Source organism: Salvelinus fontinalis, chromosome 5, assembly GCF_029448725.1.
Source record: "Salvelinus fontinalis isolate EN_2023a chromosome 5, ASM2944872v1, whole genome shotgun sequence".
Lineage (NCBI taxonomy): Eukaryota > Metazoa > Chordata > Actinopteri > Salmoniformes > Salmonidae > Salvelinus > Salvelinus fontinalis.
The window spans coordinates 67254024-67316613 of NC_074669.1; the positions used below are offsets into that span (position 1 = coordinate 67254024).

Below are 62590 nucleotides of genomic sequence, written 5' to 3' on the forward strand. Positions count from 1 at the left end.
CTCTGTCAGGAGGAATGGGCCAAAATGCACCCAACTTATTGTGGGAAGCTTGTGGAAGGCTACCCGAAACGTTTGACCCAAGTTAAACAATTTTAAGGCAATGCTACCAAATACTAATTGAGTGTATGTAAACTTCTGACCCACTGGGAATTTGATGACATAAAAGGTGAAATAAATCATTCTCTCTACCATTATTTTGACATTTCACATTCTTAAAATAAAGTGGTGATCCTAACTGACCTAAGACAGGAAATTTTTACTAGGATTAAATGTCAGGAATTGTGATGAGATTAAATGTATTTGGCTAAGGTGTATGTAAACTTTCGACTTCAACTTTAGGTACCGTTACTGTGTTAAAAACAGAGGCAGTTGTGGGACTGATGTGTGTGGTGTTAAAGGGGAAATCTGACATTTGTTTCTAAACATTGGAGTAAAAAAGTAATGACAGCTTTGTTATTGTTTCAACTGCAGATTGGTTGTTTGTTGTGTGGCTTTTTTAAAGGGGCAACCTAGGTTTTAAACAGAAACAAAATGGCAGCCCAGAGACCTGAGCTGTGTTGGAATACTCATACTAACTGTACTATTTGTGACGTACATTGAGTTTGTAGTATGCTTATTGGTCGTAGTATGATATAGTTGGTTTAGCCAAAAGTTCCCTGGTAAGCAAGCATTTCTAAACTTTATTCACTGTTATGGGGTACTATTTTGGTGTGATGTCATTATGGGGTATTGTGATGTCATTATGGGGTATTGTCTGAAGATAGATAATTTAAAAAATAAAATGTCATCCATTTTAGAATAATAGCCAAAGAACATTTTACTGGTTAAAGTCGTTTTTAAATACAAAGTAGTACATTTGACAAAAACATAAACATTATATTAATCAGGACATTCAAATGAACCTTACAATTATAATCCAAAGTAGTGTGAAATGCACTCATAAGTAACCTGTAAATGGAGGCTATATCTGCTGTCAGCCTATGAGAACTCCCCTGAGTTTTCCCCCACGGTGGTGAATTAGTGAATAGACACAGAGCTTAATGTGAGTTTCCTTGAGTAGCACTCCTGATCTTGCACTGATAGTGTGTTGTCATATTCAGAATACATTGTGGAAAAACTCAAATCTTTGCTCACCTTTTTTGCTCCATGCAGATATACAACATCCATAACTAGTGGTTTCTGCATTATCAGGGAGGTGTTTCTGCAACCAAATTGCATGTGCATCGCCCTTGTCGCAATTTTAGAAAGCACAGAAAGGGGCCTATATTGGAGACCAAAAGTCATCTGGCACACTGCTTAGGATTTCAACAACTTTTACTTTTTTCTAGCCTAAAATCATTGATGTTACTACTAATGTGAAAAAAAGACTAAATATGACTATTGTTGCTCACTTGACTGTCTTAAGACATTTGTCAAGTAATTTTAACATTCATTACAGACGTCAATTGTTGTACAACATCATGGCTACGCTGTTGGCATCACCTTTTACAGTGGATTTCTGCTGTTGTGGGCCTTTAACCATCTGTCTGACTTGATGTTCACACAGAAGAGAGACGTGACTATCGTGTATCCTCTGGGGAGCCTCAACAACATCATGAAGCTGACGAGGCAGAGAAGAGTCCCTCCCGATCAGAACACCTCAAGAAACACCAGCAGAGACCCACAGGGAAGAAATCTCACTGCTCTGACTGTGGGAAAAGTTGCAAATCTTCATCAGAACTTAAAATACACCAGCGAGTACACACAGGAGAGAAATCTCACCACTGTTTTGATTGTGGGAAGAGTTACTTAAGATCAGAATCACTAAAAGTACACATGAGAATTCACACTGGAGAGAAACCTTATAGCTGTACCCAATGTGGGAAGATGTTTAATCACTCAAGCTGCCTGATAGTACATCTGAGAGCACACACAGGAGTGAAACCTTATAGCTGTCATCAATGTGGGAAGAGGTTTACTCACTCAAGCTGCCTGATAGTACATCTGAGAGCACACACCGGAGAGAAACCTTACAACTGCGCTGACTGCGGAAAGAGTTTTGTTAGTTCAACAAATTTAAAATCACACCAGAAAATACACATAGTAGAGAAACCTTTTAACTGTACTCAATGTGGGAAGAGGTTTAATCACTCAAGCTGGCTGATAGTACATCTGAGAGCACACACAGGAGTGAAACCTTATAGCTGTGATCAATGTGGGAAGAGATTTGTTACATCTAGCCATCTGACTATACACCAGAGAACACACATAGGAGAGAAATCTTATAGCTGTGATCAATGTCACAAGAGATACTCTGATAAAAGATCTCTGATCAAACATCAGAAAATACATACATGAAGTAGTTGTTTCATGATATCAATGAAATGTCACAATGTAGAATATTTGAATGATGTCACAATGTAGAATGTTTTAACATTGTAGTAGGAATACAAAGGATTTGAATTTGATAAAAGTCCATATTGATACAGAAACATGTAGTGGGTCTAAAGTTTGTTTTAAATTATCACTCATTAAACACGAATCAATCAACACATGCTTCTCTTTGAAGGACTTAACATAATATTACACTTTTATGAAATAAATGAAAATAAACTTTTGGTTCCTCAACTGCGTTGCCCACTCCAGTCAGCAGAAAGAGACACAGCAGAAGTGCCTCTTTTTATATTTGATTTGATTTATATATTTTTTTATTCAAAATGCAGATCTACAATTTACATTGTTACATCATACAAAACAGAACACAGGTATTAACAAGAAAATACTAAAACAGACAAAACATATAAATAATTAACTATTCTAGTGTAGTTGTAATCACTCTGAAAAAATCTATAATGATTCAGGAAGATGTTATTGTTGTTGTTATTTACTAGGATTAATGTTTTAATAAAATAGTTACATTCAATCAGAAAAATGTAGAATTTTGGTGTAGAATTTTGGAATTTTTGTTTGTGTATAAAGTATTTGGCAACAAGAATAATAAAAATGAACAATCATTTCAATGGTCTTGTTATCATTGCAATAGTAACATATTATATCTTTCATGTCAAAAACATGGGTCGTGTTCATAATGGGAAATAAGTATTTTAAGGTTTTCCCAAAATTCTGACACAAATTTACATTAAAGAACAAGTGGGACAGATTCTCACCTTTTTCACAGAAAACACAGATATCATCAACAGCCACACATTTGGATATCATAGAATTACATGGATATACAGTATCTTATGTAAAATTTTAAAGTGCACTTCCTTAACTTTGTTTGGTATACAATATTTGTAAGGCCTAAACCAGGCATTTTTCCAGACAATGTCAGGAATAATAAGCATGTTCCAGAAACATTTTCCTCTCGGTGGAAGTTGGTTTTGTGAATGAAGAATTTGTCTTATATATGTATTACAACAAGATTTCTCAAGGAAGCCCACGCCTTCCAATCTGAGTTCTGGATAAACTTTGTGATCATTACCAAAGCTAAGATGAGTTTTCATGAGTGTAGTTAGACCACTGGGAACGGCTTTGATCATAGAAATAAACACTGAAAGGAATTGGAAACTCTTTCAATGTTATAAATTGTTCATATGTGAGAATATTACCTCTGTTGTCGAAAACATCAAGAACAAAGTCAATATTCCTCTCATGCCAGTTGGGGTAGAACAATGACTTATTCCTTACAGTAATGTCTGAATTATTCCACAAAAGAGCTTTATGTAGGGAAAAATTGTGTAGGAAACATCTTTTCCAGGCCTTAAAGCTTGTTGGTGAAACCTAGCCAATTTAGCGGGTAATCTTTCAGGAATATAATGACATTTCAGTAAAAATTGAAGACCTCCCACCTTATGAAACACATTATTTGTAATGAAATACCATATTGAATCAGTGTTGATCAAACATCTTGTCAACCAGTTGATCTTGAAAGTGTTATTTATGTCACAAAGTCCAACACTTCCAGACCTCCTTCAGGTCTTTTATTGCAGAGGACCGACTTCTTCAGTTTGTGAGACTTATTTTTCCAGATGAAGTCAAGAAAGGTCTTGTTGATCTCTTTACAAGTAGCAGGATTTACAAACAAAGATGAGCGGTACACAAAACCAGACAGTCCCTCTGCCTTGGACAGAAGTACTCCCAAGTATAGAAAGATCTCTTTGTAGACAATTATTAAATATATTTGTTGGTTTTCTTAATTTTAGGAGAGAAATTCATATGTTGTCTGACTGTGGTTTTTTGACAGATGTATTCCTAAATATTTAACACAGTCCTTTACAGGAATATTTTCTATTTCTTTATCATCAGAGTCAAATAAACATAAGATTTCTGTACTATATTAACACTGCTAATCCAACAATATTGCTAGGTTCCTGCACACTTGAATTAAAGGGGAACTACTCTCAAAAATGTAAATTTCTTAGATTTTCCCCAAACCTCAAAAGTGGTCTCCTGATTGGTTTAAATATTGTTATGGACTTAGAACAATTGCATTGTTTTTCTGTAAAAAAAAAGTCTGAACAGTACAGCTTGGGTTGGTCTACTATTATCCTACTGAACAGTACAGCTTGGGTTGGTCTACTATTATCCTACTGAACAGTACAGCTTGGGTTGGTCTACTATTATCCTACTGAACAGTACAGCTTGGGTTGGTCTACTATTATCCTGCTGAACAGTACAGCTTGGGTTGGTCTACTATTAGACTACTGAACAGTACAGCTTGGGTTGGTCTACTATTATCCTACTGAACAGTACAGCTTGGGTTGGTCTACTATTATCATACTGAACAGTACAGCTTGGGTTGGTCTACTATTATCCTACTGACCAGTACAGCTTGGGTTGGTCTACTATTATCCTACTGAACAGTACAGCTTGGGTTGGTCTACTATTATCCTACTATTATCCTACTGAACAGTACAGCTTGGGTTGGTCTACTATTATTCTACTGACCAGTACAGCATGGGTTGGTCTACTATTATCCTACTGTACAGTACAGCTTGGGTTTGTCTACTATTATCCTACTGACCAGTACAGCTTGGGTTGGTCTACTATTATCCTACTGAACAGTACAGCTTGGATTGGTCTACTATTATCCTACTGAACAGTACATCTTGGGTTGGTCTACTATTATCCTACTGAACAGTACAGCTTGGGTTGGTCTACTATTATCCTGCTGAACAGTACAGCTTGGGTTGGTCTACTATTAGACTACTGAACAGTACAGCTTGGGTTGGTCTACTATTATCCTACTGACCAGTACAGCTTGGGTTGGTCTACTATTATCCTACTGAACAGTACAGCTTGGATTGGTCTACTATTATCCTACTGAACAGTACAGCTTGGGTTGGTCTACTATTATCCAACTGAACAGTACAGCTTGGGTTGGTCTACTATTATCCTGCTGAACAGTACAGCTTGGGTTGGTCTACTATTAGACTACTGAACAGTACAGCTTGGGTTGGTCTACTATTATCCTACTGAACAGTACAGCTTGGGTTGGTCTACTATTATCATACTGAACAGTACAGCTTGGGTTGGTCTACTATTATCCTACTGACCAGTACAGCTTGGGTTGGTCTACTATTATCCTACTGAACAGTACAGCTTGGGTTGGTCTACTATTATCCTACTATTATCCTACTGAACAGTACAGCTTGGGTTGGTCTACTATTATTCTACTGACCAGTACAGCATGGGTTGGTCTACTATTATCCTACTGTACAGTACAGCTTGGGTTTGTCTACTATTATCCTACTGACCAGTACAGCTTGGGTTGGTCTACTATTATCCTACTGAACAGTACAGCTTGGGTTGGTCTACTATTATCCTACTGAACAGTACAGCTTGGGTTGGTCTACTATTATCCTACTAAACAGTACAGCTTGGGTTGGTCTACTATTATCCTACTGACCAGTACAGCTTGGGTTGGTCTACTATTATCCTACTGACCAGTACAGCTTGGGTTGGTCTACTATTATCCTACTGAACAGTACAGCTTGGGTTGGTCTACTATTATCCTACTGACCAGTACAGCTTGGGTTGGTCTACTATTATCCTACTGAACAGTACAGCTTGGGTTGGTCTACTATTATCCTACTGAACAGTACAGCTTGGGTTGGTCTACTATTATCCTACTGACCAGTACAGCTTGGGTTGGTCTACTATTATCCTACTGAACAGTACAGCTTGGGTTGGTCTACTATTATCCTACTGAACAGTACAGCTTGGGTTGGTCTACTATTATCCTACTGAACAGTACAGCTTGGGTTGGTCTACTATTATCCTACTGACCAGTACAGCTTGGGTTGGTCTACTATTATCCTACTGAACAGTAGGTTAATTCATACTGTATGTTGTAGTCTGTCTAAGAGGGGAATCACAGAAGACTGACAGCCTGTAATTTTATTAAAAGCATTCAGTTGATTACATGGCAGTTTAGAGAGCAACATCATAACAATAATCTACATCATAATCAATAATCAATATAACATTTATAATCAATAACATCATTATCTATATACTACTAACAACATCATAACAATAATCTACATCATAATCAATATCATAACATTTATAAACAATAACATCATGAGAGGTAAACAACAACAACAAACACCTTTATTAAAAAATGTTTCAAAATACAAAGAATGAACAGATGATTATAATAATACATGGATTAATAATGGAGACACTTCAAGATAAAGAATCTAAGAGACACTAAATAAGATAAAGAATCTAAGAGACACTAAATAAGATGAAGAATCTAAGAGACACTAAATAAGATAAAGATTCTAAGAGACACTAAATAAGATGAAGAATCTAAGAGACACTAAATAAGATAAAGAATCTAAGAGACACTAAATAAGATGAAGAATCTAAGAGACACTAAATAAGATAAAGAATTTAAGAGACACTAAATAAGATAAAGAATCTAAGAGACACTAAATAATATAAAGAATCTAAGAGACACTAAATAAGATAAAGAATCTAAGAGACACTAAATAAGATAAAGAATCTAAGAGACACTAAATAAGATAAAGAATCTAAGAGACACTAAATAAGATAAAGAATCTAAGAGACACTAAATAAGATAAAGAATTTAAGAGACACTAAATAAGATAAAGAATCTAAGAGACACTAAATAAGATAAAGAATCTAAGAGACACTAAATAAGATAAAGAATCTAAGAGACACTAAATAAGATAAAGACATGAAGACAAAAGCAAAAAGTAATAAAAAAGTAATACAGACGTAATTAATCAAATTAATTAAATTATTCAAAACGCCAAGTTACCCAGAACCCCATGTTACCCAGAACCCCATGTTACCCAAAACCCCATGTTACCCAGAACCCCAATGTTACCCAGAACCCCAATGTTACCCAAAACCCCAATGTTACCCAAAACCCCATGTTCCCCAAAACCCCATGTTACCCAAAACCCCATGTTACCCAGAACCCATGTTACCCAAACCCCATGTTACCCAAAACCCCATGTTACCCAAAACCCATGTTACCCAAAACCCATGTTACCCAAAACCCCATGTTACCCAGAACCCCATGTTTCTCTGGTGGTAAAAACCAAACTAAAAGGAATAATGGTGGTTGCAGTCACTCCTTTTAGATTTCTTCCAAGGTTCTAGAAAGATAAACTAATTCTGGACTTGTTATTAAAATTAGAACCACTTCAGGTTTGTCACCACATTTTAAACACCAGTCCACTGCTGACCATCGATTTAAAACACAAAACTGACCTAAGATCAGCATGTAGGGTCAGCTTCATTCTACTCCTACTCCGTCCCCTGGGCTGCTCTCTCCTCTCCCGGTCCAGCTTCAGCTCTGGAGCTCAGAAAGACCATCTCCATGGCATTGACATAAAGATCCATGCTGCTCACCCTGTTCACTCTCTTCTGCCTCCTGGTGGGCTAGGGAGACACAGCACCAACAGTCAGACATTTACTCTCTAGTATCTCCATTCTCTCTCCCTCCCTCTCCCCCTCCCCCTCACCCTCTAGTTTAAATGACTTGTAACGTCTGAGTAAATGTCTTTACCTTGTAGTACAGGTAGGAGGTGGTGATGGCTGTCAGTAGGAGCAGCAGCACTACAACGTGTCTGATGATGAAGGCTGGCAGAGGAGAGGCTGCAAACAGAAACACCTTTGATGAGGGGACTGATCATCATCACATAGATCTGTGCGAAATCTGTCAATGACAAAGTTATGAGTCTGGTTCATGTTCAGTTACCTGTGATGGTGAGGGAGAGGAGCTCACTCTCAGAGGAGAAGTTATGAGAGAAAACATAATTCTCATAAACACATCTGTAGTTCCCTTGGTGGGAGTCATCTGCAGCAGGGAAGAGGAAGGCAGCAGAGTGATTGACAGCTGGCTGGGTCTGGGTTCTGTTGGAGCCGGTGAATGTGAGGAGGAAGGAGCCTCCTGGGTACTGTGGCTGAGTGGAGCAGGTGATGGTGAAGCTGTGGCCCCATAACATCTCGGGCCCCTGGTGGCCCCTGGAGACCCCTCCCATTGAGTCAGTCAGGGAGATATCAGGCTGGACCAGGAGATCTGTAACAATGAAAGAGAAGAAGAAAAACCTCTTCAACTAGTTTCCTATAGATATGACAATAACATCAGCATGTAACAGTGCTAGCCACCCTCCCTCACAGGGCAACATGAGTAGTGGGCCTACAGTCACTGAGACAACATATGTTGATATCAGGCTTAAGCAGGACATCTGGAACAAGAGGAGAGAAAAAGAAAACGTAGCTCCTCAACTACTTTCCTCATTTAGATATGACAATAACATGACATGTGACAGTGGTAGTGAGTAGAGACGTTCACTGAGATAACACTCAAATACAAAAGCATTCTGGAATATTTAAATTGTATTTCATTCCTACTTGACTGAGTGATCTATTTTGCAAAGCAGACTGACAAGCTAAACAGTCATCATGAGAGGTGCAGAGGAAGTTGTATGAATGAAGGAAATCAGTTGAATATAATTATAATATCTTGTTATTACCTGAGCAGATCACTGTGAGTCCAGGATAGAGATCATCTGATCTTCCACACTCCTTCAGTGAAGATTCAGGACCATAACAGTAAACTCTAAACCCTCTAGTGGTGTATCCAGTTAGTTCTGAAACAGTGGAGCCACAACCCAGCTGTTGACACACTACTGCAGCTACATCCTCCTGGTCCATGTCCTCAGCTCCCACAGTCCTCCACTCTCCCTGGTCGTACCACTCCACTCCACCAGCACAGCGACTGCCTCCTCCCACCAGCCTCACATCATCAGGCTCTGAGAAAAGAAAAGAGAGAGACAGTAATCTTACTATTTTTTAACTAAAACACACCTATATTGTCTCTCATATTCTTCACTCCAGGTGAGAAACAATGTTGACTGAGTGACAAACTGTTTCTTACCTGAGCAGGTGAGTCCAACAGCATTACCAGGTAGGCAGGTGTTGTGTTTTCTGTCTGAGGTGTCACAGTCCAGGAGAAGGGACTCTTTGCCTTTACACTGGAACTCTTTATCCCAGGTCTGACCCTCACCTCCTCCATAGAGCCCCCCCTGTAGAGCTGCAGGAGCCCCACAGCCAAGCTCCCCACAGACTACCTCTGCATCCTGCCGGTCAAAGTCAGCTTCACACACTGAGGCCCAGGACTGATTGGACTTCACCTCCACTCTCCCAGAGCAGAGACCAGCTCCATCCACAAGCCGCACAGACTCTGGAGAAAAAGAGTTGGTTGAACATTCAATCAGTTTTGTTGATGACACTGTCAAGGACTAAACACAAATATGTTGGATAAAAGATTGTAGTTTGCTATTTTTGATACTGTAAGAGGTAGAAATGGGTTCTTAGTCACTCAGGATAGGGTTGGGAATAATGCAGGCAGGAGACAGGAATAAGTTCACTTCACTTTATAGAAAATAAACAGCTGGACATCCATCAGGCAGCTTCACTTCAGTACCATCTGAACTACAATGATCTGCCCATGAACATCTCCCATAAACCAATATGACAAACACAAATATAATGTTTAAATACATCTGACATCTCTCCCTCTATTTAAATGAAATAAAAACACATAAAACATGATACATGGTAATATAATATAATGTACAAATACATCTCTCATTATGACCAGTCTCTTACCTGAACAGGTCACATGATGATCATATCTACCAAAACAGTAACCAAAACCTCCTCTGCCACACTGTCTAATAGAAGACTCATGTCCATCACAACTCCATAGTCTGACTCCTCTTCTATATATTATGACTCCTCTTCTTTCATCTTCACTCAGAGGTCCAATAGATAGAGCTACAGGATTCCCACAGTCCAGCTCTCTACACATAACCTTAGCCTCTCTCATGCTCCCCCAACCAGTACATAGACCCAACCACTCTCCTCTGTAGAAGACTTCCACTGTCCCAGAACAGGAAGTGGTTCCATTCACCAGTCTGACTGAGAGTTCAGCTGTAAACAGCAGAGAGGAAAACACAGTGGTGAGGACAGATGATGACAGTGATTCTGTTATTCTAACAGCAGTAATGCTTTGTGGTTGACAAGTATTAGTAGTTCCATAAAACACTACTTGTTATTGGGGTTTAGAATGGTTTGTATGGACACATGAATTTCTCCATGTGGGATAATAAAGTTGACTAATATTGAACTGTTATAGTCACTGTAGATTTATACTCTACCTACCTGGTGGACTGACGCTTTGAGCCTGGAGATCTGAGGAGAAAGAGAGACAGAGGAGAAAGAGAGAGAAAGAGACAGAGAGATAGAGAGACAGAGGAGAAAGGGAGGAGTCAGAAGAAGAGAGAGACAGAGGAGAAAGGGAGGAGTCAGACGAAGAGAGAGACCGAGGAGAAAGGGAGGAGTCAAAGGAAGAGAGACAGAGGAGAAAGGGAGGAGTCAGAGGAAGAGAGAGACAGAGGTTAAATGAACATCAACATGACCTTTCATGATGTGATGGGAAGACAGGCTTATCGTTGGTATGATGCAACAACACACATGTGTACATACACTATATATACAAAAGCATGTGGACACCCCTTCAAATGTGATTCTATTTCAGCCACACCCCTTCCTGACAGATGTATAAATCAAGCACTCAGCCATGCAATCTCCATAGACAAAATCCCCCAACTCCTCTTCTCCCCTCTCCTCTCCTCCCCTCTCCTCTCCTCTCCCCCGCCTCTCCTCATCTGCCCATCTCCTATTCCTCTCCCCCTATCCTCATCTGTCCCTCTCCTCTTCTCCCCCCTCTCCTATTCCTCTCCCCCTCTCTTCTCCTCATCTCTACTCCTCTTCTCCCGCTCTCTTATACTAATCTTCCCCTCTCGTCTCCTCTTCTCCCCCTCTCCTCCCCCTCTCCTCTCTACACTCCTCCCCCTCTCTTCTCCTCTTTCCCCCATCTCTTCTCCCCATCTCTTCTCCTCTTTCCCCCCTCTCTTCTCCCCATCTCTTCTCCTCTTCTCCCCCTCTCTTCTCCTCTTTCCCCTTCTCCTCTTTCCCCGCTCTCTTCCCCTCTCCTCTCTTAAATTCTCCGCCTCTCACCCTCTCCTCTTCTCCCCCCCTTCTCCCCTCCCCTCTTCTCCTCTCCTCTCCCCTCTCCCTTTTCTTCCTCTCTCTTCTCCACCTCTCTTCTAATCTTCTCCCCTCCCCTCTCCTCTGCACCTCTCTTCTTCTCCCCATCTCTTCTACTCTTCTCCCCTCCCCTCCTCTCTTCTCCCCCCTCTCCTCTCCTCTTCTCCCCCTCTCATCTTCTCCAACCCTCTCCTCTCATCTTCTCCCCCCTCTCCTCTCATCTTCTCCAACCCTCTCTTCTCCTCTTTTGAAACTCTATTCTCCTCTTCTCCCCCTCTCTTCTCCCTCCCCTCTCCTCCCTTTATTCTCCTCTTGTCCCCCTCTCTTCTCCTCTTCTCCACCTCTACCCTTCTCTTCTCACCCTCTCTTTTCCTCATCTCTTCTCATATTTCCCCCATCTCTTCTCCCCCTTTCTTCTCCTCTCCTCTCCTCTTCTCCATCTCTCTTCTCCACTTCTCCCCCCTCTCTTCTCCCCCTCTCCTCTCCTCCCCCTCTCCTCTTCTCCCCTTCCCCTCTTCTCCCCGTCTCCTCTTCTCCCCCTCTCATCTTTTCCAACCCTCTCCTCTCCTCTACTCCCCTCTCCTCTCATCTTCTCCAACCCTCTCCTCTCCTCTTCTCCCCTTCCCCACTTCTGCCCCTCTCTTTTCCTCTTTTGACACTCTATTCTCCTCTTCTCCCCCTCTCATTCTCCCTCCACTCCTCTTCTCTCCCCCTCTCACAATCTCCTCTTCTCCCCCTTTCCTCCTCTCTTCTCTTTCTTCTCCTCTTCTCTTCTCCTCTTCTCGCCCTCTTGTCTTTACCCCCCCCCCCTCTCAACATGGATCTAGTCCAATCAGACGTGTCTCACCGCAACATGGATCTAGTCCAATCAGACGTCTCTCACCTCAACATGGATCTAGTCCAATCAGACGTGTCTCACCTCAACATGGATCTAGTCCAATCAGACGTGTCTCACCTCAACATGGATCTAGTCCAATCAGACGTCTCACCTCAACATGGATCTAGTCCAATCAGACGTCTCACCTCAACATGGATCTAGTCCAATTAGACGTGTCTCACCTCAACATGGATCTAGTCCAATCAGACGTGTCTCACCTCAACATGGATCTAGTCCAATCAGACGTGTTCACACTGATATTGTCCTCGATACAAAGCAGAACATCTACACTGAATCCATCCACCAAACATCCTGATTTGTTTTAATCAACACTTTTTATGACACTAAAATAACCTTCAACTACAGTATATATGAAGGGATTATTGTCATTGTTACATTATATAGGCTACAGTAAGTTCTATTCTTCCATTTTAAATAACAGGCTCTCCCACCATCTAGAATCATCAGGTCTGCTTGCAGATGAACAGAATGTCTTGGAAAGACAGACCTTTAGACCTCATAGGCCTGTCCAATACATTGTGGATTTTTATTATTTATACTTTCCTTACAAGTTGGGATTTAAATTGATGGACACGCCATGATGTCTCTGTGACAAATGTATTATATATATTTATTATAAAACAATTTAGAAAACGTCACTCAATTCCTGTTAAAATGTATATAGAGGTATTAGTCTCATGCTACAGTATATAAATGATATTGTTCCATTTTAAACAGCCTAACAGGCTCTCCCACCATCTCTAATGATCAGGTCTGCTTGATGATGAACTAAATGTAGACCACAGCATGATTATTATATGACTACCACATCTCTGTACCCCCCCACACACAATCCATGTTTGGCAGATGCTCATTTCATTTACAATTTAATCTTTAGCCTACCATTTCTGTGGTCGTGTAGAAATCTGTAACGTCCGATCAGTTTGGCCTTTAAACTGTGGAAAGATGAGACTCAGGAACACGATGATGTTCTCCGTTCTGCTCTACGACCCCATAAGCATCGTCTGAAGTCATACAGTCCATCTGCCAACTTCTGTCTGTAGTGTCAGAACCGTTTGGACTACACACTAACATGACCCCACTATGGAAAGGTGAGTCTCTCAGGAACACATACAGGTTGTATTGATCTAGGACACACTAACATGACCCCACTATGGAAAGGTGAGTCTCTCAGGAACACATACAGGTTGTATTGATCTAGGACACACTAACATGACCCCACTATGGAAAGGTGAGTCTCTCAGGAACACATACAGGCTGGTTTGATCTAGGACACACTAACATGACCCCACTATGGAAAGGTGAGTCTCTCAGGAACACGTACAGGTTGTATTGATCTAGGACACACTAACATGACCCCACTATGGAAAGGTGAGTCTCTCAGGAACACGTACAGGTTGGTTTGATCTAGGACACACTAACATGACCCCACTATGGAAAGGTGAGTCTCTCAGGAACACGTACAGATTGGTTTGATCTAGGACACACTAACATGACCCCACTATGGAAAGGTGAGTCTCTCAGGAACACATACAGGTTGGTTTGATCTAGGACACACTAACATGACCCCACTATGGAAAGGTGAGTCTCTCAGGAACACATACAGGTTGGTTTGATCTAGGACACACTAACATGACCCCACTATGGAAAGGTGAGTCTCTCAGGAACACATACAGGTTGGTTTGATCTAGGACACACTAACATGACCCCACTATGGAAAGGTGAGTCTCTCAGGAACACATACAGGTTGGTTTGATCTAGGACACACTAACATGACCCCACTATGGAAAGGTGAGTCTCTCAGGAACACGTACAGGTTGTATTGATCTAGGACACACTAACATGACCCCACTATGGAAAGGTGAGTCTCTCAGGAACACGTACAATATACAAATGAAGTGAGCCTTGCTATTGAGAAAGGATTGAAACAGGCAGAGAGAAGACTGGCTATGTGCCCACTGCCACAAAATGAGGTGGAAACTGAGCTGTACTTTCTAACCTCCTGCCAAATGTACAACGATATAAGAGACACATATTTCCCTCAGATTACAAGGACCCCAAAATAATTTGAAAACAAATATAATATTGACTAGCTCCTGTATCTGTTAGGTAAAATACCACAGTGTGCAATCATGTCAGCAGAATGTGTGACCTGTTGTGATGAGAACAGGGTAACCAGTGGAGAACAAACACCACAGTAAATAAAACCTAGGACTAGATTTATCACTTTAGTTCATTTCCCTTGACATTTGTACTTCTACTTATTGTACACACAGCTCACACTCTCCTACAGACATCAGCTGACAGAGGGCCCTAGTGGAGACAGCTGGTTGAGAGGGCCCTAGTGGAGCCGGCTGGTTGAGAGGGCACTAGTGTAGCCAGCTGGTTGAGAGGGCACTAGTGTAGCCAGCTGGTTGAGAGGGCCATAGTGGAGACAGCTGGTTGAGAGGGCCATAGTGGAGCCGGCTGGTTGAGAGGGCACTAGTGTAGCCAGCTGGTTGAGAGGGCACTAGTGTAGCCAGCTGGTTGAGAGGGCCATAGTGGAGCCAGCTGGTTGAGAGGGCCCAAGTGGAGACAGCTGGTTGAGAGGGCCCTAGTGGAGCCGGCTGGTTGAGAGGGCACTAGTGTAGCCAGCTGGTTGAGAGGGCACTAGTGTAGCCAGCTGGTTGAGAGGGCCATAGTGGAGACAGCTGGTTGAGAGGGCCCTAGTGGAGCCGGCTGGTTGAGAGGGCCCTAGTGGAGCCGGCTGGTTGAGAGGGCACTAGTGTAGCCAGCTGGTTGAGAGGGCACTAGTGTAGCCAGCTGGTTGAGAGGGCCATAGTGTAGCCAGCTGGTTGAGAGGGCCCAAGTGTAGCCAGCTGGTTGAGAGGGCACTAGTGTAGCCAGCTGGTTGAGAGGGCACTAGTGGAGACAGCTGGTTGAGAGGGCCCTAGTGGAGCCGGCTGGTTGAGAGGGCACTAGTGTAGCCAGCTGGCTGAGAGGGCACTAGTGTAGCCAGCTGGTTGAGAGGGCACAAGTGTAGCCAGCTGGTTGAGAGGGCACTAGTGTAGCCAGCTAGCTGAGATAGCACTAGTGTAACCAGCTGGTTGAGAGGGCCCTAGTGTAACCAGCTGGTTGAGAGGGCACTAGTGTAGCCAGCTGGTTGAGAGGGCACTAGTGTAGCCAGCTGGTTGAGAGGGCCCTAGTGTAGCCAGCTGGTTGAGAGGGCACTAGTGTAGCCAGCTGGTTGAGAGGGCACTAGTGTAGCCAGCTAGTTGAGAGGGCACTAGCGTAGCCAGCTGGTTGAGAGGGCACTAGTGTAGCCAGCTGGTTGAGAGGGCACAAGTGTAGCCAGCTGGTTGAGAGGGACCTAGTGTAGCCGGCTTGTTGAGAGGGCCCTAGTGGAACCAGCTGGTTGAGAGGGCACTAGTGTAGCCGGCTTGTTGAGAGGGCCCTAGTGGAACCAGCTGGTTGAGAGGGCCCTAGTGGTACCGGGGTACCGGTGCAGAGTCAATGTGCGGGTCACCGGTGTCAAGGTTATTGAGGTAATATGTACATGTAGGTAGAGTTATTAAAGTGACTATACATAGATAATAACAGAGAGTAGCAGCAGCGTAGGCGAAGGGGGGGGACAATGCAAATAGTCTGGGTAGCCATTTGATTAGATGTTCAGGAGTCTTATGGCTTGGGTGTAGAAGATGTTTAGAAGCCTCTTGGACCTAGACTTGGTGCTCCGGTACCGCTTGCCGTGCGGTAGAAGAGAGAACAGTCTATGACTAGGGTGACTGAAGTCTTTGACCATTTTTATGGCCTTCCTCTGACACCGCCTGGTATAGAGGTCCTGGATGGCAGGAAGCTTGACCCAGTGATGTACTGGGCCGTACGCACTACCCTCTATAGTGTCATGCGGTCAGAGGTCGATCAGTTGCCATACCAGGCAGTGATGCAACCCGTCAGGATGCTCTCGATGGTGCAGCTGTAGAACCTTTTAAGGATCTGAGGACCCATGCCAAATCTTTTCAGTCTCCTTTTGCCGTGCCTTCTTCACGACTGTCTTCATGGGTTTGGACCATTTTAGGATGTTGGTGATGTGGACACCAAGGAACTTGAAGCTCTCAACCTGCTCCACTACAGCCCCGTTGATGAGAATGGGGGCGTGCTCGGTCCTCTTTTTCCTGTCTTTCACAATCATCTCCTTTGTCTTGATCACGTTGAGGGAGAGATTGTTATCCTGGCACCACACAGCCAGGTCTCTGACCTCCTCCCTATAGGCTGTCACACTGTTGTCAGTGATCAGACCTACCACTGTTGTGTCATCGGCAAACTTAATGGTGTTGGAGTCATGCCTCGGCGTGCAGTCATGAGTGAACAGGGAGTACAGGAGGGGACTGAGCACACAGCCCCCGTGTTGAGGATCAGCGTGGCGGATGTGTTGTTACCTAACCTTACCACCTGGGGGGGCCCGTGAGGAAGTCCAGGATCCAGTAGCAGAGGGAGGTGTTTAGTCCCAGGGTCCTTAGCTTAGTGATGAGTTTTGAGGGCACTATGGTGTTGAACGCTGAGCTGTAGTCAATAAATAGCATTCTCAAATAGGTGTTCGTTTTGTCCAGGTGGGAAAGGGCTGTGTGGAGTTCAATAGAGATTGCATCATCTGTGGATCTGTTGGGGCGGTATGGAAATTGGAGTGGGTCTAGGGTTTCTGGGATGATGGTTTTGATGTGAGCCATGACCAGCCTTTCAAAGCACTTCATGGCTACAGACGTGAGTGAGATGGACAAGCAACACTGATGGAGTGAGAGGTGGAAATGCATTATACCAGAGGTAGGTAGACTACAGGTAGGGATTAGGATGCAGACAGAGCAACACTGATGGAGTGAGAGGTGGAAATGCATTATACCAGAGGTAGGTAGACTACAGGTAGGGATTAGGATGCAGACAGAGCAACACTGATGGAGTGAGAGGTGGAAATGCATTATACCAGAGGTAGGTAGACTACAGGTAGGGATTAGGATGCAGACAGAGCAACACTGATGGAGTGAGAGGTGGAAATGCATTATACCAGAGGTAGGTAGACTACAGGTAGGGATTAGGATGCAGACAGAGCAACACTGATGGAGTGAGAGATGGAAATGCATTATACCAGAGGTAGGTAGACTACAGGTAGGGATTAGGATGCAGACAGAGCAACACTGATGGAGTGAGAGGTGTAAATGCATTATACCAGAGGTAGGTAGACTACAGGTAGGGATTAGGATGCAGACAGAGCAACACTGATGGAGTGAGAGGTGGAAATGCATTATACCAGAGGTAGGTAGACTACAGGTAGGGATTAGGATGCAGACAGAGGATGTAGTCCTATTGTTTTATTTAACTAGGCAAGTCAGTTAAGAACAAATTCATATTTACAATGACGGACTAGGAACAGTGGGTTAACTACCTTATTCATGGGCAGAACAACAGATTTTTACCTTGTCAGCTCAGGGATTCGATCTAGCAACCTTTCAGTTACTGGCCCAATGCTTTAACCACTAGGCTACCTGCCGCCCCTATAAGCAAAAAGTTTATTTTTGGCTCCCTACAGAAGGCTATATCAAACCGCTGATACAGTACTGGACTACTAGGGTGAAAAAATGTTCCCGGAAGTTTACAAAAAATTATAAATTACATTTTTATATTTTTTTACATTTTTGTGGGGGCGCTGCAGCACCCTCATCATGCCTACTTCCCTCAGCTATACTCTGTCTCCTCCCCTCCTCTCCTCTGCCCTCCCCACCCCCTACTCCCCTCAGCTATACTCTGTCTCCTCCCCTCCTCTCTCTCTCCTCTGCCCTCCCCACCCCCTACTTCCCTCAGCTATATTCTGTCCCCTCCCCTCCTCTCTCTCTCCTCTGCCCTCCCCACCCCCTACTTCCCTCAGCTATGTTCTGTCTCCTCCCCTCCTCTCTTCTCCTCTCCTCTACCCTCTCCACCTCCCTCTTTCCTCTCTCTCTCTTCTTGCCATGTAGAATCAGGCCTGTTGAGCTTGACTCAGGTTACAGAACTCTGGCATCAACACTCCCCCTTCTCCTACTCTAACATAAGACCAATATTAAATAGATACATAAAATATACTCTCATTCATTTACATAGAGACAGATACAATCAATCATTGACACACTGAATATACAACAGTCAGATGCATGACACCATCACAACTTAACTGACATTAGTGCCTGTCCCCAGATGGACAGTTAGGCTACAGTAAAGTACATTTACAGGTGATCACATCATTGTCCTGCTTTGAGACACATTTTTACTGTCTGCTTCCAGTTGCATGTTATTTTACTAGCCCTGCAAATGGTAATATATCTTACAATATCAAAACATATCTCAGTAACTGTCACAAGTGTATATCAATATAACAGCCTCCTACCTGTGCTCCACAACAGGATGGTCAGTACCACTGCAGGTATCATATCTGTCTCTAACTGGGGCTCCACTGAGTGAAACAAGTCTACTGTCATGAAGAGTCGACTGAAGAGTGGAAAATACTGCTCGGCTATATGACTTCTATCTCATTACTTCCTGACTTCTATGACGTGACAAACCTTTAAGCAGCTAAGATCAGCTAAACCCACCTACCTACAGGAAACACTGACATTAGAAAAACTCCACAGGAAACTGCTGGCAGAGCAGCAACGTTTCACATAGTGTGTCCTATAATATCAGCTCTAACTTTCTACTGCTTGAGTTCACCTCTTATAGAATATTGGCTTAATGTTCCAGCACCTCAATATAAACAGTACCAGCACCCAAAATGAGTACTGATGAGGTCTCATGTTAGAGCAGGAGAAGGGGGGATGTGGTGTAGAAGCTAGAGGTCTGTTACCCAAGTCAACTCAACAGGCCTGATGCTATATGTCAGGGTCAGGCTGGGCTGGGACAAGAGAGGAACAGGTTACTGGTTTTGATGACATCACTGGTGAGAAGTCAGTGATACAAATATATTCAGTTGGTTTAAATGTTTGTCTCTCTCACCCTCCTCCCCTGTCTCCTTCTACCAACCCAGTCTGTCTGTGAGTAAGAACTATCTTGCTCTCGCTCCTCCTCCAGTTGCTCTCTTCCTCCCGCCTCCCGCCTCTTTGACAGATATGATGCTGCATGTCAGGTTCATTGTTGGGGTCAGGCTTGGGGTCAGGTTGGGGTCATTGTTGGGGTCAGGGTTGGGGTCAGGTTGGGGTCAGGTCAGCCTACAGCTGTGTCTGTAAACAACGACCCTATATGGAAGTAAATGACTACAAACTACATTCAAGTCTTGAGTTTATTCAAGTAGAATAAGAAAAGGACAAAATAACATCAAGGTGTATCTGTTAGAAATCATCAGAACATCACATCAACTCACAAGTATCACAGTAGGATAGAAATTAACACTTGGTAGACTATATAACTTAAACATCCATGGTGGAGACATTAACACTTGGTAGACTATTTAACTTAAACATCCATGGTGGTGACATTAACACTTGGTTGAATATATAACTTAAAACTCCATGGTGGTGATGTCGGGGCAGGTTCCTTGTTCCTTGTCAATCATTTGCTTATTGGTGAAATCAGTAGTCAGACATTATCTTTAAGTAAATAAATCATTCATTTATTAATGCAGTTGCAGACAGAAGTTGACAACGGGAACACAGCATGTATGTTTCAGAGTAAGTTCTGCACCCCACCTCAGGACACAGCTGATTATATACATGTGATTACTCTTTAGTGGTATAATCACCTACGTCAATGTATGTGTGTATCAATAAGCTGAGGTTACCTTATAAGACAACCTAGTACAGTAGCTTCTCTGAATTCATTAGCATTGTCCACTGTCACACAATATCAACATGTCAAAACCAGACAGTGGTTCCTTCTCTTTATCTAGTTTCAGTCTGACTCAGACCCAGCCTGCAAGCACACACTCACAACAGCCAGAGCTTAACCACAAAGACTAATATAGATGGCTTGTACAACGTATAGTGGCAGAGTTTAGACACATAGCAACAGTATCTATTATAAGGCCTGCAGCAAAACATATGAATCTTAAAGTCCCTTAATTAATAATGGGGAGGGTCTCTGGAACCCACCCCCTACAGTGACATTAACACTTGGTAGGCTATATAACTTAAACAATCATGGTGGTGACATTAACACTTGGTAGGCTATATAACTTAAACATCCATGGTGGTGACATTAACACTTGGTAGACTATATAACTTAAACATCCATGGTGGTGACATTAACAATTGGTAGAATATATAACTTAAACATCCATGGTGGTGATATTAACAATTGGTAGACTATATAACTTAAACATATTGGTTGTTCCTGTTGGGTAGCAACTTCACCAGCTTGTTGTTGTTGTCATGGTAGTTCCTGTTGGGAAGCAACTTCACCAGCTTGTTGTTGTTGTTGTTGTCATGGTTGTTCCTGTTGGGTAGCAACTTCACCAGCTTGTTGTTGTTGTCATGGTTGTTCCTGTTGGGTAGCAACTTCACCAGCTTGTTGTTGTTGTCATGGTTGTTCCTGTTGGGAAGCAACTTCACCAGCTTGTTGTTGTTGTTGTTGTCATGGTTATTCCTGTTGGGTAGCAACTTCACCAGCTTGTTGTTGTTGTTGTTGTCATGGTTATTCCTGTTGGGTAGCAACTTCACAAGCTTGTTGTTGTTGTTGTTGTCATGGTAGTTCCTGTTGGGAAGCAACTTCACCAGCTTGTTGTTGTTGTTGTTGTCATGGTTGTTCCTGTTGGGTAGCAACTTCACCAGCTTGTTGTTGTTGTTGTTGTCATGGTAGTTCCTGTTGGGTAGCAACTTCACCAGCTTGTTGTTGTTGTTGTTGTCATGGTTATTCCTGTTGGGTAGCAACTTCACCAGCTTGTTGTTGTTGTCATGGTTATTCCTGTTGGGTGGCAACTTCACCAAGCTTGTTGTTGTTGTTGTTGTCATGGTTATTCCTGTTGGGTAGCAACTTCACCAGCTTGTTGTTGTTGTTGTTGTCATGGTTATTCCTGTTGGGTAGCAACTTCACCAGCTTCTTGTTGTTGTTGTTGTCATGGTAGTTCCTGTTGGGAAGCAACTTCACCAGCTTGTTGTTGTTGTTGTCATGGTTATTCCTGTTGGGTAGCAACTTCACCAGCTTGTTGTTGTTGTTGTTGTCATGGTAGTTCCTGTTGGGAAGTAACTTCACCAGCTTGTTGTTGTTGTTGTTGTCATGGTTGTTCCTGTTGGGTAGCAACTTCACCAGCTTGTTGTTGTTGTTGTCATGGTTGTTCCTGTTGGGTAGCAGCTTCATCAGCTTGTTGTTGTTGTCATGGTTATTCCTGTTGGGTAGCAACTTCACCAGCTTGTTGTTGTTGTTGTTGTCATGGTTGTTCCTGTTGGGTAGCAACTTCACCAGCTTGTTGTTGTTATCAGGGTTGTTCCTGTTGGGTAGCAACTTCACCAGCTTGTTGTTGTTGTTGTCATGGTTGTTTTGTTGGGTAGCAACTTCACCAGCTTGTTGTTGTTGTTGTTGTCATGGTTGTTCCTGTTGGGTAGCAACTTCACCAGCTTGTTGTTGTTGTTGTCAGGGGTGTTCCTGTTGGGTAGCAACTTCAGCAGCTTGTTGTTGTTGTCATGGTTGTTCCTGTTGGGTAGCAACTTCATCAGCTTGTTGTTGTTGTCATGGTTGTTCCTGTTGGGTAGCAACTTCACCAGCTTGTTGTTGTTGTTCTGAAGCATCTTGTAGGTCTTGAGGGTAGAGGGTGAGAGAAGATGGATTCTATTCATATGCTGTCCAGCTTCTGAAGAACGTATGGTGCTAGAATGGAGAGGAGATCAGTAAACAACAGAACGTGTGCTGCTAGGATGGAGAGGAGATCAGTAAACAACAGAACGTATGGTGCTAGAATGGAGAGGAGATCAGTAAACAACAGAACGTATGGTGCTAGAATGGAGAGGAGATCAGTAAACAAGAGAACGTATGGTGCTAGAATGGAGAGGAGATCAGTAAACAACAGAACGTATGGTGCTAGAATGGAGAGGAGATCAGTAAACAACAGAACGTGTGCTGCTAGGATGGAGAGGAGATCAGTAAACAACAGAACGTATGGTGCTAGAATGGAGAGGAGATCAGTAAACAACAGAACGTATGGTGCTAGAATGGAGAGGAGATCAGTAAACAACAGAACGTATGGTGCTAGAATGGAGAGGAGATCAGTAAACAACAGAACGTATGGTGCTAGAATGGAGAGGAGATCAGTAAACAAGAGAACGTATGGTGCTAGAATGGAGAGGAGATCAGTAAACAACAGAACGTATGGTGCTAGAATGGAGAGGAGATCAGTAAACAACAGAACGTGTGCTGCTAGGATGGAGAGGAGATCAGTAAACAACAGAACGTATGGTGCTAGAATGGAGAGGAGATCAGTAAACAAGAGAACGTATGGTGCTAGAATGGAGAGGAGATCAGTAAACAAGAGAACGTATGGTGCTAGAATGGAGAGGAGATCAGTAAACAACAGAACGTATGGTGCTAGAATGGAGAGGAGATCAGTAAACAACAGAACGTATGGTGCTAGAATGGAGAGGAGATCAGTAAACAACAGAACGTATGGTGCTAGAATGGAGAGGAGATCAGTAAACAACAGAACGTGTGGTGCTAGAATGGAGAGGAGATCAGTAAACAACAGAACGTATGGTGCTAGAATGGAGAGGAGATCAGTAAACAACAGAACGTATGGTGCTAGAATGGAGAGGAGATCAGTAAACAACAGAACGTATGGTGCTAGAATGGAGAGGAGATCAGTAAACAACAGAACGTATGGTGCTAGAATGGAGAGGAGATCAGTAAACAACAGAACGTATGGTGCTAGAATGGAGAGGAGATCAGTAAACAACAGAACGTATGGTGCTAGAATGGAGAGGAGATCAGTAAACAACAGAACGTATGGTGCTAGAATGGAGAGGAGATCAGTAAACAACAGAACGTATGGTGCTAGAATGGAGAGGAGATCAGTAAACAACAGAACGTATGGTGCTAGAATGGAGAGGAGATCAGTAAACAACAGAACGTATGGTGCTAGAATGGAGAGGAGATCAGTAAACAACAGAACGTATGGTGCTAGAATGGAGAGGAGATCAGTAAACAACAGAACGTATGGTGCTAGAATGGAGAGGAGATCAGTAAACAACAGAACGTATGGTGCTAGAATGGAGAGGGGAGGAGGTCAATAAACAACACAGTTAGGTTCTCTTCACAACTAGACAGTTACAGTACATTTGACCTTAAAGTAAAATCCTAATTGTATATGTACTTACCTACATAGACACACTTCCCATGGTTTGACAGAAACAAACTAGCTATAAAGACTATTTTCCTGACTGTCTCTACTGATGGCCTCTAACAGCAGAATAAAATCAGTGGGATATTTAACCAGCACTGAAACAGAGTAGGTTGCTAGTTGACTATGCGTTGGAAATTGTTTCAATGCTGCCGTCTACAGATCTTCTAATGTGTTGTAATACCACATGTACCAATACAGTAGAATTGACAGGGACACTGTGTAATGATACAATGACCCTCCATCCAATGTTCTGCTGCTGTTGTGCAACATTGTGACACCACTGACATGTTTACAGGTTGCCATGCCGACGAAAGAGAAGGTGTTTTCATTCTGTAATAAGGCCTTCACTTCAGTCTGGATGGCTGGTTGACTGCAGACAGGTTACACAGTATCAGTGTAGGTGTTAGGCTGTTTCTGCTCTCCTCCCAACTACTAATGGAATTGTCCTGCCAATGCAACGTATGGTAATGTATCCACTCACTACTGTAAGTCTCTCTGGATAAGAGCGTCTGCTAAATGACTCACATTTACATTTACATTTAAGTCATTTAGCAGACGCTCTTATCCAGAGCGACTTACAAATTGGTGCATTCACCTTATGATATCCAGTGGAACAACCACTTTACAATAGTGCATCTAAATCTTTTAGGGGGGGGGGGGGGGGGTTAGAAGGATTACTTTATCCTATCCTAGGTATTCCTTAAAGAAGTGGGGTTTCAGGTGTCTCCGGAAGGTGGTGATTGACTCCGCTGACCTGGCGTCGTGAGGGAGTTTGTTCCACCATTGGGGTGCCAGAGCAGCGAACAGTTTTGACTGGGCTGAGCGGGAACTGTACTTCCTCAGAGGTAGGGAGGCGAGCAGGCCAGAGGTGGATGAACGCAGTGCCCTTGTTTGGGTGTAGGGCCTGATCAGAGCCTGAAGGTACGGAGGTGCCGTTCCCCTCACAGCTCCGTAGGCAAGCACCATGGTCTTGTAGCGGATGCGAGCTTCAACTGGAAGCCAGTGGAGAGAGCGGAGGAGCGGGGTGACGTGAGAGAACTTGGGAAAGTTGAACACCAGACGGGCTGCGGCGTTCTGGATGAGTTGTAGGGGTTTAATGGCACAGGCAGGGAGCCCAGCCAACAGCGAGTTGCAGTAATCCAGACGGGAGATGACAAGTGCCTGGATTAGGACCTGCGCCGCTTCCTGCGTGAGGCAGGGTCGTACTCTGCGAATGTTGTAGAGCATGAACCTACAGGAACGGGTCACCGCCTTGATGTTAGTTGAGAACGACAGGGTGTTGTCCAGGATCACGCCAAGGTTCTTAGCACTCTGGGAGGAGGACACAATGGATTTGTCAACCGTGATGGCGAGATCATGGAACGGGCAGTCCTTCCCCGGGAGGAAGAGCAGCTCCGTCTTGCCGAGGTTCAGCTTGAGGTGGTGATCCGTCATCCACACTGATATGTCTGCCAGACATGCAGAGATGCGATTCACCACCTGGTTATCAGAGGGGGGAAAGGAGAAGATTAATTGTGTGTCGTCTGCATAGCAATGATAGGAGAGACCATGTGAGGATATGACAGAGCCAAGTGACTTGGTGTATAGCGAGAATAGGAGAGGGCCTAGAACAGAGCCCTGGGGGACACCAGTGGTGAGAGCACGTGGTGCGGAGACAGATTCTCGCCACGCCACCTGGTAGGAGCGACCTGTCAGGTAGGACGCAATCCAAGCGTGGGCCGCGCCGGAGATGCCCAGCTCGGAGAGGGTGGAGAGGAGGATCTGATGGTTCACAGTATCAAAGGCAGCCGATAGGTCTAGAAGGATGAGAGCAGAGGAGAGAGAGTTAGCTTTAGCAGTGCGGAGCGCCTCCGTGACACAGAGAAGAGCAGTCTCAGTTGAATGACTAGTCTTGAAACCTGACTGATTTGGATCAAGAAGGTCATTCTGAGAGAGATAGCAGGAGAGCTGGCCAAGGACGGCACGTTCAAGAGTTTTGGAGAGAAAAGAAAGAAGGGATACTGGTCTGTAGTTGTTGACATCGGAGGGATCGAGTATAGGTTTTTTCAGAAGGGGTGCAACTCTCGCTCTCTTGAAGACGGAAGGGACGTAGCCAGCGGTCAAGGATGAGTTGATGAGCGAGGTGAGGTAAGGGAGAAGGTCTCCGGAAATGGTCTGGAGAAGAGAGGAGGGGATAGGGTCAAGCGGGCAGGTTGTTGGGCGGCCGGCCGTCACAAGACGTGAGATTTCATCTGGAGAGAGAGGGGAGAAAGAGGTCAAAGCACAGGGTAGGGCAGTGTGAGCAGAACCAGCGGTGTCGTTTGACTTAGCAAACGAGGATCGGATGTCGTCGACCTTCTTTTCAAAATGGTTGACGAAGTCATCAGCAGAGAGGGAGGAGGGGGGAGGAGGGGGAGGAGGATTCAGGAGGGAGGAGAAGGTGGCAAAGAGCTTCCTAGGGTTAGAGGCAGATGCTTGGAATTTAGAGTGGTAGAAATTGGCTTTAGCAGCAGAGACAGAAGAGGAGAATGTAGAGAGGAGGGAGTGAAAGGATGCCAGGTCCACAGGGAGGCGAGTTTTCCTCCATTTCCGCTCGGCTGCCCGGAGCCCTGTTCTGTGAGCTCGCAATGAGTTATCGAGCCACGGAGCAGGAGGGGAGGACCGAGCCGGCCTGGAGGATAGGGGACATAGAGAGTCAAAGGATGCAGAAAGGGAGGAGAGGAGGGTTGAGGAGGCAGAATCAGGAGATAGGTTGGAGAAGGTTTGAGCAGAGGGAAGAGATGATAGGATGGAAGAGGAGAGAGTAGCGGGGGAGAGAGAGCGAAGGTTGGGACGGCGCGATACCATCCGAGTAGGGGCAGTGTGGGAAGTGTTGGATGAGAGCGAGAGGGAAAAGGATACAAGGTAGTGGTCGGAGACTTGGAGGGGAGTTGCAATGAGATTAGTGGAAGAACAGCATCTAGTAAAGATGAGGTCAAGCGTATTGCCTGCCTTGTGAGTAGGGGGGGAAGGTGAGAGGGTGAGGTCAAAAGAGGAAAGGAGTGGAAAGAAGGAGGCAGAGAGGAATGAGTCAAAGGTAGACGTGGGGAGGTTAAAGTCACCCAGAACTGTGAGAGGTGAGCCATCCTCAGGAAAGGAACTTATCAGGGCGTCAAGCTCATTGATGAACTCTCCAAGGGAACCTGGAGGGCGATAAATGATAAGGATGTTAAGCTTGAAAGGGCTGGTAACTGTGACAGCATGGAATTCAAAGGAGGCGATAGACAGATGGGTCAGGGGAGAAAGAGAGAATGTCCACTTGGGAGAGATGAGGATCCCAGTGCCACCACCCCGCTGACCAGAAGCTCTCGGGGTGTGCGAGAACACGTGGGCAGACGAGGAGAGAGCAGTAGGAGTAGCAGTGTTATCAGTGGTAATCCATGTTTCCGTCAGTGCCAAGAAGTCGAGGGACTGGAGGGAAGCATAGGCTGAGATGAACTCTGCCTTGTTGGCCGCAGATCGGCAGTTCCAGAGGCTGCCTGAGACCTGGAACTCCACGTGGGTCGTGCGCGCTGGGACCACCAGGTTAGAGTAGCAGCGGCCACGCGGTGTGAAGCGTTTGTATGGTCTGTGCAGAGAGGAGAGAACAGGGATAGACAGACACATAGTTGACAGGCTACAGAAGAGGCTACGCTAATGCAAAGGAGATTGGAATGACAAGTGGACTACACGTCTCGAATGTTCAGAAAGTTAAGCTTACGTTGCAAAAAATCTTATTGACTAAAATGATATAGTACTGCTGGCTGGTGAAATAGGCTAGCTAGCAGTGGCTGCGTTGTTGACTTTGTTTGAAAGTGTAGCTGGCTAGGTAACCTCTAACTGGCTAGGTAACCTCGACAATTACTCTAGACTACACAATTATCTTGGATACAAAGACGGCTATGTAGCCAGCTAAGATCAAACAAATCAAACTGTTGTACTGTAATGAAATGAAATGTAATACTACCTGTGGAGCAAAGCGGAATGCAACTACTCGCTCCAACCCGGAAGTGCGTATCGTAGAGGGAGAGGCAATAGAAGTGTTGTTTCTTGTATTATTGTCTTTTGTGTCTTTAGAGGACTGCTTCACCTTAATGTCCCCTTTCCCCCCTTTCCCTTTTCTTCTGTCCTTATTTTGTCCCACTTTGTCCCTTCTTTGTCCCTTCTTCTCTTCTGCCAACTAGACACTCCTTGTTAGCTAGCTAGCTTCTTCCAGGAATGTCCCTAGCAACTGCCTAGCAACAGGTAAACAACTTAGCTAGCTAAGAAAACGGTATAATTTTATGAAAAAATTGTTACTTTTTCAAAAGCCTTTCTTCTTTGTTTGCTGCTTGTTTGGTCTCCTATTCAGTTTGCAGTTTTCTTTAGATTTTTTTTTGATGTACTTTACTCTAAAAAAACATTTAAATTTCAATATTTGTAGGAGCTCATCTTTTCAGCTGCTGCTGCTTAATTTGGAACTCCGAACATGTTCTATGTAATGTTCAGTTTGACAATATCAATGGAATAGACCAAAGCAGAGCCATGTATTTAGATATGAATATATGACTCTGGGCAAAAACACAAACAGATCTGGAACCTGCCAGACTACACAGTTGACATCATAGGGAAACCCGACTAGCTTCTGGTCCAATACTTACTGACTCGGAGCAGGGCGACATGGAGGAGAAAGTTCCTGACCGAAGACACCACATCTTCCTCTTCATCTTTACCGGGTCCATCTTCGGCCCGAGTCCCTCCATTTTCAGCATCTTTAGTTAATTATCTGGCGGTGATGTGATGTGATTAGCGGCTGTCTGTCAACCAATAGCCTACTATGCTGTGTTATTAGCTAGAGCTAGACAGTCTGAGTACACTACATCCTGAATGGCCACGAAGATGTGCGTCTGAAATGCACCTTTAAGTTCAGTTGGAGCTGAAACGACGAGCAGATATCTCGATTGGGGATAATGTCAGTATTTATCTAAGTTATTAGCTGTTTTGCTCACCAAAGGCGTAACAAAGTGAACATGTAGATCTCAAAGCCTCAGTTCCCGGAGAGTAGTGGGTGAAACCATTCACCTCAGGAAAAGGGGTGATATAAAGTTTCCTTTCATTATGTGTTACTAAATTCATAAAAATATTTACTGCCATTGTAGTAAGGTTGGTAATACGAGAGGTCTTTGGACTTACCATTTTTGTATTATTTTCTTTGAAAGAACAACTAGTCTGTTTTGAGTGCTTCTCCCCTATTTGGGAAGTTGGTCTGCCCGCTCCTCAGTCTGAGAGATATTCTGAGAGCAGGTTCGAGTCCTCTTCATCTGTACATAAAAACTGTTTAAAACTGTATAACACAATAGTGGTTTTGGAAAACTGGTTCATATATCCTAAAGTCAATAGCGAATGTGGCTATTGTTAGTAAAACGTTTACTGTTGACAGGAGAACAAGAGGAGACAATAGGACGAGGTGGATAATTTTATAATAAGGCCGTTTAATTACATGTAAAGATATCTTAGTAAAATCTTGCAGCAAGGCTCTTTCTGTCTGACTCCTAGTGAATCGTCCGGGAAAGAGAGGCCAGTTTCCAGAATTGTACAGTACTATATAGACAACAAGCAAAGTAGGTAGATCTGCGAGTCCGGCCTTCCGATTGGTCGATCTGGGTCTTGGGTAGTCCTGATCAGGCCTGGTGTCCACGTTCCATTGGTTCCTGAGAGTTCTTTGTCCTGAGGTCCAACCATGGGTTTGGTGTGTCTGTGTGATTGTCATGGGGGAGGGGAATTGTGGGTGCCGTGTATATGTCCAATGTGTCTAGCATATGTCCAAGAGAAAGAGGGGGTGTGTATGTTGTGTCAACTATAGGTAATGTTGAGAAGTTGTTAAAACAAGTTACCAATATCTAATACAATTTCTTACACTATGTATATATTTATTTTGCCGTTCATGAATTGAAGACCTATTTCAGCCAGTTAACTAAGTTTTTGCTGTTTTAGCTAGCCGTGTTAATGACGAGCTAACTAGCACCGTTGGTCTCTGCACTACAATGTCACGCCAGCTATTGCCAGCAGGTGATTTACTAGCAGGTGACTTATTGAAATATTAAGTGAATGTTTATTTTCTTACTACCTTCAAATATTTATATAAAAGGGTTGTACTTGTGCTCTGTATTTATGGATTAATATCACTTCACATTGAGGGTATATATCAATAACGTTACTGTTGCTCCTATCTAACAGATATCTTGTGTCCTACCTAACCATGTATCACTACTGTTGCTCCTATCTAACAGATATCTTGTGTCCTACCTAACCATGTATCACTACTGTTGCTCCTATCTAACAGATATCTTGTGTCCGACCTAACCAGTGAACGTGGGGCTGTGACCGTCCTGTCAATACTATTTGATTTATTTTACTGCAGGTATACTTTTCTGTATTTATTATTTTCTAAACACATCGCATGTATACTATACAGTCACTTTGTGGATTCAGTCTGAGAGCAGTGAACATGTGACTGTCCTGTCAATGCCTGTCATCACTGTTTGATATCTTTTACTGCAGATAAAAACTGAGTCAACCTGAAGTGTGGGTGTCCGTGTGCCTTTCTTCTGGGGGGCTATGTGAAGTTGGTTACACCAGGTGTCTGTACTACAGAAACACTGCTAATCCAACAATAGTACTAGGTGCCAGTACTACAGAAACACTGCTAATCCAACAATAGTGCTAGGTGCCTGCACTACAGAAACACTGCTAATCCAACAATAGTGCTAGGTGCCTGTACTACAGAAACACTGCTAATCCAACAATAGTGCTAGGTGCCTGTACTACAGAAACACTGCTAATCCAACCAAAAGTTCTAGGTGTCTGCACTACAGAAACACTGCTAATCCAACAATAGTGCTAGGTGCCTGTACTATATAAACACTGCTAATCCAACAATAGTGCTTGGTGCCTGTACTACAGAAACACTGCTAATCCAACAATAGTGCTAGGTGCCTGTACTACAGAAACACTGTTAATCCAACAATAGTGCTAGGTGCCTGTACTATATAAACACTGCTAATCCAACAATAGTGCTAGGTGACTGTATTACAGAAACACTGCTAATCCAACAATAGTGCTAGGTGCCTGTACTACAGAAACACTGCTAATCCAACAATAGTGCTAGGTGCCTGTACTACAGAAACACTGCTAATCCAACCAATAGTGCTAGGTTCCTGCACATTTCAATTAAAGGGGAACTACTCTCAAAAATCAAAATTTTCTTAGATTTTCCCCAAACCTCAATTGTGATCTCCAGATGTGGTTAATTATTGTTATGTACTTGGAATATACAATTGTATTGTTTTTCTGTTTAAAAAAGTCAGACTTTGAGAACAAAAACCTGGGGGAAATTTTGAAACCTGTGAATTTCTGACTCAGTTTCTCTGTTTCAATAATAGTAATACTATTATTCTACTGAACAGTACAGCTTGGGTTGGTCTACTATTATCCTACTAAACAGTACAGCTTGGGTTGGTCTACTATTATCCTACTGACCAGTACAGCTTGGGTTGGTCTACTATTATCCTACTGAACAGTACAGCTTGGGTTGGTCTACTATTATTCTACTGAACAGTACAGCTTGGGTTGGTCTACTATTATCCTACTGACCAGTACAGCTTGGGTTGGTCTACTATTATCCTACTGAACAGTACAGCTTGGGTTGGTCTACTATTATCCTACTAAACAGTACAGCTTGGGTTGGTCTACTATTATCCTACTGACCAGTACAGCTTGGGTTGGTCTACTATTATCCTACTGAACAGTACAGCTTGGGTTGTACTATTATTCTACTGAACAGTACAGCTTGGGTTGGTCTACTATTATCCTACTGACCAGTACAGCTTGGGTTGGTCTACTATTATCCTACTGAACAGTACAGCTTGGGTTGGTCTACTATTATCCTACTGAACAGTACAGCTTGGGTTGGTCTACTATTATCCTACTGACCAGTACAGCTTGGGTTGGTCTACTATTATCCTACTGAACAGTACAGCTTGGGTTGGTCTACTATTATCCTACTGAACAGTACAGCTTGGGTTGGTCTACTAATATCCTACTGAACAGTACAGCTTGGGTTGGTCTACTATTATCCTACTGAACAGTACAGCTTGGGTTGGTCTACTATTATCCTACTGAACAGTACAGCTTGGGTTGGTCTACTATTATCCTACTGAACAGTACAGCTTGGGTTGGTCTACTATTATTCTACTGAACAGTACAGCTTGGTTGGTCTACTATTATCCTACTGAACAGTACAGCTTGGGTTGGTCTACTATTATCCTACTGAACAGTACAGCTTGGGTTGGTCTACTATTATCCTACTGAACAGTACAGCTAGGTTGGTCTACTATTATCCTACTGAACAGTACAGCTTGGGTTGGTCTACTATTATCCTACTGAACAGTACAGCTTGGGCTGGGTCTACTATTATCCTACTGAACAGTACAGCTTGGGTTGGCCTACTATTATCCTACTGACCAGTACAGTTTGGGTTGGTCTACTATTATCCTACTGAACAGTATAGCTTGGGTTGGTCTACTATTATCCTACTGAACAGTACAGCTTGGTTGGCCTACTATTATCCTACTGAACAGTACAGCTTGGGTTGGTCTACTATTATCCTACTGAACAGTACAGCTTGGGTTGGGTCTACTATTATCCTACTGAACAGTACAGCTTGGGTTGGGTCTACTATTATCTTACTGAACAGTACAGCTTGGGTTGGCCTACTATTATCCTACTGAATAGTACAGCTTGGGTTGGCCTACTATTATCCTACTGAAAAGTACAGCTTGGGTTGGCCTACTATTATCCTACTGAACAGTACAGCTTGGGTTGGTCTACTATTATACTACTGAACAGTACAGCTTGGGTTGGTCTACTATTATCCTACTGAACAGTACAGCTTGGGTTGGTCTACTATTATCCTACTGAACAGTACAGCTTGGTTTGGCCTGACTGTGAAAGACCAATATGGGATTCATCATTTTAGGTCATTCAGAGTGTATATCACTATTCCTCATGCTTTTCACACAGGGTGCCTTTCCTTCTCTGGGCCGTTTGGAAAATGTTTTACTAAATTAGAGTACTGTGTACCCACTTCTCCAGGCAGCACTACACCACTGACCTACACAACAGCTTTCAACATACCAGTATTTAGTTTGGAAACTTTCAGAAGAAATGCTGGTCTAAATAACACAATATCAAAATATGTCAAATTATCCATTTATTTGTTTAAAAAGTGGTTGCAATGCTGTGGAAAAGTGTTGTACTCCACTACAGCAGTAAAATAATCGCTATTCTCAAAGTTGAGCTTGTCTTTGCAGGGGGACTCTTATTTAGAAGAAAATAATCTGATGTTGTCTGCCAGCATATTATCCTGCTGCTAGCAGAACAGTCATATAAGAGTTTAACCTCGAATATTTGTACAGTGTTCTGCGAGGTACAAACTGCAGAGGTCTCTATACAGAGCCAGATCAATAAGAGGTTATTTCCACAAGGGGGCGACAAACGCCAGTTAATATTCCAGAATAGAGCACCACAGAATTTATAGGCTCCGTTTGCCAAGTGGTGAATTTGGAGATCCTCTGGCCTGGGCCAGTGGTGTGTCCCAAAAGTATTTACTGCTTCCTGACGTGTGCACTCGTTCACTACTCCCCATAAAGTGTAAAAGCATTGGATTGGTGAAGGCGTAGGTTATAGCATGAGTTTCCAAACTAATCAATTCCTGTCAAATCCTGTCCATGAAGGGAAGTGAACAAGTGCACACTTTGGGAGGAAAGAGAGATTATTGGGACACAGCCCAGGTATGCAGATGTTTCCCCAGCCCAGGTATGCAGACGTTTCCCCAGCCCAGGTATGCAGACGTTTCCCCAGCCATGGTATGCAGACGTTTCCCCAGCCCAGGTATGCAGACGTTTCCCCAGCCCAGGTATGCAGACGTTTCCCCTGCCCAGGTATGCAGACGTTTCCCCAGCCCAGGTATGCAGACGTTTCCCCAGCCCAGGTATGCAGACGTTTCCCCTGCCCAGGTATGCATACGTTTCCCCAGCCCAGCACCACTTCAACAAATACCAATCAGTCAATATATCATCAAACACTTAATGATTAGACAATTTGACTTCGGGCGTTTCACTGGTGGTCTGGAACAAAATCCTGCAAAGCCTGTATCTCTCCAGGGTTGGTGGGTGACTGTATCTCTCCAGGGTTGGTGGGTGACTATCTCTCCTGGGTTGGTGGGTGACTGTATCTCTCCAGGGTTGGTGGGTGACTGTATCTCTCCAGGGTTGGTGGGTGACTGTATCTCTCCAGGGTTGGTGGGTGACTGTATCTCTCCTGGGTTGGTGGGTTTCTTCTGGACCCTGATCAGACATGGAGTAGTTGTCTCTGCATTTACACTGGAACTCTGTTCACAAACACAAACAGACCCCACAGAGCCCCAGGACAGCAAACATATTAGACCCAACCAAATCATGAGAAAACAAAAATATAATTACTTGACACATTTGAAAGAATTAACAAAAAAAAGAGCAAACTAGAATGCTATTTATCCCTGAACAGAGAGTACACAGTGGCAGAATACCTGACCACTGTCACTGACCCAAACTTAAGAAAAGCTTTGACTATGTACAGACTCAGTGAGTTAACCTTGCTATTGAGAAAGGCTGCCGTAGGCACAACTCAAATCAAATCAAATTGTATTAGTTATGAGCCCCTAACCAACAATGCAGTTAAAAAAATATGTAAATAATAGGAAATTAAAGTAACAAGTAATTAAAGAGCAGCAGTAAAATAACAATAGCAGGACTATATACAGGGGGGTACCTGGCTCTCAAGAGAAGACAGGCTATGTGCACACAGCCCACAAAATGAGGTGGAAACGGAGATGCACTTCCTAACCTCCTGCCAAATGTATGACCAGTTAATTCATACTGTATGTTGTAGTCTGTCCAAGAGGGGAATCACACAGACTGATCTCAGTTAATTCATACTGTGTGTTGTAGTCTGTCCAAGAGGGGAATCACAGACTGATCTCAGTTAATTCATACTGTATGTTGTAGTCTGTCCAAGAGGAGAATCACACAGACTGAGAGCCTGTAATTTTATTAAAAGCATTCAGTTGATTACATGGCAGTTTAGAGAGAAACATCATAACAATAATCTACTTCATAATCAATAATCAATATCATAACATTTATAATCAATAGCATCATTATTTATATACTACTAACAACATCATAACAATAATCTACATCATAATCAATAATCAATATCATAACATGTATAATCAATAACATCATTATCTATATACTACTAACAACATCATAACAATAATCTACATCATAATCAATAATCAGTTTCATAACATTTATAATCAATAACATCATTATCTATATACTACTAACAACATCATAACAATAATCTACATCATAATCAATATCATAACATTTATAATCAATAACATCATGAGAGGTAAACAACAACAAACCCCTTTAATAAAAAATGTTTCAAAATACAAAGAATGACCAGATGATTATAATAATATATGGACTAATAATGGAGACACTTCAAGATAAATAATCTAAGAGAAACTAAATAAGATAAAGAATCTAAGAGACACTAAATACGATAAAGAATCTAAGAGACACTAAATAAAATAATGAATCTAAGAGACACTAAATAAGACAAAGACATGAGGAGAAAGGCAAAAAGCAATACATTCTGGAACACAAAACAGACTAATTGAGCTATTCTCTTAAAATAATCATAACCCCATGTTACCAAAAACCCATGTTACCAAAAACCCCATGTTACCAAAACCCCATGTTACCAAAAACCCATGTTACCAAAAACCCATGTTACCAAAACCTCATGTTACCCAAAACGCCATGTTACCCAAAACCTCATGTTACCCAAAACACCATGTTACCCAAAACCTCATGTTACCTAAAACCTCATGTTAACCAAAACCCCATGTTACCCAAAACCTCATGTTACCCAAAACGCCATGTTACCCAAAACCTCATGTTACCCAAAACCCCATGTTACCCAAAACCTCATGTTACCCAAAACCCCATGTTACCCAAAACCCCATGTTACCCAAAACCCCATGTTACCCAAAACCCCATGTTACCCAAAACCCCATGTTACCCAAAACCCCATGTTACCAAAACCTCATGTTACCCAAAACGCCATGTTACCCAAACCCCATGTTACCAGAACCCCATGTTACTCAAACCCCATGTTACCATTCTGGTGGTATTAAACAAACTCAAAGGAATAATGGTGGTTGCAGTCACTCCTTTTAGATTTCTTCCAAGGTTCTAGAAAGATAAACTAATTCTGAACTTGTTATTAAAATTAGAACCACTTCAGGTTTGTCACCACATTTTAAACACCAGTCCACTGCTGACCATCGATTTAAAACACAAAACTGACCTAAGATCAGCATGTAGGGTCAGCTTCATTCTACTCCTACTCCGTCCCCTGGGCTGCTCTCTCCTCTCCCGGTCCAGCTTCAGCTCTGGAGCTCAGAGAGACCATCTCCATGGCATTGACATCAAGATCCATGCTGCTCACCCTGTTCACTCTCTTCTGCCTCCTGGTGGGCTAAGGAGACACAGCACCAACAGTCAGACATTTACTCTCTAGTATCTCCATTCTCTCTCTCTCCCTCTCCCCCTCCCCCTCACCCTCTAGTTTAAATGACTTGTAACGTCTGAGTAAATGTCTTTACCTTGTAGTACAGGTAGGAGGTGGTGATGGCTGTCAGTAGGAGCAGCAGCACTACAACGTGTCTGATGATGAAGGCTGGCAGAGGAGAGGCTGCAAACAGAAACACCTTTGATGAGGGGACTGATCATCATCACATAGATCTGTGGGAAATCTGTCAATGACAAAGTTATAAGTCTGGTTCATGTTCAGTTACCTGTGATGGTGAGGGAGAGGAGCTCACTCTCAGAGGAGAAGTTATGAGAGAAAACATAATTGTCATAAACACAGCTGTAGTTCCCTTGGTGGGAGTCATCTGCAGCAGGGAAGAGGAAGGCAGCAGAATGATTGACAGCTGGCTGGGTCTGGGTTCTGTTGGAGCCGGTGAACGTGAGGAGGAAGGAGCCTCCTGGGTACTGTGGCTGAGTGGAGCAGGTGATGGTGAAGCTGTAGCCCCTGATCATCTCGGGCCCCTGGTGGCCCCTGGAGACCCCTCCCATTGAGTCAGTCAGGGAGATATCAGGCTGGACCAGGAGATCTGTAACAATAAAAGAGAAGAAGAAAAACCTCTTCAACTAGTTTCCTATAGATATGACAATCACATCAGCATGTAACAGTGCCAGCCACCCTCCCTCACAGGGCAACATGAGTAGTGGGCCTACAGTCACTGAGACAACATATGTTGATATCAGGCTTAAGCAGGACATCTGGAACAAGAGGAGAGAAAAAGAAAACGTAGCTCCTCAACTACTTTCCTCATTTAGATATGACAATAACATGACATGTGACAGTGGTAGTGAGTAGAGACGTTCACTGAGATAACACTCAAATACAAAAGCATTCTGGAAAATTTAACTTGTATTTCATTCCTACTTGACTGATTGATCTATTTAGTAAAGCAGACTGACAAGTTAAACAGTCATCATGAGAGGTGCAGAGGAAGTTGTATGAATGAAGGAAATCAGTTGAATGTAATTATAATCTATTGTTATTACCTGAGCAGATCACTGTGAGTTCAGGAAGGAGATCAGATCTTCTATAACAATCCCTCAGTGAAGGCTCAGATCCAGAACATATCATGTTTTTCCCTCCAGTGGTGTTTCCAGGTAGTACTGAAACTGTGGAGCCACAACCCAGCTGTCTACACACTACTGCAGCTATGGCCCCCTGGGCCCTGTCCTCAGTTCCCACATTCCTCCACTCTCCCTGGTCGTACCGCTCCACTCCACCAGCACAGTGACTGCCTCCTCCCACCAGCCTCACATCATCAGGCTCTGACAAAAGAAAAGAGAGAGACAGTATTCTTACTATTTTCTCACTAAAACACACCTATATTGTCTCTCATATTCTTCACTCCAGGTGAGAAACAATGTTGATTGAGTGACAAACTGTTTCTTACCTGAGCAGGTGAGTCCAACAGCATTACCAGGTAGGCAGGTGTTGTGTTTTCTGTCTGAGGTGTCACAGTCCAGGAGAAGGGACTCTTTGCCTTTACACTGGAACTCTTTATCCCAGGTCTGACCCTCACCTTCTCCATAGAGCCCCCCCTGTAGAGCTGCAGGAGCCCCACAGCCAAGCTCCCCACAGACTACCTCTGCATCCTGCCGGTCAAAGTCAGCTTCACACACTGAGGCCCAGGACTGATTGGACTTCACCTCCACTCTCCCAGAGCAGAGACCAGCTCCATCCACAAGCCGCACAGACTCTGGAGAAAAAGAGTTGGTTGAACATCCAATCAGTTTTGTTGATGACACTGTCAAGGACTGAACACAAATATGTTGGATAAAAGATTGTAGTTTGCTATGTTTGATACTGTAAGTGGTAGAAATGGGTTCTTAGTCACTCAGGATCGGGTTGGGAATAATGCAGGCAGGAGACAGGAATAAGTTCACTTCACTTTATAGAAAATAAACAGCTGGACATCCATCAGGCAGCTTCACTTCAGTACCATCTGAACTACAATGATCTGCCCATGAACATCTCCCATAAACCAATATGACAAACACAAATATAATGTTTAAATACATCTGACATCTCTCCCTCTATTTAAATGAAATAAAAACACATAAAACATGATACATGGTAATATTGTATAATGTGTAAATAAATCTCTCAATATGACCAGTCTCTTACCTGAACAGGTCACATAATGATCATATCCATCATTACAGCCACCAGGTTCTCCTATGATGTCACACTGTCTAATAGAAGACTCATTTCCGTAGCAACCACCTAGTATGACTCTTCGTTTTCCATCCTCAAACAGATGTCCTCTAGATTCAGCTACAGGATTCCCACAGTCCAGCTCTCTACACACAAACCTGACCTCTATCATCATGCTCCACCACTCAGTACATAGACCTGACCACTCTCCTCTGTAGAAGACTTCCACTGTCCCAGAACAGGAAGTGGTCCCATCCACCAGTCTGACTGAGAGTTCAGCTGTAAACAGCAGAGAGGAAAACACAGTGGTGAGGACAGATGATGACAGTGATTCTGTTATTCTAACAGCAGTAATGCTTTGTGGTTGACAAGTATTAGTAGTTCCATAAAACACTACTTGTTATTGGGTTTTAGAATGGTTTGTATGGACACATGAATTTCTCCATGTGGGATAATAAAGTTGACTAATATTGAACTGCTATAATCACTGTAGATTTATACTCTACCTACCTGGTGGACTGACGCTTTGAGCCTGGAGATCTGAGGAGAAAGAGAGAGACAGAGGAGAAAGGGAGGAGTCAGAGGAAGAGAGAGACAGAGGAGAAAGGGAGGAGTCAGAGGAAGAGAGAGACAGAGGAGAAAGGGAGGAGTCAGAGGAAGAGAGAGACAGAGGAGAAAGGGAGGAGTCAGAGGAAGAGAGAGACAGAGGTTAAATGAACATCAACATGACCTTTCATGATGTGATGGGAAGACAAGCTTATCGTTGGTATGGTGCAACAACACCCATGTGTACATACACTATATATACAAAAGTATGTGGACACCCCTTCAAATTAGTGGATTCTATTTCAGCCACACCAACAACCACGTGTACACACACTCTCTCTCCTCTCCACTTTTCTCTCCTCTACCCTCCTCTCTCCCCTCCCCTCCTCTCTCCTCTCCACTTCTCTCTCCTCTACCCTCCTCTCTCCCTCCCCTCCTCTCTCCTCTCTCCCCTCCCCTCCTCTCTCCTCTCCACTTCTCTCTCCTCTACCCTCCTCTCTCCCCTCCCATCCTCTCTCCTCTTCACTTCTCTCTCCTCTACCCTCCTCTCTCCCCTCCCCTCCTCTCTCCTCTCCACTCATCTCTCCTCTACCCTCCTCTCTCCCCTACCCTCCTCTCTCCCCTCCCCTCCTCTCTCCCCTCCCCTCCTCTCTCCTCTCTCCCCTCCCCTCCTCTCTCCTCTACACTCATCTCTCCTCTACCCTCCTCTCTCCCCTCCCCTCCTCACTCCTCTCTACTTCTCTCTCCTCTACCCTCCTCTCTCCCCACCCCTCCTCTCTCCTCTCCACTTCTCTCTCCTCTACCCTCCTCTCTCCCCCACCCTCCTCTCTCCTCTCCACTTCTCTCTCCTCTACCCTCCTCTCTCCCCACCCCTCCTCTCTCCTCTCCACTTCTCTCTCCTCTACCCTCCTCTCTCCTCTACCCTCCTCTCTCCTCTTCACTTCTCTCTCATCTACCCTCCTCTCTCCCCCACCCTCCTCTCTCCTCTCCACTTCTCTCTCCTCTACCCTCCTCTCTCCTCTACCCTCCTCTCTCCCCTTCCCTCCATTCTCCCCTCCCTTTCTCTCTCCTCTTCACTTCTCTCTCATCTACCCTCCTCTCTCCCCTACCCTCCTCTCTCCCTACTCTCCTCTCTCTCTCCTCCTCCTCAAATCTCTCTCCCCACCCCTCCTCTCTCTTTCATCTCTCTCTCCCTCTTTCTCTTCTTGACATATAGTGTTGGACCTGTTGATCTTGACTCATCACATAGACCTCTAGCATCAACACTCCCCCTTCTCCTACTCTAACATACGACCAATATTAAACAGATACATAAAATATACTCTCATTCATTTACATAGAGACAGATACAATCAATCATTGACACACTGAATATACAACAGTCAGATGCATGACACCATCACCACTTAACTGACGTTAGTGCCTGTCCCCAGATGGACAGTTAGGCTACAGTAAAGTACATTTACAGGTGATCACATCATTGTCCTGCTTTGAGACACATTTTTACTGTCTGCTTCCAGTTGCATGTTATTTTACTAGCCCTGCAAATGGTAATATATCTTACAATATCAAAACATATCTCAGTAACTGTCACAAATGTATATCAACATAACAGCCTCCTACCTGTGCTCCACAACAGGATGGTCAGTACCACTACAGGTATCATATCTGTCTCTAACTGGGGCTCCACTGACATATACAGTCTACTGTCATAAGGTTTGGACTGAAGAGTGGAACATACTGCTCGGCTATATGACTTCTATGTCATACGTTCGTTAGGTCTTTGATGTGAGATAAACTTCGTAGCAACTTATCTTGGATCAGTGGTTGAACACACTACAGCAAACTGAAAAACTCCACAGGAAACTGCTGACAGAGCAGCAAAGTTCACATAGTGTGTCCTATAATATCAGCTCTAACTTTCTACTGCTTGAGTTCACCTCTTATAGAATATTGGCTTAATGTTCCAGCACCTCAATATAAAAAGTACGAGCACCCAAAATGAGTACTGATGAGGTCTCATGTTAGAGCAGGAGAAGGGGGGATGTGGTGTAGAAGCTAGAGGTCTGTTACCCAAGTCAACTCAACAGGCCTGATGCTATATGTCAGGGTCAGGCTGGACTGGGACAAGAGAGGAACAGGTTACTGGTTATGATGACATCACTGGTGAGAAGTAAGTGATACAAATGATATTCTCTCTCTCCCCCTCCTCCCTCTCTATCCTACTTCCCTTCACCTCCCCCCTCTCTGTCTCCCTCCCATCCTTTAATTTATATTAGATAAATTAAGGGGAGGTAGAAGAAGGGGAAAGGGGGAGAAGAGAAGAGGAGAGGGGGGAGAAGGGGAGAGGGGAAGAAGAGGAGAGGAGAGGGGGGAGAGGAGAGGGGAGAGAAGGGGAGAGGAGGTACTGTTTGTCTCCCACCGTTCCACTCAAAGGACTCTACCTTCTGTTATCAAGTGGGCGTTTCCACTATATTTAGTTTACCAGTCATTTCAGTGAAGGGAACAAGTGCACACTTTAGGAGAAAGGAGAGATAATTGGGACAATGCTTCTCTTTAGTCTTCAGTCCTGCGTCTGTGACACCAGATTACCACCTAGTGGCCATAAGAGGAACTGTCCTGTCAGTGTGTTTTTACTGCTGCCTCAAAACAACACATGACCTGCAAACATGATATGATTCATGTGTGAGTACTAAAAGCATATGAATATAGTATATTATAGTATATTTATTATATATGTGGGTCTGATAAGTAAACACTCTTAATGTTTGCTGTTTTATCACTAAGAAGAACATTGGACACTATGTAACCAAACACATGTGAAACCTCATGATATGAGTGATAAGAAGTGTTTAAAAAGGTGAGTTCTGAACCCTGTAGACTACTGCACTACTTCTGAAGAAGACCAGAGTCATTTCAGAATGAAGACTGCTATAGTTCTGACGGTGTTGCTGTTCTGTCTGTCTGGGGCCTGGACTCAGGGAGAGAGTGGAGGGGTGACTAGTAGTTCTGTCTGTCTGGGGCCTGGACTCAGGGAGAGAGTGGAGGGGTGACTAGTAGTTCTGTCTGTCTGTCTGTCTGTCTGTCTGTCTGTCTGTCTGTCTGTCTGTCTGTCTGTCTGTCTGTCTGTCTGCAGTATATACACTAAATCACCAAAGTATGTGGACACCTGCTCGTCAAACATCTCATTCCAAAATCATGGGCATTAATATGGAGTTGGTCCCCCCGTTGCTGCTATAACAGCCTCCAGTCTTCTGGGAAGGCTTTCCACTAGATGTTGGAACATTGCTGCAGGGACTTGCTTCCATTCAGCCACAAGAGCATTAGTGAGGTCGGGCACTGATGTTGGGCGATTAGGCCTGGCTCACAGTCGGCGTTCCAATTCATCCCAAAGGTGTTCGACGTTGTTGAGGTCAGGGCTTTGTGAAGTTCTTCCACACCAATCTCGACTAACCAATCATGTATGGAACTCGCTTTGCGTACAAGGGCATTGTCATGCTGAAACAGGAAAGGGCCTTCCCCAAACTGTTGCCACAAAGTTGGAAGCACAGATTCCTCTAGAATGTCATTGAATGCTGTAGCGATTAGATTTCCCTTAACTGAAACTAAGGGGCCCAAACCATTAAAAACAACCCCAGACCATTATTCCTCCTCCACCAAACTTTACAGTTGGCACTATGCATTGGGGCAGGTAGCATTCTCCTGGCATCCGCCAAACCCAGATTAGTCCGTCGGATTGCTAGAAGGTGAAGCATAATTCCTCACTCCAGAGAATACGTTTCCACTGCTCCAGAGTCCAATGGCAGCTAGCTTTACACCACTTAAGCCTACACTTGGCATTGCACATGGTGATCTTAGGCTTGTATGCAGCTGCTCGGCCCTGGAAACCCATTTCATGAAGCTCCTGACAAACAGTTTCTTGTGCTGATGTTGCTTCCAGAGGCAGATTGGAACTTGTTAGTGAGTGTTGCAACCAAGTACAGATGATTTTTACACGTTACACGCTTCAGCACTCGGCGGTCCCGTTCTGTGAACTTGTGTGGCCCACTACTTCTTGGCTGAGCCGTTGTTGGTCCTAGATGCTTCCACTTCTCAATAACAGCACTTACAGTTGACCGGGGAAGCTCTAGCAGGTCAGAAACTTGACAAACTGACTTGTTGGAAAGGTGCCATCCTCTGACGGTGCCACGTTGAAAGTTACTGAGATCTTCAGTAAAGCCATTCTACTGCCACTTGTTTGGTTACTACATGATTCCATATGTGTTATTTCATAGTTTCAATGTCTCCACTATTATTCTACAATGTAGACAATAGTTAAAACTGATCCTAGATCTGTACAATGTAGACAATAGTTAAAATAAAGAAAAAACATTGATTTGTAGGTGTGTCCAAATAATTGACCGGTACTGTACATGCATTGTGGAGGTGAACTGGTCCTAGATCTGTGCAAAGGCATAACATCTACAGCAGGAACAACTGCCTGTGTTAGAGAACATATAAAACGAACTGATCCTAGATCTGTACAAAGGCATAACATCTACAGCAGGAACAACTGTCTGTGTTAAAAGGCCCAGCTGGATTTAAAATGACATATTTGAATGTCAAATTATTTGTTTAACAAGTACAAGACAGGGTCTGTGGAGGCTTGGCCTATTAGTGATAGATTTTTGGAGGGACCCTTGTCCCTACAGCCAATCAGTGAGCAGCTTCCCTTCCCCTACATCTCAGGCAGTTCTGTTACTCACAACACTCCCCCTGCTTTCCTCAACAATAGAACAGCTTCCCTTCCCCTACATCTCAGGCAGTTCTGTTACTCACAACCCTCCCCCTGCTTTCCTCAACAATGGAACAGCTTCCCTTCCCCTACATCTCAGGCAGTTCTGTTACTCACAACACCCCCCCTGCTTTCCTCAACAATGGAACAGCTTCCCTTCCCCTACATCTCAGGCAGTTCTGTTACTCACAACACTCCCCCTGCTTTCCTCAACAATGGAGCAGCTTCCCTTCCCCTACATCTCAGCCAGTTCTGTTACTCACAACACTCCCCCTGCTTTCCTCAACAATGGAACAGCTTCCCTTCCCCTACATCTCAGGCAGTTCTGTTACTCACAACACTCCCCCTGCTTTCCTCAACAATGGAACAGCCCACTGAGCTAAAGCCTTGCCATTACAAATATGTTTTAAAGGAGCGGGACATTTTTTTACAATGAGGAAATAATATGTTATGTTTTACACATACCTCGGCCATCATTGTGAATGGTGTCTTATGCAGTGACAAAATTAGATTTGCTGATGCAGTAAATCTAATACTTAGGTGTTTTTAGGCATGAAAGGTCTGCGGTGATTCCGTGGTTATAAGTTACTGACCTTGGAATACATTTCTGGCCATGCTGGCAGGGTCTGAATCAAACCCAATGTCCACCTGGCACACTGACAGGGTCTGAATCAAACCCAATGTCCACCTGGCACACTGACAGGGTCTGAATCAAACCCAATGACCACCTGGCACACTGACAGGGTCTGAATCAAACCCAATGACCACCTGGCACACTGACAGGGTCTGAATCAAACCCAATGTACACCTGGCACACTGACAGGGTCTGAATCAAACCCAATGTCCACCTGGCACACTGACAGGGTCTGAATCAAACCCAATGACCACCTGGAACACTGACAGGGTCTGAATCAAACCCAATGTCCACCTGGCACACTGACAGGGTCTGAATCAAACCCAATGTACACCTGGCACACTGACAGGGTCTGAATCAAACCCAATGTCCACCTGGCACACTGACAGGGTCTGAATCAAACCCAATGTCCACCTGGCACACTGACAGGGTCTGAATCAAACCCAATGACCACCTGGCACACTGACAGGGTCTGAATCAAACCCAATGACCACCTGGCACACTGACAGGGTCTGAATCAAACCCAATGTACACCTGGCACACTGACAGGGTCTGAATCAAACCCAATGTCCACCTGGCACACTGACAGGGTCTGAATCAAACCCAATGACCACCTGGAACACTGACAGGGTCTGAATCAAACCCAATGTCCACCTGGCACACTGACAGGGTCTGAATCAAACCCAATGTACACCTGGCACACTGACAGGGTCTGAATCAAACCCAATGTCCACCTGGCACACTGACAGGGTCTGAATCAAACCCAATGACCACCTGGAACACTGACAGGGTCTGAATGTTAAGGGGAGGGAAGATTGGTCAAGAGGTGATGATTATTGTTGTTCTACTGCCTGATTGTTAAAAAAGCTTTGTTAAAGAACAAGAAGACCTGCACACTGTTTACAAAAGCTTTGTTTAATCAGCACAACAGTTTTCAGCTGTGCTATCATTATTGCAAAAGGGTTTTCTAATGATCAATTAGCATTTTAAAATGATAAACTTGGATTAGCTAACACAACATGCCATTGTAACACAGGAGTGATGGTAACTGATAATGGGCCTCTGTACGCCTATGTAGATATTCCATAAAACAATCAGTCGTTTCCAGCTACAATAGTCATTTACAACATAAACAATGTCTAAACTGTATTTCTGATCAATTTGAATGTATTTTATTGGACAAAAAATGTGATGTTCTTTCAAAAACAAGGACATTTCTAAGTGACCCAAACTTTTGAACGGTAGTGTACGTCTACATGATGTATTGTTACACCATGTAGGAGCAGTATAGACCTAGTCTGTTCATTATATACATCTACATGATGTATTGTTACACCATGTAGGAGCAGTATAGACCTAGTCTGTTCATTATATACATCTACATGATGTATTGTTACACCATGTAGGAGCAGTATAGACCTAGTCTGTTCATTATATACATCTACATGATGTATTGTTACACCATATAGGAGCAGTATAGACCTAGGCTGTTCATTATATACATCTACATGATGTATTGTTACACCATGTAGGAGCAGTATAGACCTAGTCTGTTCATTATATACATCTACATGATGTATTGTTACACCATGTAGGAGCAGTATAGACCTAGTCTGTTCATTATATACATTTACATGATGTATTGTTACACCATGTAGGAGCAGTATAGACCTGGTCTGTTCATTATATACATCTACATGATGTATTGTTACACCCTGTAGGAGCAGTATAGACCTAGTCTGTTCATTATATACATCTACATGATGTATTGTTACACCCTGTAGGAGCAGTAGAGACCTAGTCTGTTCATTATATACATCTACATGATGTATTGTTACACCCTGTAGGACCAGTATAGACCTAGTCTGTTCATTATATACATCTACATGATGTATTGTTACACCATGTAGGAGCAGTATAGACCTAGTCTGTTCATTATATACATCTACATGATGTATTGTTACACCCTGTAGGAGCAGTATAGACCTAGTCTGTTCATTATATACATCTATATGATGTATTGTTACACCATGTTGGAGCAGTATAGACCTAGTCTGTTCATTATATACATCTACATGATGTATTGTTACACCATGTAGGAGCAGTATAGACTGACAGTAGCTGGCTACTTATTTAGATTTAGTTTGACTTAATGAAACTGCCTTAAATGTGCTGTAGTAAAATAAAATGTATTCGCACTAATCAATCAACACATTCCTGTCTTTGTATGTCTCAATATAATAGCATTATTTAATGAAATCCATTTCCTCAACTGCATTTCCCACTCCAGTCGGCAGACGGCGATGTTGCTATCTGCGTTTCCCACTCCAGTCTGCAGAGTCAGCGATGCTGCTATCGTGACGTATAATGTAGTGGACGGTTCATGAAAAACAACAAGTCAACCACCTCGGTAGCTTGCTAGCCAACGTAGCCGAAAGATTCAAGCTGTTTTTACGCTTTCGGTGTATATTAGCTGCTGTGTTTTAGACACACTTCTATCGTATCTACTTGTTAACCTATTTAATTTAATATGACGTTATTTTTTATTAGTCAGATATAGTAGCTGGCTGGTTAAATTAGCAGTAGCTTAGTCGCTAATGATAGCTAGCTAGCTAATATCCCCGAACATGAGGTCAGTAAGCTTCTCCCCTCCTGCCAAAGAAGAAGAGGTCTGCTGGACGGAGAAAGAAGCTCTGGGCCTGAACATTGTCGTGAAAGAGGAGAAGGAAGAGGAGGATGTCACCGTTAAAAAATAAATTGAGGGCGAGGCTGTTACAGTGAAAGAGGAAGAAGCGTTCACAGTGAAAGAGGAGGATGAGAAAGAGATGCCGTTTTTGACGTGAAGAAGGAAGGGGAGATTTCTGTCACATTGAAAGATGAAGAGGTGGAGGTAGGAGATCTGATTTACATCAGTAAGTACCGCCTTAAATTGGGTTTTCACTTTGGATATTCGGAGTTGGCTCGTCAATACCTCATCAAGGGAGGGCCCTAGGATGATGACTGATATGTCTAGAATCAGACGACGTAGAGAGCAAGCTACCCCTTGTTTTCTCCGTTCCGTTTCCAAAAAGTGACTTAACATATATATTTGAGAAGGGTCTATCTGGGGGCCACGGCATGTAGTGATTTTAATGTAGTTATGATTTACTACACACAGTGCCCCCCAATAGTGCCATGCGAGAGTTGGGTTGGCTACACCAACGATTATGGATATACTGACAATAAGTCTCTGCCCTAACAAGGGGAGTCGTTGTCCACAAAGCAGCACTGTGGGTTGTCTAACTCCCGCCTATCCTTTCTTTGGATTGGTGGATCTTATTATTATTGTTATCTATTGTTTATATTCTATGAGGGTTGTTGTCGTCAACCGCCTGTATTCAATGGAGAGAGATGCTAAGCTACTAGCATGAATATGCATAGCGATCTGGAGACAACTCCTACAGTGTTTTTTTATCAAAGTTGTCGGTATGTCACGTGTCCACATAACAATTTAAGAATTACGACACTTCTGTTAGATCAAGTAAACCTCACGTAGCAAATAAGCCATTCATTTTGTTGTTGACCAAATTCAACACTTTCCACATTGGGTAAATAATTGTTTCCACTTGGATACAACCTACAGTAACCTACTGGCATGACCAAGAGAGATACAACCTACAGTAACCTACTGGCATGACCTAGAGAGATACAACTTACAGTAACCTACTGGCATGACCAAGAGAGATACAACTTACAGTAACCTACTGGCATGACCAAGAGAGATACAACCTACAGTAACCTACTGGCATGACCTAGAGAGATACAACCTACAGTAACCTACTGGCATGACCTAGAGAGATACAACCTACAGTAACCTACTGGCATGACCAAGAGAGATACAACTTACAGTAACCTACTGGCATGACCAAGAGAGAAACAACTTACAGTAACCTACTGGCATGACCAAGAGAGATACAACCTACAGTAACCTACTGGCATGACCAAGAGAGTTACAACTTACAGTAACCTACTGGCATGACCAAGAGAGAAACAACTTACAGTAACCTACTGGCATGACCTAGAGAGATACAACTTACAGTAACCTACTGGCATGACCTAGAGAGATACAACTTACAGTAACCTACTGGCATGACCTAGAGAGATACAACCTACAGTAACCTACTGGCATGACCTAGAGAGATACAACCTACTGTAACCTACTGGCATAACCTAGAGAGATACAACCTACAGTAACCTACTGGCATGACCAAGAGAGATACAACCTACAGTAACCTACTGGCATGACCAAGAGAGATACAACTTACAGTAACCTACTGGCATGACCTAGAGAGATACAACCTACTGTAACCTACTGGCATAACCTAGAGAGATACAACCTACAGTAACCTACTGGCATGACCAAGAGAGTTACAACTTACAGTAACCTACTGGCATGACCAAGAGAGATACAACTTACAGTAACCTACTGGCATGACCAAGAGAGATACAACCTACAGTAACCTACTGGCATGACCAAGAGAGATACAACTTACAGTAACCTACTGGCATGACCTAGAGAGATACAACCTACAGTAACCTACTGGCATGACCAAGAGAGATAAAACCTACAGTAACCTACTGGCATGACCAAGAGAGATACAACCTACAGTAACCTACTGGCATGACCTAGAGAGATACAACCTACAGTAACCTACTGGCATGACCAAGAGAGATACAACTTACAGTAACCTACTGGCATGACCTAGAGAGATACAACATAAAGTAACCTACTGGCATGACCAAGAGAGATACAACCTAGAGTAACCTACTGGCATGACCAAGAGAGATACAACCTAGAGTAACCTACTGGCATGACCAAGAGAGATACAACCTAGAGTAACCTACTGGCATGACCAAGAGAGATACAACCTACAGTAACCTACTGGCATGACCTAGAGAGATACAACCTACAGTAACCTACTGGCATGACCTAGAGAGATACAACCTACAGTAACCTACTGGCATGACCAAGAGAGATACAACTTACAGTTACCTACTGACATGACCAAGAGAGATACAACTTACAGTAACCTACTGGCATGACCAAGAGAGATACAACCTACAGTAACCTACTGGCATGACCTAGAGAGATACAACCTACAGTAACCTACTGGCATGACCAAGAGAGATACAACTTACAGTAACCTACTGGCATGACCAAGAGAGTTACAACTTACAGTAACCTACTGGCATGACCAAGAGAGTTACAACTTACAGTAACCTACTGACATGACCAAGAGAGATACAACTTACAGTAACCTACTGGCATGACCTAGAGTAACCTACTGGCATGACCTAGAGAGATACAACTTACAGTAACCTACTGGCATGACCTAGAGAGATACAACTTACAGTAACCTACTGGCATGACCTAGAGAGATACAACTTACAGTAACCTACTGGCATGACCAAGAGAGATACAACCTACAGTAACCTACTGGCATGACCTAGAGAGATACAACCTACAGTAACCTACTGGCATGACCTAGAGAGATACAACCTACAGTAACCTACTGGCATGACCAAGAGAGATACAACTTACAGTAACCTACTGGCATGACCAAGAGAGATAAAACCTACAGTAACCTACTGGCATGACCAAGAGAGATACAACCTACAGTAACCTACTGGCATGACCTAGAGAGATACAACCTACAGTAACCTACTGGCATGACCTAGAGAGATACAACCTACAGTAACCTACTGGCATGACCTAGAGAGATACAACCTACAGTAACCTACTGGCATGACCTAGAGAGATACAACCTACAGTAACCTACTGGCATGACCTAGAGAGATACAACCTACTGTAACCTACTGGCATAACCTAGAGAGATACAACCTACTGTAACCTACTGGCATGACCAAGAGAGATACAACCTACAGTAAACTACTGGCATGACCTAGAGAGATACAACCTACAGTAACCTACTGGCATGACCTAGAGAGATACAACTTACAGTAACCTACTGGCATGACCTAGAGAGATACAACCTACAGTAACCTACTGGCATGACCTAGAGAGATACAACCTACAGTAACCTACTGGCATGACCAAGAGAGATACAACCTACAGTAACCTACTGTCATGACCTAGAGAGATACAACCTACAGTAACCTACTGGCATGACCAAGAGAGATACAACTTACAGTAACCTACTGGCATGACCTAGAGAGATACAACCTACAGTAACCTACTGGCATGACAAAGAGAGATACAACTTACAGTAACCTACTGGCATGACCAAGAGAGATAAAACCTACAGTAACCTACTGGCATGACCTAGAGAGATACAACCTACAGTAACCTACTGGCATGACCTAGAGAGATACAACCTACAGTAACCTACTGGCATGACCTAGAGAGATACAACCTACAGTAACCTACTGGCATGACCTAGAGAGATACAACCTACTGTAACCTACTGGCATAACCTAGAGAGATACAACCTACTGTAACCTACTGGCATGACCAAGAGAGATACAACCTACAGTAAACTACTGGCATGACCTAGAGAGATACAACCTACAGTAACCTACTGGCATGACCTAGAGAGATACAACTTACAGTAACCTACTGGCATGACCTAGAGAGATACAACCTACAGTAACCTACTGGCATGACCTAGAGAGATACAACCTACAGTAACCTACTGGCATGACCAAGAGAGATACAACCTACAGTAACCTACTGTCATGACCTAGAGAGATACAACCTACAGTAACCTACTGGCATGACCAAGAGAGATACAACTTACAGTAACCTACTGGCATGACCTAGAGAGATACAACCTACAGTAACCTACTGGCATGACAAAGAGAGATACAACTTACAGTAACCTACTGGCATGACCAAGAGAGATAAAACCTACAGTAACCTACTGGCATGACCAAGAGAGATACAACCACTTGGATACAACCTACTGTATTTGCATGAGAAAATAATGGTACCAGTCAAAAGTTAGGACACCTACTCATTCAAGGGTTTTTCTTTATTTTTACTATTTTCTACAATGTAGAATAATAGCGAAGACATCAATACTCTGAAATGACACATATGGAATTATGTAGTAACCAAAAAAGTGTTAAACAAATCAAAATATTTTTCATTTGATCTTTTATAAACTATACAAATGACAACATCCTACAAATATTAACTACATCACACCTGCCCAGACCCACTAGAACACACCTCCATCTCCATTAACTACATCACACCTGCCCAGACCCACTAGAACACACCCCCATCTCCATTAACTACATCACACCTGCCCAGACCCACTAGAACACACCTCCATCTCCATTAACTACATCACACCTGTCCAGACCCACTAGAACACACCTCCATCTCCATTAACTACATCACACCTGCCCAGACCCACTAGAACACACCTCCATCTCCATTAACTACATCACACCTGCCCAGACCCACTAGAACACACCCCCATCTCCATTAACTACATCACACCTGCCCAGACCCACTAGAACACACCCCCATCTCCATTAACTACATCACACCTGCCCAGACCCACTAGAACACACCCCCATCTCCATTAACTACATCACACCTGCCCAGACCCACTAGAACACACCCCCATCTCCATTAACTACATCACACCTGCCCAGATCCACTAGAACACACCCCCATCTCCATTAACTACATCACACCTGCCCAGACCCACTAGAACACACCCCCATCTCCATTAACTACATCACACCTGCCCAGACCCACTAGAACACACCCCCATCTCCATTAACTACATCACACCTGCACAGACCCACTAGAACACACCCCCATCTCCATAAACTACATCACACCTGCCCAGACCCACTAGAACACACCCCCATCTTCATTAACTACATCACACCTGCCCAGACCCACTAGAACACACCTCCATCTCCATTAACTACATCACACCTGCCCAGACCCACTAGAACACACCCCCATCTTCATTAACTACATCACACCTGCACAGACCCACTAGAACACACCCCCATCTCCATTAACTACATCACACCTGCCCAGACCCACTAGAACACACCCCCATCTCCAGCGCCCGCATCACTCTCCACCACATGGCCTCAAACTGCACTTTTTTATTTCTCTCCATCGCCCAGCACTTTACATATTTAGATAATAAAGCATTTTACCTTTCTATTGCGTTAATTACAGAGGATTGGTTCACTTCCACTTTTTAGTATAGAAGATGATTGATGAGAAAAGTATTGTCCAACTCTGGGGTATCTCACTGCACCCTCAAATGCCATGTCTTTAAATATGCAGACAGACAGATTAAAACTACCTTTACATTGTAATACTTCTGACAGCCAACTTTCTAACTCCGCCCATAACTTTATGACGTCATAACATTCCCAGAAGGATTATTGAGTCATTGTTAGTTTTACACTGAAGACATGACTCTGCCGTTGTGCTGTAGAATCTGTGGATTATGTCTCTTGTATAATAAGGGACTTTCATTTGACTCAACATCACAGGACACAGACTTTGATAAAGACTTACAAAAGTTTTTCCGCAGTTTGAGATGGACTAAGTTTTTTTAATGGGGTTTCTCCCTGTGCACCTGCTAATGTAAATCCATTGAACGAGACAAGTTACCAGACAGGACATATTGCTGATGCTCTTCCTATTGATAACCTGAATGGCAATTAACTTGTGGGTGGTCGTGATGACGGCCTATTCAATGACGTCCATCGGGATTCCCCCCCAAAAAGAAGACGCTCTGGATTGATCACTGGAGTCAGATGTGAAGGAGGAGGTTGATCATCAGGAGTCAGATGTGAAGGAGGAGGTTGATCATCAGGAGTCAGATGTGAAGGAGGAGGTTGATCATCAGGAGTCAGATGTGAAGGAGGAGGTTGATCATCAGGAGTCAGATGTGAAGGAGGAGGTTGATCATCAGGAGTCTGATGTGAAGGAGGAGGTTGATCATCAGGAGTCAGATGTGAAGGAGGAGGTTGATCATCAGGAGTCAGATGTGAAGGAGGAGGTTGATCATCAGGAGTCAGATGTGAAGGAGGAGGTTGATCATCAGGAGTCAGATGTGAAGGAGGAGGTTGATGGCCACATCAGTGAATCGTACTTATTGGAGAAATGTCCTCTGGTCTGATGAAACAAATATAGAACTGTTTGGCCATAATGATCATCGTTATGTTTGGAAGAAAAAGGGAGAGGCTTGCTAGCCAAAGCTCACCATCCCAGATGTGAAGCAAGGCGGTGGCAGCATCATGTTGTGGGGGTGTTTTGCTGCAGGAGAAACTAGTGCACTTCACAAATTAGATGGCATCATGAGGTGGGGAAATTATGTGGATATATTGAAGCAAAATCTCAAGACATCAGTCAGGAAGTTAAAGCTTGGTCGCAAATGGGTCTTCCAAATGGACAATGACCCCAAGCATACTTCCAAAGTTGTGGCAAAATGGCTTAAGGACAACAAAGTCAAGGTATTGGCGTGGCCCTCACAAAGCCCTGACCTCAATCGTATAGAAAATGTGTGGGCAGAACTGAAAAAGCGTGTGCGAGCAAGGAGGCCTACAAACCTGACACAGTTACACCAGCTCTGTCAGGAGGAATGGGCCAAAATGCACCCAACTTATTGTGGGAAGCTTGTGGAAGGCTACCCGAAACGTTTGACCCAAGTTAAACAATTTAAAGGCAATGTTACCAAATACTAACTGAGTGTATGCAAACTTCTGACGCACTGGGAATTTTATGAAAGAAATAAAAGCTGAAATAAATCATTTTCTCTACTATTATTCTGACATTTCACATTCTTAAAATAAAGTGGTGATCCTAACTGACTTAAAACAGGGAATTTTTACGAGGATTAAATGTCAGGAATTGTGATGAGATTAAATGTATTTGGCTAAGGTGTATGTAAACTTTCGACTTCAACTGTAGGTACCGTTACTGTGTTAAAAACAGAGGCAGTTGTGGGAGTGATGTGTGTGGTGTTAAAGGGGAAATCTGACATTTGTTTCTAATCATTGGATTAAAAAAAATAATGACAGCTTTGTTATTGTTTCAACTGCAGATTGGTTGTTTGTTGTGTGGCTTTTTTAAAGGGGCAACCTAGGATTTAAACAGAAACAAAATGGCAGCCCAGAGACCTGAGCTGTGTTGGAATACTCATACTAACTGTACTATTTGTGTCGTACATTGAGTTTGTAGTATGCTTATTGGTCATAGTATGATATAGTTGGTTTAGCCAAAAGTTCACTGGTAAGCAAGCATTTCTAAACTTTATTCACTGTTATGGGGTACTATTTTGGTGTGATGTCATTATGGGGTATTGTCTGAAGATAGATCATTTAAAAAAAACTGTCATCCATTTTAGAATAATAGCCAAAGAACATTTTACTGGTTGAAGTCGTTTTTAAATACGAAGTAGTACATTTTTGACAAAAACATAAACATTATATTAATCAGGACATTCAAATGAACCTTACAATTATAATCCAAAGTAGTGTGAAATGCACTCATAAGCAACCTGTAAATGGAGGCTATATCTGCTGTCAGCCTATGAGAACTCCCCTGAGTTTTCCCCCATGGTGGTGAATTAGTGAATAGACACAGAGCTTAATGTGAGTTTCCTTGAGTAGCACTCCTGATCTTGCACTGATAGTGTGTTGTCATATTCAGAATACATTGTGGAAAAACTCAAATCTTTGCTCACCTTTTTTGCTCCATGCAGATATACAACATCCATAACTAGTGGTTTCTGCATTATCAGGGAGGTGTTTCTGCAACCAAATTGTATGTGCATCGCCCTTGTCGCAATTTTAGAAAGCACAGAAAGGGGCCTATATTGGAGACCAAAAGTCATCTGGCACACTGCTTAGGATTTCAACAACTTTTACTTTTTTCTAGCCTAAAATCATTGATGTTACTACTAATGTGAAAAAAAGACTAAATATGACTATTGTTGCTCACTTGACTGTCTTAAGACATTTGTCAAGTAATTTTAACATTCATTACAGACGTCAATTGTTGTACAACATCATGGCTACGCTGTTGGCATCACCTTTTACAGTGGATTTCTGCTGTTGTGGGCCTTTAACCATCTGTCTGACTTGATGTTCACACAGAAGAGAGACGTGACTATCGTGTATCCTCTGGGGAGCCTCAACAACATCATGAAGCTGACGAGGCAGAGAAGAGTCCCTCCCGATCAGAACACCTCAAGAAACACCAGCAGAGACCCACAGGGAAGAAATCTCACTGCTCTGACTGTGGGAAAAGTTGCAAATCTTCATCAGAACTTAAAATACACCAGCGAGTACACACAGGAGAGAAATCTCACCACTGTTTTGATTGTGGGAAGATTTACTTAAGATCAGAATCACTAAAAGTACACATGAGAATTCACACTGGAGAGAAACCTTATAGCTGTACCCAATGTGGGAAGATGTTTAATCACTCAAGCTGCCTGATAGTACATCTGAGAGCACACACAGGAGTGAAACCTTATAGCTGTCATCAATGTGGGAAGAGGTTTACTCACTCAAGCTGCCTGATAGTACATCTGAGAGCACACACCGGAGAGAAACCTTACAACTGCGCTGACTGCGGAAAGAGTTTTGTTAGTTCAACAAATTTAAAATCACACAAGAAAATACACATAGTAGAGAAACCTTTTAACTGTACTCAATGTGGGAAGAGGTTTAATCACTCAAGCTGGCTGATAGTACATCTGAGAGCACACACAGGAGTGAAACCTTATAGCTGTGATCAATGTGGGAAGAGATTTGTTACATCTAGCCATCTGACTATACACCAGAGAACACACATAGGAGAGAAATCTTATAGCTGTGATCAATGTCACAAGAGATACTCTGATAAAATATCTCTGATCAAACATCAGAAAATACATACATGAAGTAGTTGTTTCATGATATCAATGAAATGTCACAATGTAGAATATTTGAATGATGTCACAATGTAGAATGTTTTAACATTGTAGTAGGAATACAAAGGATTTGAATTTGATAAAAGTCCATATTGATACAGAAACATGTAGTGGGTCTAAAGTTTGTTTTAAATTATCACTCATTAAACACGAATCAATCAACACATGCTTCTCTTTGAAGGACTTAACATAATATTACACTTTTATGAAATAAATGAAAATAAACTTTTGGTTCCTCAACTGCGTTGCCCACTCCAGTCAGCAGAAAGAGACGCAGCAGAAGTGCCTCTTTTTATATTTGATTTGATTTATATATTTTTTTATTCAAAATGCAGATCTACAATTTACATTGTTACATCATACAGAACAGAACACAGGTATTAAAGAGAAAATACTAAAACAGACAAAACATATAAATAATTAACTATTCTAGTGTAGTTGTAATCACTCTGAAAAAATCTATAATGATTCAGGAAGATGTTATTGTTGTTGTTATTCACTAGGATTAATGTTTTAATAAAATAGTTAAATTCAATCAGAAAAATGTGTAATTTTGGTATAGAATTTTGGAATTTTTGTTTGTGTATAAAGTATTTGTCAACAAGAATAAAAGAAATGAACAATCATTTCAATGGTCTTGTTATCATTGCAATAGTAACATAGTATATCTTTCATGTCAAAAACATGGGTCGTGTTCATAATGGGAAATAAGTATTTTTCAAGGTTTTCCCAAAATTCTGACACAAATTGACATTAAAGAACAAGTGGGACAGATTCTCACCTTTTTTTCACAGAAAACGCAGATATCATCAACAGCCACACATTTGGATATCATAGAATTACATGGATATACAGTATCTTATGTAAAATATTAAAGTGCACTTCCTTAACTTTGTTTGGTATACAATATTTGTAAGTCCTTAACCAGGCATTTTTCCAGACAATGTCAGGAATAATAAGCATGTTCCAGAAACATTTTCCTCTCGGTGGAAGTTGGTTTTGTGAATGAAGAATTTGTCTTATATATGTATTACAACAAGATTTCTCAAGTAAGCCCACGCCTTCCAATCTGAGTTCTGGATAAACTTTGTGATCATTACCAAAGCTAAGATGAGTTTTCATGAGTGTAGTTAGACCACTGGGAACAGCTTTGATCACAGAAATAAACACTGAAAGGAATTGGAAACTCTTTCATTGTTATAAATTGTTCATATGTGAGAATATTACCTCTGTTGTCAAAAACATCAAGAACAAAGTCATTATTCTTCTCATGCCAGTTGGGGTAGAACAATGACTTATTCCTTACAGTTATGTCTGAATTATTCCACAAAAGAGCTTTATGTGGGGAAACATTGTGTAGGAAACATATTTTCCAGGCCTTAAAGCTTGTTGGTGAAACCTAGCCAATTTAGCGGGTAATCTTTCAGGAATATAATGACATTTCAGTAAAAATCGAAGACCTCCCAACTTATGAAACACATTATTTGGAATGAAATACCATATTGAATCAGTATTGATCAAACATCTTGTCAACCAGTTGATCTTGAAAGTGTTATTTACGTCACAAAGTCCAACACTTCCAGACCTCCTTCAGCTCTTTTATTACAGAGGACTGACTTCTTTAGTTTGTGAGACTTGTTTTTCCAGATGAAGTCAAGAAAGGTCTTGTTGATCTCTTTACAAGTAGCAGGATTTACAAACAAAGTTGAGGGGTACACAAAACCAGACAGTCCCTCTGCCTTGGACAGAAGTACTCTCCCAAGTATAGAAAGATCTCTTTGTAGACAATTATTAAATATATTTTTGGTTTTCTTAATTTTAGGAGAGAAATTCATATGTTGTCTGACTGTGGTTTTTTGACAGATGTATTCCTAAATATTTAACACAGTCCTTTACAGGAATATTTTCTATTTCTTTATCATCAGAGTCAAATAAACATAAGATTTCTGTACTATATTAACACTGCTAATCCAACAATAGTGCTAGGTTCCTGCACACTTGAATTAAAGGGGAACTACTCTGTAACGGTCTTTCTCCTCCTCTTCGCTTGAAGAGGAGGAGTAGGGATTGGACCAAAGCGCAGCGTGGTTATAGGACATAATGAATTTATTTAAAGTAAAAGACGAAACACGAAATACACTTGTGAATATTACAAAACAACAAAAGGACGTAGACCTGAACTGGAAAACTTACATAAACACGCAGAACAGGAATAGACTACACAAACCGAAACAGTCCCGTGTAGCGCGACAAACACAGACACGGAAGACAATCACCCACAAACAAACAGTGAGAACATCCTACCTTAATATGGTTCTCAATCAGAGGAAATGTCAAACACCTGCCTCTAATTGAGAACCATATCAGGCAACCCATTAAACCAACATAGAAACACATAACATAGAATGCCCACCCCAACTCACGCCCTGACCAACTAAACATACAAAAATAAGAGAAAACAGGTCAGGAACGTGACATACTCTCAAAAATGTAAATTTCTTAGATTTTCCCCAAACCTCAAAAGTGGTCTCCTGATTGGTTTAAGTATTGTTATGGACTTAGAACAATTGCATTGTTTTCTGTTAAAAAAAGTCTGACTATGAGAACAAAAACCTGAAAAAATGAGAAAAATTCTGAATTTGTGAATTTCTGACTCAGTTTCTCTGTTTCAATAAAAGGCCTACTATTATCCTACTGACCAGTACATCTTGGGTTGGCCTACTATTATCCTACTGAACAGTACAGCTTGGGTTGGTCTACTATTATCCTACTGACCAGTACAGCTTGGGTTGGTCTACTATTATCCTACTGAACAGTACAGCTTGGGTTGGTCTACTATTATCCTACTGAACAGTACAGCTTGGGTTGGTCTACTATTATCCTACTAAACAGTACAGCTTGGGTTGGTCTACTATTATCCTACTGAACAGTGCAGCTTGGGTTGGTCTACTATTATCCTACTGAACAGTACAGCTTGGGTTGGTCTACTATTATCCTACTGAACAGTACAGCTTGGGTTGGTCTACTATTATCCTACTGAACAGTGCAGCTTGGGTTGGTGTACTATTATCCTACTGAACAGTACAGCTTGGGTTGGTCTACTATTATCCTACTGACCAGTACAGCTTGGGTTGGTCTACTATTATCCTACTGACCAGTACAGCTTGGGTTGGTCTACTATTATCCTACTGAACAGTACAGCTTGGGTTGGTCTACTATTATCCTACTGAACAGTACAGCTTGGGTTGGTCTACTATTATCCTACTGAACAGTACAGCTTGGATTGGTCTACTATTATCCTACTGAACAGTACAGCTTGGGTTGGTCTACTATTATCCTACTGAACAGTACAGCTTGGGTTGGTCTACTATTATCCTACTGAACAGTACAGCTTGGGTTTGTCTACTATTATCCTACTGACCAGTACAGCTTGGATTGGTCTACTATTATCCTACTGAACAGTACAGCTTGGGTTGGTCTACTATTATCCTACTGAACAGTACAGCTTGGGTTGGTCTACTATTATCCTACTGAATAGTACAGCTTGGGTTGGTCTACTATTATCCTACTGACCAGTACAGCTTGGGTTGGTCTACTATTATCCTACTGAATAGTACAGCTTGGGTTGGTCTACTATTATCCTACTGAACAGTACAGCTTGGGTTGGTCTACTATTATCACACTGAACAGTACAGCTTGGGTTGGTCTACTATTATCCTACTGAATAGTACAGCTTGGGTTGGTCTACTATTATCCTACTTAACAGTACAGCTTGGGTTGGTCTACTATTATCACACTGAACAGTACAGCTTGGGCTGGTCTACTATTATCCTACTGAACAGTACAGCTTGGGTTGGTCTACTATTATACTACTGAACAGTACAGCTTTGGTTGGTGTACTATTATCCTACTGAACAGTACAGCTTGGGTTGGTCTACTATTATCCTACTGAACAGTACAGCTTGGGTTGGCCTACTATTATCCTACTGACCAGTACAGCTTGGGTTGGTCTACTATTATCCTACTGAACAGTACAGCTTGGGTTGGTCTACTATTATCCTACTGAACAGTACAGCTTGGGTTGGTCTACTATTATCCTACTGAATAGTACAGCTTGGGTTGGTCTACTATTATCCTACTGACCAGTACAGCTTGGGTTGGTCTACTATTATCCTACTGAATAGTACAGCTTGGGTTGGTCTACTATTATCCTACTGAACAGTACAGCTTGGGTTGGTCTACTATTATCCTACTGAACAGTACAGCTTGGGTTGGTCTACTATTATCACACTGAACAGTACAGCTTGGGCTGGTCTACTATTATCCTACTGAACAGTACAGCTTGGGTTGGTCTACTATTATACTACTGAACAGTACAGCTTTGGTTGGTGTACTATTATCCTACTGAACAGTACAGCTTGGGTTGGTCTACTATTATCCTACTGCACAGTACAGCTTGGGTTGGTCTACTATTATCCTACTGAACAGTACAGCTTGGGTTGGTCTACTATAATCCTATTGAACAGTACAGCTTGGGTTGGCCTGACTGTGAAAGACCAATATGGGATTCATCATTTTAGGTCATTCAGAGTGTATATCACTGTTTCTCATGCTTTTCACACAGGGTGCCTTTCCTTCTCTGGGCTGTTTGGAAAATGTTTTACTAAATTAGAGTACTGTGTACCCACTTCTCCAGGCACCACTACACCACTGACCTACACAACAGCTTTCAACATACCAGTATTTAGTTTGGAAACTTTCAAAAGAAATGCTGGTCTAAATAACACAATATCAAAATATGTAAAATTATCAATTTATTTGTTTAAAAAGTGGTTGCAATGCTGTGAAAATGTGTTGTACTCCACTACAGCAGTAAAATAATCGCTATTCTCAAAGTCGAGCTTGTCGTTGCAGGGGGACTCTTATTTAGAAGAAAATAATCTGATGTTGTCTGCCAGCATATTATCCTGCTGCTAGCAGAACAGTAATATAAGAGTTTAACCTCGAATATTTGTACAGTGTGCTGCAAGGTACAAACTGCAGAGGTCTCTATATAGAGCCAGATCACTAAGAGGTTATTTCCACAAGGGGGCGACAAACGCCAGTTAATATTCCAGAATAGAGCACCACAGAATTTATAGGCTCCCTTTGCCAATGGTCAATTTGGAGATCCTCCGGCCTGGGCCAGGGGTGCGTCCCAAAAGTATTTACTGCTTCCTGAAGTGTGCACTCGTTCACTACTCCCCATAAAGTGTAAAAGCATTGGATTGGTGAAGGCATAGGTTATAGCATGAGTTTCCATACTAATCAATTCCTGTCAAATCCAGTCCATGAAGGGAAGTGAACAAGCGCACACTTAGGGAGGAAGGAGAGATTATTGGGGTACAGACCAGGTATGCAGACGTTTCCCCAGCCCAGGTATGCAGATGTTTCCCCAGTCCAGGTATGCAGACGTTTCCCCAGCCCAGCACCATTTCAACAAATACCAATCAATCAATATATCATCAAACACTTTATGATTAGACAATTTTACTTCAGGCGTTTCACTGGTGGTCTGGAACAAAATCCTGCAAAGCCTGTATCTCTCCAGGGTTGGTGGGTGATTGTATCTCTCCAGGGTTGGTGGGTGACTGTATCTCTCCAGGGTTGGTGGGTGACTGTATCTCTCCAGGGTTGGTGGGTGACTGTCTCTACACACACCAGGACAACAATACATCATAGTCTATGTAGAGGATAAATAACTACACACCAGGACAACAATACATCATAGTCTATGGAGGATAAATAACTACACACCAGGACAACAATACATCATAGTCTATGGAGGATAAATAACTATACACCAGGACAACAATACATCATGGTCTATGTGGAGGATAAATAACTACACACCAGGACAACAATACATCATAGTCTATGTGGAGGATAAATAACTACACACCAGGACAACAATACATCATGGTCTATGTGGAGG

The 62590-nt window shown here is 42.8% G+C and overlaps 2 long non-coding RNA genes and 1 pseudogene across 2 annotated transcripts in view; 2 read left to right on the forward strand and 1 right to left on the reverse strand.

Moving 5' to 3' along the window:
- LOC129856066 (uncharacterized) overlaps positions 1–2993 on the forward strand; it is a 5780-nt gene extending 2787 nt beyond the window's left edge. The window contains exon 2 of the long non-coding RNA XR_008759607.1: positions 1547–2993. This is a non-coding gene — a long non-coding RNA (uncharacterized LOC129856066). The remainder of the gene's footprint in view (positions 1–1546) is intronic.
- A 16750-nt stretch (positions 2994–19743) lies between these two features.
- Positions 19744–28973, reverse strand: LOC129856063 (mitochondrial import receptor subunit TOM5 homolog; annotated as a pseudogene).
- An 18055-nt stretch (positions 28974–47028) lies between these two features.
- Positions 47029–57242, forward strand: LOC129856071 (uncharacterized). The gene is made up of 2 exons (XR_008759612.1): positions 47029–47562; positions 55796–57242. It is a non-coding gene; the product is annotated as an uncharacterized LOC129856071 (long non-coding RNA).
- Positions 57243–62590: the final 5348 nt, after the last annotated feature.